This window comes from Oryzias latipes, chromosome 8 (assembly GCF_002234675.1).
Source record: "Oryzias latipes chromosome 8, ASM223467v1".
NCBI classification, from domain to species: domain Eukaryota; kingdom Metazoa; phylum Chordata; class Actinopteri; order Beloniformes; family Adrianichthyidae; genus Oryzias; species Oryzias latipes.
This window is the reverse complement of record NC_019866.2, coordinates 2,900,757-2,970,466: the sequence shown is the minus strand read 5'-3', so window position 1 is coordinate 2,970,466 and position 69,710 is coordinate 2,900,757. Positions and strand designations below refer to the sequence as shown.

The window sequence follows — 69,710 nt, the reverse complement described above, 5'->3', positions numbered from 1 at the left end:
AACATATTCTAGATAAAAATCTATGACAGCTTTCAGGGCCACCCAAAAAAGAAAATTACATTAATTTAAAAATTAAATTCGTAAATCTACGATTTTAAATCGTACTTTTTTTTCTCGAAAATTTACAACTTTAAAATTGTTTGTAAACTGTAAACTTTGTAAAAAGTCAATATCAAGTGGGAGCTGCATGCAGACAGGATGTGAGGAGGACACAAAGGACCGCAGATAAAAACGTCCTGGAGCTGAAATCTTTAACCACAGTTGTTTGGATTTTCGCCTATCAAGCTGACAGTTAAGACACAAAAAAATGACACATTTCGAAGTAGATTAAAAATCGCCTTTTCTGTGATTCTCTCCATCCAAACAAACAAAGCATTGATCCAAAACCCCAAAAGACACCAACAGGTCATTGGAAAAGTCCGGCCCACGAGACGAGGACGTTTGAACAGATCGGAGAACATTAAAGGGGGGGTCTGGAGCTGGACGACGGTCCTGCGGAGAGCGAGCGACGCCTCGAGGAGCAAAATCTGGACTGAACAGGTGCAGACAAAGAGTGAAGTGAGGCAGCAGGAAACAGGAGGGAGGATGCTGAGGAGCTGTGACGGACATTTTTCTGTGTTGTTTGTGTTCCAGCGTCAGTTTTTTGTGTGAGGTGAAAGCTGAATTGAACTAAAATGACCAGCAGAGAGATAATAGAGGGGAGAAGCCCTGCAGAAAGGGGGCTGTTATGTTCAAAGAGGCAGCAACGGAATCACAGAGCAGGTGATTTTGAGGAATGCTTGTCATTCCAAACCTATCTGCTAACCTGCTGCCTCTCGAGTTCATCCTTTCGCAGCATCTCCACAGGCGTGGCCTTCTTTTGATGGCGGCGGCTTCCTGACACGGCTGTAATCAGACGGCAGGTGGACGCAGTTCTCAGAGGACCATCGCTCTCAAGGCTCCTTAAGCCAAATTCAACACTTTCATCTAATGATGCCTGAGAGGCTTTGATGTGAACGTGTGAATGCCGGAGAGTTCAGTTAGAGCGTGTCAAAATAATGAACGAAACAACCACAAAACACATGATGTCTTCCTCCGTTTGAGGAAAACAAAAATCAACACATTTCAAATCCTCCTCATGAAGGAGGACATTTAGAGAGATAAGTAAACCTAAAATCCCATTTCTGAGTATTTCTTTATTTAAATCAGGGGGAATCAGGAGCAGCTGAAAAAAAGGCCGTTTGAAAAAGATCATAAGCAAGCATGTAGAAAATGAATGAGAAAGTGAAACGTAGCCACCCTACAATGTAAAACCCATTTTTGTTAAATTGCTATGTTTTTCGCACTGGACAAACAGCGGTATTACATGGTTTGAAACGAGACTAGGTTGGTATTTCAACAGGGATGGTGCACATTTTTCTATACAATACAGTAGTCTCCACTCATTTGATCAAAGATTACATGTGAACTGATCAATTATCTACAATAATGAAACCGCAAAATGTGGTATTTTGATCCATTCACGCATTTCTGAGCATTCCTCTAAAAACCTATTCTCTGAGCACCAGCCCCTCCCAACCCACGAAAACGACTGGGTTCTCACATTGTGATGTCACAAAGGGAGGAACAGCCCCTTCTAAGAAGAGTCTGTGCTGGTGGCACCGCCCCCCAGGCTAACACACACACCCACTTTCCCAGTGGAGATGGCTTTACTGCCATACGCACAACCTTCCCATCCATCTTTGCAAAAGTTCAGATGTTGTTTGCTTTCGTGGGAGAAACACAGACACGCCGCTGAGGCCGGCTCTAGGTTGACGTCATGAAATGGGCGGCGCCCACAATGAGGGAAAGGCGGGGCCTCAGAGATCGAGTCGTCTTACGTCCGTGTAGGAAAATGAGCGGCAAAAATAACTCATTAACAAATAGTTATTTTGTGTTGCAAAGGTAATATATTATTATAAATATGGATATAGTTTACTGTAAAAGCTTTAAGAAATGCATGCTATAGGCACTGTAAAGGTTGGACCCTCTCTTGGGCGGCCCCATAGGGGTGCTTGAGCTCCTGCTCTATATAATCACGTGCACGTGAAAATAGATCAAAAGATGATCTGAGTGGGACTTTCATGTAAAATAGAGCTTTGGAAAACAATTTGAAGAAATACGGTTCTAAACACTTCAGAGACAGTTTTGGTTTTGGCATTTGCTTTTTGATTAAAATAGTTTTCATTGAATCAGCAAACAAAATATGGTAGATCTGTGACTCTTTCTAAAGATTTTAATTATCTCCAAGAATGTTGATGATAGACGAAATTAATTACGATTCGCTACAAAGGTTATCCTGTGGAGTTGAATGTTTTTGCATCAGTCTAAAGAAAAAGCTGTTGAAAGTCTCACTGCTGGTTTAAAAAAGGAAAACGACTTAATATATAATGACCAAATTCATCGTTTTAATCTAAATAAGATAAAACAAATCCGTCAATTCACACAGCGATGAACGAAAAGCGTCTGAACACCAAATCAAGGCTGGACATAAAAAGTAATTTTTAAAGAGGAAAGAGTGAAGCAGCCGTTCGAATCCCGTTGGAGAGAAAGGTTGAGTTGTGGGCCTCTTCGTCACTCCTGAGGAGATGAAAGTTCTCCAGTGAGTCACGGCACTGATTTGGAGATGAATGTGTTCACAAACGACACAAAAGGATGCTGTTCTGCAACACAACCTTCATCGCTCAATGACAAATTCTGTTCATATTTTTCAAAGAAGTGACATTTTTCTGCAGATAAAAAAAGTGTTGTGTTCGTAAAATGAACTTTTTCTCATTTATTTTTAAATAGTGTTGGGATGGTTTGTGCTGTTGCCTCACAGCAGGCAGGTTCCTGCTTCCAACCTTCAGACAGATCAAGGAGTTTGGCAAATCTAAGCGGTTCCCTTCTTCTTTTCTTGTGTAAAATGTGTAAATGTGCAGATTTGGTGCACTGCTGCCCCCTATTGGATGTTTACAAATTTCAGGAAAATCGACATGTTTCTGCTCTTTACCACTGTGACAGCTCACCCTTCAGAGTCCAAGTCTGCTTCATTTTTGATTCTGCTACAATCATACAGAGATTTGAGGTTTGGTTTCCAGAACAACGGCAACCTCCAAACAGATCAATACCACAAAAAAAGGATTCTTTCCTTGGTAATACCTTTACGTTTTTTTACTTGTTCTTTTTTAGAAAGCATCTAAGAAAACACAGGTTTGTCGCTTAAATAGATTCTGCTTCCTCCCAGCATGAAGCTGTACTCATGTATTTTGTTGTGACTGTGAGAGTCTGTAAATGAATGCAAGACCAGACACTCTTTAAAGCTCTGCTCCATCTGCACAAAGCCCACAGCTCCCTGCAGACGGTGGATCAGCCTTTTTTTTTTTTTTACCCTAACCTCTCCAATCTTTTAAGGCAACATTAGCATTGCAGATATGGGGTTACTATGGGAGCTGAATGAGACAACAGGATCCTGGGTGAGGGGCTGCATGGAAAAAAGTACATCAGGTTTTCTCATAAATTGGAGGACGCCTGCTGCATCTGAAGCCTAATAACAAATCAAAACACTTTGAGAGCTTGTTTGTGAAAGCGGAGGGATCCTAAATGGCATAAATTGGAATGTATGGCATCCCAATAATTACTTATATCAAGAACGATATTTCTGCTCCGCTGCTTTAGTGTGAAACATCAGCGGTTGGGGCTGCAAGCCCTGAATTAAGACCTATTCTGACTTAAGAAGCTGAGTTTGGTCTGGAAAGTTCATCATGGAAACACTTCAACTGTGAGAGACAGAATGTGAAAAGATAGAATCCAGGAAATCACATTGTTTGATTGTTATTTAATCAGAAAATACATACAACAAAGGTTCACCACAACACTCGGTGAGGTAACCCTGGTTTTAATGACAAAGGTCAAAGGTTTCCTGCAGGTTTGCACTATAGCTGCCATTTTGGTCCATTCTTCCATGCAGATCTTCTCAAGAGCTGTGATGCTTTGGAGCTGTTGCTCTAAAACAAAGACGTTCCGCTCCACAGATTTTCTGTTGGATTGAGGTCCAGAGACTGCTTAGAATATTCCAGAACCATAAAAATGATCTTTACATAGACGCTCCTTGGTTGCCGCAGTGATGTGTTTGGGATCATTGTTATGCTGGAAGATCCAGCCATGCTTCATCCTCAATGTTCTCACTGATGAAAAGAGTTTTCTGTCCAAAATCTTTCCATACATGATTTCATTTTTCCTTTCCTTCAGTCGTCCTTCACCTTTTACAGAAAAGCAGCCCCAAATCATGATGTTTCCGCTCCCATGCTTTACAGTGGGGATGATGTTCTTTAGAATTGTTCCTCTTCCAAACAGGACAAGAGTTCCATTTTGGTCTCATCTGACCATATGACCATCTCCTCCTCTGCAGAACTTTAGGCGAGCCTGGACATGTGCTGGCTCGAGCAGAAGGACCTTTGGAAGTTGTGTTACCATAGTAACCTTTGTTACTGTGGTCCCAGCTCTCTTCAGGTCATTGACCAGTTTCCCCTGTGTAGTTCTTTCCTCGTCGTTCTCCAGATTTGTTCCACCAGGTGAGGTCTTTCATGGACCTCCAGCTGGAGGGAGGTTACCATTTCCCTTCTTCCATTTTCCAATAATTGCTCCAACAGTTGATCTCTTCTCTCTAAGCATCTTGTTCATTGTAGATTGGTTCATTCCGGTCTTGTTCAGGCGGACATTCTTGTCCCTGGTGTCCTTCGACATCTCTTCTGCCTTGCTCATGGTGGAGAGGTTGCAGTCTGACTGTTAAAGGATGTGGTCAGGTGTCTTTTACACAGATAAGCAGATCAAATAGGTGACATTAACGCAGGTAACACGTCTGGTCTGTTCGAGACAGAATTCTTGTTTGTTTGTAGGACCAAATCCTTCTTTCTAAACAAAGAAATTCTTTCAAAATCAAACAGTTGGGTTTTCTGTATTCTTTACCTTTACATTCTGTCTCTCACAGTTAAAAGTGTTTCCATGATGAACATCAGAGACCAAACTCAGCTTTTTAAGTGGAATGAAACTACGAACAACCTCGGCTTTAATGTTGATCGACTGGTTTGGCAGTCTGGGTCTGGTCTGGGTGAATACTCGATTCTGATTGGCTGCTGGGTGTGCATTAAAAAGTGATAACCGCAGGCCCCAAAAAGAAGTTCTGGTCACCTAGATTAAATCTTCTGTATCGCTGGGCCGGCTTCTCTAAAACAACCTTCAGCTTCATCATTTGGACAAAAACAAGCAGTAAGAGGTGAACTTTCTCTCTGAACTTATTCAACCCATCAGGGTTGAATAAAGCATACATTTATTGCTTTTAATCGCCAAATCTTGACTGCAGCGGTGGTGCAGCGCCTTGTCACGGTAACATGACAAGGCACCGCATCACGTAACAAACAGTCCGCTTTTTGTGAAAAAAGCGATCCAAATCAAAAAGAAAAACAAGAATTAAGGACTAAAAACTGGTTCATATTTATTTTTTTTGTAAGTGACCATGGTATAAGCAGGTTAATGGCCTTTGAAACGTGCGTTATCACTTTTTAACACACTTCGCGCTCGCTTCGCGTCGGACGGTTCAGGCTTCCCCGGCGTGCGTTAAAAAATTGATGATGCACACTTCGTCGCCCATTAACCCTTACATAGAACTTTGGAGTTGTCATGGAAACCTGTTTTCTGAACATTTATTCACTAGGAAAGGGTGTCAGAAGTTTCAGAAGGGAAAATGTCCACTTGCAGTGGACATGAAGGGAAACTGATCCAACGCTTGTGAATAAAAACTTTCCCTAATCGGCGTCACGTGTTGTTCGATCCAAGTGACTCTCCGGTCTCTTGTTCACTGGGAGCCGTTCTGTCGATCTGACACCCGGACAGTCGCTCATCAAGCCTCTCCGGTTATGTTCATTTTATCCAGTCCGTTTTACTCCCGTCCGTCGTCCTAAACGTGAGACGTAGGTACAAGACATTTGTTATTATCGAGCAAAGAACAGAAAGACGGGAGCCATTACGGATGGATCAAAGCATGGCAGGAGGAACAGGCTGCTGATGGCAAATTACTTCATGTCATAACAGACTCTGCTGATGATTGGCAGCAGGGGGAAACCAGCCTAATTTGAAAAAGGTCAACACTGAACAATCCATCAGGAAGCAGACGAGGAGGCGTGTGTTTGTGCCAGCTGCTCTGCTCCCCAAACGCCTCGTCTCTAACCAGACTTTCAGGACAGAAACCCAGAAGATCAGTGAGACGTGACGGAAATCTTTAGTACTTTAGACACTTTGACACTTGAGCAGGCACGGCGGGAACCAAACCTGTGATTTTCTGATTAGAGGTCAACCGCTCTTCCTCTGCACCACAGCTGACCAGTGGTACTGGTATGACTTCATGGAAGATTATGGTATAGAAGGTTTTGACAGAACACAAAACGGTCCTGAAGGGCTGTTGTTACCATTAACTGTATATAAGAACTGGACAGGGTGGCTCCTCCCCCCTGGCGTTCCAAACAGGAAGTACCCGCTGGCTTCTATTGGTCACAATAGCCATTCTTATTCTGTTACCTTTTTTTTAACATGTTCTTTATGATTCTTTTATTTTCATTAAATCTTTTTGTTGTTACAGTTATAAACTGACTAATCAGATGGCTTAAAAAAAAGTAGGTGGAGCCTGCTGAACCTCAAGTCTAACATCAAAAACGTTTGATTGACAGATTTCCTGTTGCCTGCTTTCAAGTGTGTAGGGGTGTGGTCTTCCAATAAGCTCACTCCTGATTGGCGAGAGTGGTTGCCATAGAAGCATCGACTCAGACCAATCGCTGCTTACTATTTGGCTCCAACGTGGCGTTTTTTGCAAAAAAATGTCAGCTGAATTGACTTGATTTGGTTGGAGCTGGAAGTAAACCATTTTCTATGGATGACGACAGTTCTCTGAGACAGTAGTGGTTTTTACACAGATCCTAAAATCTCAACCAATCAGCTGTTCTCTTCCTGATAGACTAAAATAGAATAGAATAGAATAGAATAGAATAGAATAGAATAGGCCTTTAATAATCCCTAAGGAAATTTAAAAACACGATACGACATATTCCATATTCGCTGGAAATCAGAAGGCCTTAGCATTGAACCAATTCAGCCACGAGGTGAATGTTTGGTGTTAATGTCAAAGTACGTAAAGACTTCCACTGTTTTTGTTCTTAATCTGCTTTTGTGTGATGTCACTGTTTGTTTTAAATAGGTGCTTTATCATAAAATGTCTTGTTTGTATGCCGTAAAAAAAAAAATTCCAGGCCGAACAGCACCTACACCGGCTGAAGGTGAATCATAGTGAGGGATGGGCGTTGTGTTCACTGAACATATGATAAATATGTTAGTTTATATATGATAGTTTATCTAGCCACAAAGAACCAAACAGCCTAAAGGACCCGAAATGCAGGTTCGAATGTTTGACTCTCTACCGTTTTTGTTGCTTACAATAAAAAAAGAAATGTTAGTAAATAAAAAAATTATCTGTTAAAAAAGCATTTTTACAGTTCTAAACACCAAATGAATAACAGATATCAAGATTATATCCACTAAGGTCAAAGAACTGGACTGTGTGGAGATGCATATTGAATCATGTGAGAGGTAAAGATACACAACCGTACTTATTAGCTTTTTTTTTTTTTTGAATAAAAGAGATGTCTGAGAATAGACTCCTGGGGAACTCCACAAGTGGTTCCATGAATACATAAAAATCAGACTTCAAACATCACAGTTCCAAACCGGAACGTTTATTTCTGTAGCTGTTTCTTTGCTGGACAGCACACACACACACACACACACACACACACACACACACACACACACACTTTATCAAAAGCACAGCCTTTATTTCCGACTGTTCAGCAGCAGGAAATCTCTGGATTAGGTACTGAAAGTGTCCGTCTGCCTGCACTTCCTCCTGTGTACAGGAAGTGGCGGAGCGAGCAGCTGTTTACAAAAACAACAACTAGAAAACTGACAGCAGCTAAGACTGCAAACAACTGACAATACTGACAGATAAACGTTTGATGTTTAGCACTGGGTCTGATTCACTTCTGCAGGTTTGAAAAAAAATAAATTAAATAAAGACCAGAAAAATAGAGTTTCTATCAGTAACAAAGTGCAGGAAGTTACCTCTGAAAGATGTTTTCTTAATATTTACTTCATGACAGATTGAAGTTTCAGTTTTAAACAAAGTATTTTTATTAAAACGTGATTTTTTTCATCAAACGATGAAGCCAGAGAGACTGAACAGACTGACAGAACCAGGTCACCATGGAGATAAAGAACCGTGGAGTCATGTCAGTCTGAAGAAGCTCGAAGGTCAGAGCGACTTTATGAAGTCCTAAACTGTTCATAATTAAATCAATAAATATGACCTCGTTCAAATACACAATCAACTAATAAATCTCTCATAAATATATAAAAAGATCAGGAAATTGTGAATAACCTGCACACTGATTTTAAATTAGCCATTATATTATTCAATATATTTCATTTTACTTTATTATTTTAAAACAGCATTTTTAAATATTCATTTAAATCATGTTGAATATTATTATAATTTTATGTCTTTTTTCAGAAACTCGAATTTCTAAATCAATATTTTCCAAAGTATCTTTTTTTTATTTCACATAGCTGTTTTTAGAATGACTTATTTATTTCATGAAGAACTTTTTCAGCAGACTGAGTCTGTCTGTCAATCAAACCAGACAAGGCGGAGACACTTTTGTGATTGGCTATTCTTTTACTCAGACATAAGCAGCAGCACACGAACTACATCGATCGAAGATGCTACGGGCGAACATGAAGGTGCAATGCCAACTCCTCAACACTAGGGGGGTATGCACCACAACACATCCACAATGTTGCCAGAAATTGGGCAGTTTTGGTTCTAAATTTGCAGATAAAAATGGCTTTGGGCTAGTGTGCATAATTCGAGTGATTTTGTGGTTGGTTCCACTAAGTTGGAGTTCCACTAAGCTTCTATGAATTGGAGTTCCATGAACACACCATGCCGCATGTGGGAGGAGCTACCAGCTTCTGTTTTGAGCCTGATAGCCACATGGAGCAGTGTCTGTGTTTATCTCACTTACAATGCATTGATGCACAATGCACACGGAGAATGTTAAGAGATCAGGTTTATTTATTTTGAATAGTTCTTTATGATAACAATGTTTCCATGTTTGAGTTCATGAGATCATCCCAGAGAGTCTCTGCTTCAGCTCCTGCAGTGAACCTCCGTCTTGATGATGGCCGTCTCAGCGATTTTGTCCACCTTTATCAGAGTGCGCAGCGCAGGAGTGTTTGTGTGTGTGTGAGAGCGCAAGTTAACGGTGTGTTGTTCAGTTCGCCGGAAAAGTAATAAAAACAGGTCTTCTCCAAAAGAACAGAGAATTGTTCTTTTATTAACCCGCTGTGGAGGCTCAGAACGGGGAAGTGAAGCCCAAATCAAACCCCGGATCTCCGCTGCGTTTTCCGACCACGGTCAGAAACGTCATCGCAGGAGAGGTTCAACATTTTCCCCGAGAGGGAAAAATAAAAACAGAGGACTTGATTTACAATCATTGTCTCATTGAAAATAGAAAAATATCATAAGGTTCAGGAGGCCCGAGCAGGCTTGTCCCGCTTTCCACAGCAGGTCTGTCTATGTGGACGACCGGAGCTCCTCTGTGGTTTGGTCCACGCAAACCCTCAAACTAGAAAAACAGAGACGTCCATGTTTGCATCTTCTGCTCCACACAGATTGTTTGTCTCCATTTGATCCTCTAATGTCAGCAAAGCCGTGCAGATGTCTCTGAAATATGTCATCTCTCTGACCGGCACACCGCAGAGCGGGTATCCAGGAATATGAGTCGATTTCCAGAGATCAGCCAATGTGTGTTTAGATCCCACCCACTTTCACTGATTGACAGACAGACTCATTCTGCTGGAAAAGCTCATTATGAAATAAATATGCCATTGTGAAAAACAGCAACATGAAATAAAAACAAAGATAATTTGGAAAATATTGATTTTTAAATCCGAGCTTCTGAAAAAAGACATAGACTCATAATAATGTTCAACATGATTAAAATTAATATTTTAAAATGCTGTTTTAAAATAATAAACAGGTTTTTAAAGCAAAATGAAATATATTGAATAATATAGTGGCTAATTTAAAATCAGTGTGCAGGTTTTTCACAATTATGATCTTTTAATATAATTATGAGAGATTTATTGGTTGATTATGTATTTGCATGAGGTCATATTTATTTATCTATTAAATTATGAACAGTATAGGACTCCATACGACTTTTTTTTTACCCGCTCGGCTGATTGAAGCTGCGTTCAGAGACCTGCATGAAGCTCCAGAGAGGTTTCTGTTTAAAGGAGGTTTGTGAACACGAGAGGACAACAAAAGTACCAGCAAGGCCCTCCTCCTCAGAAATGTTCTGTTTCTAACTCTGTCACACCGAAAAATATGCACCGAACCACTAAGAAATGACTTACATGAAAGCAAAAACATGTGTGAAAGGGTTAAATGTAAATCTTTGTCTGATTTATTTTAGTTTTATGTGTAATTTTAACTTTGAGTTTGCAACATTAACCAGAAATGTCCATAAATTCTACAATTTCTAAAGATATTGCCACAAGAAAGAAGGCTGTTGTTTAAAATCCTGTTATTAATGTTTGCATAAAGTTTCATAATATAACAAATGTTAGCAAAGACCAGCCCAAAAAAAGCTTCTTCAGGGATTTCTTTACCACACATTTGATCAGAAATGACAGCTCGGTTGATTTTTTTTTGCACAAAGTTCAGCCCCTTTGTGGTTGATCTGCATCACTAGCGCTCCTGAGCGCGCTCAGTGCCTCAGTGTGGCAGCGCCGGCCGGCCGTCTGACAGTCTGCTTCCTGTGCAGCCGTCAGTCGCTCTGGTGCAGCAACATGGCAGTGAGCAGGAGAGACAGCTTCCTGTGGGGGAAAGGTAAGAAAAATCTTCCTTCCAGATGAGAAAATGAACTTGTTTTACAAGTTTTCGCGCTTTTTTTTCTTTTGGTGTTTTAATTTAAGCTTGTGATTGAGCTCATGCAGCAGTGACTTTGAGGATTTTACATTTTGTGTAAATAACATTCTTGGCTGGTTTGATGCCCTGAAGCAGCCTGAGTCGCTAAAGAAAGGTAGAAAAGCAGCAATAGCTCTGTTAGGATGAAGCTGCACGGTTCAGAGAAAAGTCTAAAGCAGAAGCTCTCTGCTGCTCCACAGCTGAGAGGAAGACAGGTGACCGCACCAGCATGGTGGAGCTGCCGGACCACAGACAGGTACGGGATCCATCCAGCTCTTTTTCTGCTGGTTTCTTTTTAAAAACAGCTTCATCTCACAAATGGGTTTTCTGGTGCTGCTGTCTCTCCCAGAGGTCGGAGTTCAATCACTTCAAGCCTGATGTGCCCCCCTCCGAGCACAGGTGAGTGGTCCATTCCTGCTGCTGGACTCATCCACAGACCTTAATCTGATCATTTCAACCTGCAGGGTTTTTAAATTAAACTGCTGAGCTGCAGCTCTTTTCTCACTCAGAAAACCCTCGCAGTCCTTCTTTCGTTTTGAGTTTGATTCACACTCGGTGACATTTTTAGATCACATTTCACATCTTCATGTGGCTGCAGAGCTGCGTGTGGCTGAGAAAAAAACCCTCAACACCCAGCACCTCATCAAGTCACTAACTTCATGAAGGTTGGAAAACAACGAGGCGGGAGCTGAGAGTGGTTTCAGTCAAACTTCTTTTATGTTGACGTCACATCCGGGCAAAGGAAAGCTGAAGGAAAGGGATGTCAAACACCTGTCATCCTGAGTCACCACGGCAACGGAGATGTTTACACGTAAAAGCAACTGATTTTGCTTGAAAGTCCAGTTAATGCAAACAACGAAAGCCACAAAAACAAAAACTAAACTTAGTTATGCAGCTTTAAGATTAATCTGTATGTGTGTGTATATATATATATATATATATATATATATATATATATATATATATATATATATATATATATATATATGTGTGTGTGTGTGTGTGTGTGTGTGTGTGTGTGTGTGTGGTGTGTGTGTGTGTGTGTGTGTGTGTGTCCGCCATTATGAGAAAAATGCCCCAAGAACACGGTAAAAGCCTCTTTTTTGGAGGGGCTCTAATAAACAGTTCTACAAATATTATGTTAAGAGTTCATCCTGCAAAAGCTGCATCATCTCAGTAGTTTCCAGGACTTTGTGGTGCATTCATGGCCCTCTGGACATCTAAGCCTCCATGTGTTAAGAATTCTTTGCAACAGTAAAACTGTTCTTTAGACACCAATAGCCAAGAGGAACAGGAAAACTGCAAAGTATGAACTCTTGTTTATGTGTTTTGTTGCAGGAAAAGTTTCGTGAAGAATAGAAAGTTCTTTCGTGGGAAAAAAAAGTTTAACATGGACCCAAAAATGGTGAGTGTCTGTCACGTTCTCGTTCTGGTGGTGCAAAATCTCATCTGATCATCAGATTAAGTTGTAGATCTGCATCAAAGCACCAAAAAAAGGTTAAGAAGAAAATATGAACGTTTAGCAACAACAGGCTGCTGTTTTACCAGAAAAGTTCTACTCACTGATCCATCATTTCTCAACTAAACAAATGTTTTTCCTCACATTGAGCTCATCTGATTGACCAATTCAAACGTTGCCTCTTGGAGGTTGAAGAGTTTCATCCTGATGGATGCGGCGAGTCTGTGAGGAAACAAAGTCCTCCTCCGTTTCTAGAAATAGTCGGTTTGGTTCAGCAGATGCGAAAGCTCTTCCGAAATGAGGTTTCAGTTCACTCGCAACTGAACTTTGATGATATAAGAAAACAGACAGACCAAAGAGAATCCTCAATGTGAATCTGAAGAGGAGCGAGGCGTGAAAAGGGTTGGAAAATGCCTCGTGGGTGGAAACATTGGAGCAGATTTGACTGCTTTTCCTTTCTCTTCGGTGTCTGTGTCGCATAACAAACAGGTGGTGTAACTGCATGATGCTTCCAGGTGGTTTTGTTGCTTTTGTCCACTCTCAAAAGCGCATTGTGAAACTGGACAGTTCCAAATGAAGGGGGTGACATTTTTCAGCATTTCCTTTCAACTGCAGACTACAGAAGTGTGAAACACCAAAATCTGAAGACAACAGAGCCAGAAGCTGAACTGGATCTGTCCTCTAGGTGAAAGAGAGGGTCAGACATTGTGAATTAGTGTTCCCCTATAGAGACCAAACAGCAGTTATGTTAACAGGTTGTGCTAAAACCTTTAAGGTAGAGTCCCACTTTATCATTCTTCCTCTGCCAAACTGCACAGTTTTGACATTTTCTTCTTCAGGGTTTTAACGAACAACAAACCAACAAACTTCCGTCCGATCTGGAATCTAAAGTCTGCAACCAAGTACTCAGTCTTCCTGCCACAGACTTGGAGACTACATTGATCTCCTCATTGTCTTCCAACCCAGGATCTATGATGGTTTCTTGCTTTTTTCTTAAACGGATTCCTGATTTAAAAGAAACCTTTGAACATGTTGGAGGTCAAACTTCACAAACCATCTTAAAAACAGGTGTTGGTCATCTTTTTATCTATTTTCAAAGTGATTTCTTCCAATACATCCTCCATCTTCAGAAAAATGCCCCAAGAACATGTTAAAAAGACCACCAAAAACTGGATCTTTAATGTAAAGGAGCCAGTACATAATGTTGGCGAGAGTGACCCATTTTAAAACAGTCTGAAGTTAGTGATTGTACCAAAAGATGAGACTCCACCTCAAGTGGAACAACATCCGGCTGACAGGTTCTTGTGATTTTCTGGCAGTTTTAAAGATTACACTGAAACTGTACCTAAAGACATCAGCGTCAGACATCAGCAGCACTGACGAAGCGTCCGGCTCAAAGATTTCTGTTGATTTTCACTCGATCCGCGTTAGTTAGTTTACGCTGCAGCAGATGCAATTTCGTAAAGCAGTGATGCTCAGAGACTGTGCACGCACGGCCAGATGCAGAGAACGAGAAACAGCGAGAAAAACCACATCCTTTTCCGTGAAGTGGCGCAGAGGCGTCGCCGCAGTGATGTCTTTTCGGGCGTCTGGTTCAGACCAAGTCCGTGCTGCTCAGGACAGAAGATGAGACGATTTAAGGCTTTTATCTGAGCTCAAACTTGCTCTGCGAAGAACGAGCAGATGTGGTGAAAACCAGGTTTAGAGTTTTTATCTATGCAGAGGAAGCCATGTTTATCCTGCCCCGGATTCTACAGTCCCACAGTTTAAAGCACGGATGACACCCTCTCCGAAAGCATATACTTCCTTCTTTGCTGAGACAATTCCCAGCTTTTTTGTGGGTTTCTCCAAACCCCACTAAGTCTCCGCCCCTTTCCCCTGCAGGGCATCAAGTACCTGGTGGAACACGACCTTCTGGAATGGCGAGCCGACTCCGTGGCGGAGTTTCTCTACAAGCAGGAGGGGCTGAACAAGACGGCTATCGGCAACTTTTTGGGAGAAAGGTTCGAAACCGACAACCTTTTGCACAAATGGTAGCGTTGCCATGGTTACAAGCCAAGCACAGCAGAGAGGGATGACATCTTCACTGCCAATCCTCCAAAACTATTACACTGAATTAGATTTGATTTCACATTTAACTATTTTAAGCCCATTTTAGTATTAATTAAAAACAGCTCTTCTAACTAAAGCAGAAAACGGTTCCTATTCCTTTCAAGCAAACACTTTTTCAGAGTTTGTTTTTCTGTGCCTCACACTTTTTTGTCTTCATCGTCTCTCAGGGAAAAAATGCATCTGGAGACCCTGAAAGCTTTTGTGGCTCTGCATGAGTTCTACGACCTGAATCTGGTGCAGGCGCTGAGGTTTGTCAAAGCCTTTCTCACAGTAAGAATCACATCCAGAGGCAAGTTTTAGCTCTTCATTTAACCTCTTTGTGGGATTTCAGGCAGTTTCTGTGGAGCTTTCGCCTCCCAGGAGAAGCTCAGAAGATTGACAGGATGATGGAGGCGTTCGCAACTCGTTACTGCGACTGTAACCCGTCGGTCTTTCAGTCCACAGGTAGGTTTCAGAATCAAACTGAAACAACAGAAAAGGCTTGTGACTCACGCTTGAGCGCTAGCGCGTTTCTGGTTGGAGCGTCGGCGCACGCTCCTTTGCAGCTCACAGATGTGGTTTTCTGCAACAGACACCTGCTACATCCTGTCTTTTGCCATCATCATGCTCAACACGAGCCTCCACAACCCCAACGTGAAAGACAAGCCCAGCCTGCAGCGCTTCGTCTCCATGAACAGAGGCATCAACAACGGCGAGGACCTGCCCACCGAGCTGCTCACGGTCCGGCGCTTTCACGGCCTTCATGCACGTCACACGATGCAAGAGAGAACGAACATCACATTTCTGTACTTTAGCCTCATAAGGTTTACAAGTTGTTCAGTTAAATCTCTTGGAATTACCTTTTTTTTATGCCTCAAGTTTCATTTTTTTGTTTTTTAATTTTAAAGGAGGACTGGCCTCTTGAAAGGAAAAGTCTGATTCTCGAGCGAGTTCTTGTTTCCATGTGAACATGCAAACAAAGATGGACCTGTTTATGTTGGCACAGGTTCATGTGCATCTGACGCCATCTTTGTTGTAAAGCCAATGCCGTGGAGTCAAATGTAGCGGTTATTTGACATGTAAATGTTAAATATGACGCCAAACTAACGGTAAACACTAGTTTTTAAATATGCGACAAACCACTTTGGCTCTAACGCAGCATCTACCTAAAACATTGGTGAATTCTTTTCATAGCTGGAAAGAAATACAGGCGTTAAAGGTTTAAATGAATTCAATTCATAAATCAAACTTACAACAAAGATCTAAGACCGATGTGTGTACAATAGAAATATATATTTATACACAAATATATAAAAATTGACAGATTTAAAAGAGTACAATTCCCACAATTTCCTCATTTTAAAGCACGGCGGAGGTGTCACCATGCTGTGGTTTTGCTCTTTCTTTTTTAGAACAAATATCATTGACATAGTATTAAAATAAAGATGAGAGACAAGAACTGTGGTGATGCTGAAGTGCAGCAACATTAAAGGTTTGAAAATTATTGAAAATCTTTGAAAAGAGTTTCAGTTTGCTGCTAAACACATAGAAATAAATGTACAAACAGAAGAGCAAACATTATGACACTATTAACACAAATCATCAATCAATCCTGCAGTAAAAGGGCCCAGATTTTTCCAAGTGATGTTTCTTAGGGTAAAAATCAAAGTTTATATAGTATTTTCTCTCTTTATGTTTTGATTTTTATCAACAAAATTGACCTGAATAGTACTGAAAGGCAAACACAAAGTAAATTCCACAAATTATGAAGACTCTTGTCTTTTGCCATTCAATTCTAGGGATGTTTTCGGTTGTTTTCCATACTTTTGTTGATCACAAAAATCCTCTTGTCCAACAGAAACTTTACAACAGCATCCGCAACGAGCCGTTTAAAATCCCAGAGGACGATGGGAACGACCTCACGCTGACGTTTTTCAACCCGGACCGGGAGGGCTGGCTCATGAAGATGGGTGAGCTGACGGGGTCCACCCCATCCAACACACCGAAAGGCCTCCCTCCAAAAGGAAGCCCCCCCCAATCATGTTTTATGCTTCTTTGTTGAAGGCGGACGCATCAAAACGTGGAAGAGACGGTGGTTCATTCTGACCGACAGCTGCCTGTACTACTTTGAATTCACCACGGTGAGTCTGGTTCTCTGAGCGGCTTCACAAACGGCAAACGGCGTCGTTTGACCTCAACGTTTATCCTTCAGGATAAAGATCCCATCGGGATTATTCCTCTGGAAAACCTCTGCGTCAGGAAGGTCCAAGACTCCAGCAAACTGGTAGAGTCTCTTATTTTGAAATCCAGCTACCCAACGTTGGATGACACAACGATTAAACGAACCTTTTTACCCCAAATGTTTGAGCAGTTCAGTCTGGAGATCTACAACCCCAGAGGACAGAAGATCAAGGCCTGCAAGACGGAGAACAAGGGCAAAGTGGTTCAGGGGAAACACCAGTCCTATAAGCTCAGAGCAGCCAGCGAAGAAGAGCGGGACGACTGGATGGACGCCATCAGGTGATGACGGACAGCATATAGAAGCAGAAATGAAAAAGACCTCAAGATGAGGGTTTGGTTTCAGCTAAAATCTTGTTTTTTTTTTTATTCTCAGAGCGAGCATCACCAAGGACCCTTTCTATGACCTGGTATCTGTGCGAAAGAGGAAGATCATCAGCAACACGGCCCAGTAGGACCCCATCGGCGCACGCAGCGCTCGGACAAAAAGACAGAAAAGCTGATGAGATAAGAGTTCAGAGAAGCACAAAAGGAGAAGTGACACTGGCAGTCTTAGAGGGGAAACCAGAAGTCATGGATGAATGCAGCAGTTTTCACTTCTTCAAGCTTCACTGTGGGCAAACATCTGCAGGACTTTCATCAGAAACTTATCAAACCCACGAGTATTCGCTTTCCAGCCCCGTCGGCTAGAAGAGGGGAGCAAAACAAAAACCAGGAATCCGGCCATCAAGCAAATGTTTAGCTTCTCTCCGGTTTATGAAGGTTTAGTTTTGTATATTTCTCTTAAGCTCCGCCCACAGGCTGAGCTGTTCAAGCACTTTAACTTTATTTACTGTTTGCTTTTGAAGTTCTTTAGGTTGTGAAGTGAAAATATTAAACTATAAATGCAGAAAATCCAAAGATGCCTAAAAAAAAAAAAAAAGGGTTTTCAGGCATTGAATCTACATGTTTTGTTTGTTTACGGCACAGGAGGAAATAAACAACATAAAAAATGATGCTGACATATGAAATCTTCAAAGAGACAAAAAATTACCATCAGAAAAATGAGGAACGTTTTTTATGATCAAATTTAAGATCAATAAATTTAGGAGGCCACGCCATTGCATGCCCAACAGTCAGTAACCGCCCCTATCCTCGCCACCGCCCTTGCTGGCTGAGAGGCTACACGCCCCTCACTCACCCTCTGCCCTTGCCAGCCTAGTCAGAGCTGCATTTAGCCAATTCACGACCTTTTATCGCCATAGCAACCATTTTACGTTTTGGTGACCTGGGGGGGACGAACAGGTCTGCGTCATTTTCAGAAGAATCCGCAAAAGTACACTTTTGGATTTCCTTAGCAACAAAGGTTTTTGTTAACGACGCCCACATTCCTAATATGGTCATATAACAAGTCATATCGTGTTCAGCTCAAGTCAACGATTGAAGGTGATACATTTTCAGAATATTCCGGTGAAAAATGAGCGAGCATTGAGGGAACGCCACTTTTGAGAACTCGCTGCAATAAAATCCTTCAAAATCTACAAACTTGAAAATAAACATATTTCTGTGAGTCGCCTCCCAACGATGCTGCAGGAGTTTTTGGAAGCGACCCTTGGAATTCCTAGGAGACGTTTAAATTTGTAGAAAGTACTAAAGGCAAGATTGCTCGAAAAAGTTATTTCCTTCCCGTATGGTGCGATAATCCAAACCCCGACAACAGAAACACAACTGTAAACCCACTTGTGTGTAATCTAACAACTGAACTTAAAAGATTTCGCACCATTTCTCCCAGTATTTTTTCTAATTTGATTAAAACAAACTATTTCAACTTTTGTCTGAGTAAACTGGATAGTAAAGTTTGAGGCATGAAATGTAATTTATGAAACTTTTTACTTGTATAGTGTATTTTATTCGTAAAAGGTTGTTTATATTTTTATATTAGTCTTGTTTAAACGACTAAACAATAAAGAATTTTTCTACGAATAGTGAGTGCTGCAGTATTTTCTCCAGCAGGTGGCGCTACATCATCACTTTGTGATTTTTTCCTGGAGCAATCCATGCCAGGAGGCTTTTTCTCTGTTGCAGAGCAGAAGTAGAAATCAGCCTCTGAGTTGAGGGTGGAGCAACCCCCCCCCCCCCCCCTTCATCTCTCCGATGAATTTCCTTGATTTTCCAGCGGATTTTCTCCGTCACAAATACAAAAAAAAAAAAACTATTTATTTTTATTTCTTCTGATTCACTTTGATTTGAATAAATAGTCAAAAATTCTATTTTTTCATGAATGTTCTTCATCATCAAAACTGTTATAAGAAAATGCTTAAAAATAATACTAATAATAAATATAAAATATTCCTCAGATTGGAGAAGCTCAGAGGTGCTTTTAATCTTTTGATTGTTTTTTTTTTTTGGGTAAAAAATGCTTTTGATTCAATCCGGAAGCTAGAAACCATCTTAAAATAAAACACGTTCTGTTATAACTGTTGCTTTTTTTTCCTTCTAAGTTTTGACACAATGGTGACAGAAAAACTAGTGTTTTTGTTCAGCATCTTTGATGAGGCAACACTGACCCATTCAGGCCAAACTAAGAATTACAGCATTCAGTGGGAAAATATTTACAGAAGTTCCATTATCTAATTTGTGTATCTAGGCTGTTTTCTGTTTGTTTTATCTAACCAAAAAAGTAAAAACAAAATACAAAAGTGTTTTATTCTTTCTGAATCTCCATAGCAACTATGAAGTCAGACTTTCAGGCTCCTATTGGGTGATTGTCAGTAAGAAATCAACCCAAACAGCTCTTTAAGTGTTGCAGACCCTTAATTTAGACGTTTCTCTGCTGTTATGCAGGTCAAGGCTTTTAATCAAATCCAAAAAATAAAATCTAAATGCTATAAACGTAACTTCCTCTGGAATTTACCCTCTTAAATGGAACTTGAAGACTGACGTCTAGGTTTCTCTTGAATATTAGCTGCATTCATCTGAATTCACTTTCTCATTCTGCGGCCTCATGTTCCTTCGCGAGTCCTTGTCCATTATTTACAGCCTGTATACACACAGTGGTCCACGGTAAGACAACACCCAAGGCCACACTGATCGCTTTTCATGGCACCATAGCAACAGGAGGAACTAAGAAGTGGGACGTCATGAACCTTCAAGCTCATCTGAGGTGTTCAGAAACGCTAAAGCAAAGACGCAGAAAACTCTTTCAATCCAATAATTTAATACGAAATGTAGAAAAGCTGGATGAATGGCAGCAGAGGACTGAGTCAGCGTTACACACAAAGCTCGCTCTGCTCAGAAAGTGGCGTGACACTCAGACGACACTGTGACTGGGATCGTCACGGCTGCACGTTTGTCGTCTCATGACTGGATGCAATTCTTCTTCTGGGGCCGCCGTCGCCCTTTGAACCCTGCTCAAAGGAGAGAAAACCAAGGAACAGTTACAAAAGGAAAACACCATTCAAGACAAATGATAGAAACTTCTTTTTTTAACTTTTTAAATAAATCTACAGCTAAGGTCTTCTTTCTGCGACGGAGCTCATTTCTGAGGACATTTCCTGAAACGGGGAGAAAGGACGGACACGCACCGTCCTCGTCTGCCGTGTTGATGGTCTGCAGAGACATGCTCCTCTGAACGAGCTTTGACGGCTTCTTGGGTTTGAACTTCAGACCTTCTGGTTTCACGACGACCTCAAACGAGTCCTCCAGCTCGTCGGCTGCGACTCCGTTAGTCTCTGGCGTTTTGTTGGCGTGGGCGGGGCTTTGAAGGGTGGCAACGCCTTCCTCGATTGTTTCTGAACTCTGATTGGCTCCTCTGTTTTTGAGGAAGTGCCTGAAAGAGCTGCGATGCTTCTTCACAGCGGGGGCTTGGTTCTTCTTTCCTTTTCCATCCTCATCCTCCTCCCCAGGTCCAGTTGGACTCGGCGGAGAAACCTGCTCCACCTTTTCCTTAGCGTCCTTGTTAGCCTGAATGGCGTTCTGCAGGCCATTCGCCTGGTTCACCCTGTCCAGATACGAGTCTGTTTGCGTGGACAGGTCTTGCAGAGACCCCGTCAGTCCCGCGCTGTTTCCAAAAACCAGGGAGTATTTGGGATTGTGGTACTTGTGCGCTGGCACCTTCAGGTTCATTCGCCCCGAGTCCCCCACCGACACCTGAAAGCGAGACGTGGAGACCGCCGTAGGCTGGACGTGCTCCACCTTCGGCTTCACGATGGGCGTAGGAAGAGGGGGCTTGGTGATGTTAAACTCCTTGTAGAGGTCCACCTCCTCCGACACGGCGTACAGTTCCCTGAAGTCATGGTCAAAAAAGTCCACAGTCTGTCCCGACATCACAGTAATGGTGTTCCGGTCCATCCGGGACGAACTCCAGGTGAAGCTGCAGGAGACAGACGGAGTGTCAGGCCCAAAACATCAGGCTGCTCCCATGCATGCTCCTCAGAACAATAAGACAAAGACTTTTATCGTGACGTTTTGCAAACAAAAACCACATTAGTGAGTCTTGTTCATGAATTGGCTGTAGTTTGCAGATTATGCCATTATAATTATTCATTTATTCATTATGCCATTATTATGACCCGTCAGTCCATCTAAAATTGTTGCAGATGAAACTTTCCAACTCAGCAGTTTCCACCAGACAAAACCAGTAAGAACAAAATCTATATTTAAACCCAGCTGGACAAATTAAGAATTATTCGTGTTTCTGATGTTATTGACGGAAATGCAATATTTTGCTGTTGAAAAAATTTATTGATAAGATTGATTTTCTTGCAAGACAGAAAGTAAGACCATTTTTCCTAAAGCGGGGGGTGTCTTTTGCAGCGTACCGCGTGACAAATCCAATCCTCCGATTTGCTGACGTATTTACAGGCTTCAAAAAACAGTTTGATGCTACTTTTGGCATCAAACTAATCCAAAAAGATGCTATCCGGCAAAGAAATTGTGAGAAGATCTCACACGTCTGGCTTTATAGATTCGAAAAGTGGGTCAAAGGAGACCCTAAACCAGGGGGGGGGGCGCAAACTACGCCCCGGGGGCCACATGCGGCCCATCAAGCCATTTAATCAGGCCCGCCAAACTGGAATAAATCATATTGATAATCCTTATTAATGTTTTGTTCCTGTAATTTTGGTGTCTACCCATAGATGGTGCACTACAAATAAATTGAAATCAATTTATTATTTTCTGGTATTTCTGGTATTCTGCATTCATGTGATGTTGGAAGATTAGTTTTTTTTTGTTTAAGTGCGTTTCCAGAGTTGGAAAATCATTTTTTCCTCTTTCTTTCTCTTACGAGGAGGATTCCCACGCCTCCGGTTCGGCCCTTGTGACCAATTTTAGAACCCTTTGCGACCAGAAGGTCAAAAAGTTTGCCCACTACTGATCTAAAGGCTTCAAATTCATGTTTTTCTCAGAGAAAACTGACTCACAGGAGAAAAAGCCCCTTTTTACCTGTAGGAGCCAAACATGACCTTCTCTCCGTCCACCAGCATGTATTTGGAGCACAAGCTGCCGGGCAGCTTTCCAAACGACAGGGCCAGCCCTGCTCCTCTCAGCGTTCGCACCCGCAGATTCTGCAGAGAAACGCCCCGTTGGTTACACACTTCAGGAGGCCTGGCATCACACAGGTGATCCCGAACAAACAGGGTTAGCTCAGCGGTCAGTCAGCTACACAGGGATGTGCAGACTGCAGCGCAAACGGTGCAGACACGCCTAATGCAACCTCCTCAAGTAAAAAAGAAAAGAAAAAATGTCGGCGTGTTTACCAAAAGGGAAGAGACGAACCAAGGCAACAAACTGCTGAAGGTGACGCATCAAATGAAGGGGTCTGATGGCCCGGTCCATGAATGAGCGCTTGTAAGAAGTAAGAGTATCGGCGCCCGGCGCTCTGAAAAGGCCTTTCACGCCGCATCACCTGACACCGGCGTGGGCAGACCTCCACTGCGCCGCTTTAACCGGACTGAAACTGTGCATCCAGATAAGAAGGCCGGCTATTGTGTCCCGGCGCAGATCTGGTGACGGAGCGGCTCAGAGGGGCTGCGGCTCACCTGCAGCTCACCTTCACTCGCTGAAGACCGGATAGATTCAAACTTTAGAATCCAGATTTGGAAGAAAAAAAAGACTTTCAGGGCAAAAAAAGGAGGAGTCTGACAGAAAGTGGACTTTTTGTCTATTAGTTCAGAAACAATAAATGTAAAACATAACCACACGTGTAATATTTGTTTACCATCGGAAGAAAAAATAGATAAATGTACTTTACTGTTCTGCAAGAAGATTTAACATGAAACTGGAGGAAAAAAATATCACAAAACTCAAAAAACCTGTTCCTTTAAAGGGGGGAAAACCTTGGAAAAGTTGAAACATAGTTTCACTTACTTTAAAATCTTTCATTTTATAATAAACTTTAATTGTTTGGTTTCCACTCAAGTCAACCAGGAACCTTAAAACAATCAGAAGTGGGTCCAGAATAGATCCCTGAGGAACGCCGTCTAGTGTTATCTGTAATCTGAATGAGCCACTGCATCATAACCCACAGATAAATCTGTCCTAAAGGCCTGAAATGATGGAAATAAATCATATAGACTGTGGTTTTTCAGAATACATAAATACTTGTATATTTAATGGGCTTTAACACAAACTAAAAGTCAAATAAACTACAAAAGTAAAACTTGGATAATAAAGGTAGAAGCATCAGACTTGATGCTGGATATAAATTAGTTCCGAATTTTAAAAACAGATAGGAGATGCTCTTCCAGAGTTTAGAGGAAAAGACATTTTATTTATCCAAATGTGACTTTTGACTCACAAATCCTTCATTAAAAAAATGGACTTAAAGTTCCATTTTCAAAGTGGTCTTCTTATTATGACGTTTGTAACTAGGACACAGTTTGCAGAGCGGCAGGAGTTCATTACAAATGTGAGTTGTGGGCGGGACTGTCGGCGAGGTGCAGCCCCGCCTCCCTCTTCCTCGTTGCTGAGAGCTCAGTCTATGAGGATCAGGGAGCTTGTGTCCTGCATAGCCTATATTTTTATATCACAAATAAACTTTTTTTCCCTTTTTTAAACTGCATTTTTTTCATCTTCTCCTGATTCAATGATTTGAATAAAGAAATACTAAGAAACTCAATTTCCTTTGTACATGTCCTCCATCATGGGAAAATGCTGCAAGAATTCCATTTTGGTCAAAGTGGGTCTTTCCAAAACAAAAAAATATTTAGAGTTTTAATGTTTTACAGAGTAATATACCTCAAACAGCTGATCTGTTTTGTGGTTAACTTTCAGGAAAAAAAGGCTTTGTTGCTCCTCGACCCTGCAGGAGTCCTGACAGAAACAGGCTGCAGGGTTCAAACTAACGTTAGCTGGATCTGGAATCCTCTTATCTTTTTATCTCCTTTTATTAGCTGCAGTCGCTGTGAGCAACTGTCACAGGAGCCCGCCCTGCTCTGCACAATGACACCCCCCCCCCCCCTTCCTGCTCACCCGGAGGTGCAAGGCGTTGATCTGCAGCCGAGAGCACATATCCAGGAAGTTGACGACTCCTTTGGCCTCCAGCACGATGTAGACGGCCACAGAGCGGCGTGACGAGGCGTCCAGCAGGTCCTGGAGGATCTGCAGGTCCGTCAGGAGGTCCATGACGATGGCAACCACCTGGACGGATGGGGGTTGAAAAAGAAAAACAAGTTTAAATTCTCGTCCGCTGGCAGAACTTGTTTTCTGAAGTGAGTAGAAGAGTTCTGATGAAATCTGGAAAAGATCCAGAAACATAATTCACATGCACCACATTAGATGACAGCTGCATGCCGTCAGGTGACTTTCAGCTTTTAGACATTAACCGTTTACCGTCCTCTGTCGCTGCACCGCTGTTTAGTCTGTCAATCCTGGACAAAACTGTCCCGACAAAACAGAGCCTGACGCCATAAACAGTCGGCACTGAAAACCGCACATGTGATGGACAGTTAAAAAATAAATCCTGCTTTCTGCTGAGGTCACACATCCTGTGTGAGGTGATTTATAGAAAGGGTTCAGTCACAAGACAAAATAGAACCAACAAATCCAAGTCCTTCCTTTGTATAACAACTTTAGACGATAAAAATACACCTGCAGCTTCACCACAACAACCACCCATGACAGACAGCCGGAGTCAACCCAAATGTGTCATGTTTCCTCCGGGAAAACTGGGTAATCATTAAGAAAAGGTAAAGCACGGTCCAGAGAGAATCATGGTTTGGAGAATTCAAAATACATCTAATGTGTTTTTATTATCTAGGTAAAAATGTGGCTTTTATTTCTCAAAGGAAGTTCAGAGCAATTGTGAAGCACGGCAGAGGGAGAATCATGGTATGGAGAATTAGAGACTAAAATGAATCCAGTTAGTGCTTATTGTCTAGACCAGAATTAAGCTGTTAATTTTAAAATTAAGTTCAGAAGACCCCAAGCAATCGAAATGCAGAGTGGAGGGAGAATTATAGTTTGGAGAATTTCAAAATAAAACATGTTAATTGAGTAAATATTTAGGTCAAAATGTGGCTTTTATTTATTTAAAGCGGACTTTTCTCTGGAAAAAGATCTGATATCAGAATAAGCATGGAAGCCTCGGCTTTTCAGAGGGATTAGCATAATGTGAGCAGACGGCTCTGTTGTGACCTAAAGGGGGTAAAGTCTCAGCATGAACTCGGTAGAGGAAGTGCTGCCTGGCCGGCCCCGCCCCGTGTCGTGTCAAGTCGTGTAAACGTTGGGTGTCTGCAGCCTCTGGTGCTTCTCCGTCACAGGTGAGGCTCTGGGAGCTCAGCCAGTCAGAGCTCTGGGATTCAAAAATAAATACCAAACTTGATTCTCCAGCTGCGTGTCCTGATGTGAAGCTGACTTTTCCGTGTCAGAACTTGCACGACGCCTCTTAATGTGGGTTTAATTACTCAGATGTGTCTGCGTAACTCCTGATCGTTGATCCCCTCTGGAAAGTTCAGGGATGCTCCTAAAATCATACTGGATGGGATTAGATTGGCCGTCCTCTTGACCAAAGCCACTGCTGGAAGGACGGAGCATTAGTGGGAGGGGCTTTGCAGCTGTTTCAATGCTCTTTTTGCTGCTGACTCGTCATAAGCTTGAACCGTAGGTCCAAAGTGTGAAGAAGGTGCTGACTGCAGCAGGGATAAAGCTGAATCGTTTGGTGGAGGGAGTATTATGGTGTGGGGTTGCATCTCCCAGGAAATGGAGACTCTGCAAAAATGAGTAATCTGTGTTCTCCAGGCTGGACTCTGTCCTCCTCGGAGGTAAAGGGTCAGACTGTTTGGCACCATGAGGTCCTCAATTCTTCTGAGTTGAAACAAAAACATGTTTTTGTATCATAGTTCTGTTTTACGCTAGTCTCAGATGGGGGCGCTATTCCCTGAAAGAACCCTTCCTGGTGGGTTCTGGGCCGGTCATCAGTCTTCTACCATCAGAGCAGATCCTCCATCCTGGGAATTTGGAAAGTCTTTTGTTTTCAGCTGAGAACATCAGCTGCTGATTGCATAACTGACTTTGTTGTGTTTTTTTACATAAAAATGTTTTTTTTTTTGTAGTTATGATTGATATGTTCACTCTTTTATAAATGTAAGAAAAGAAAACATTTTCTCCTCAAAAGAGGCTTTAGACACCATGATGAGGTCTATAAATGTTTATTGTTGTTGGGATTCTGGGTAAAATCTTCTCGTCCTTCAGGTTTAATCCCAGAAATCTGACATGATCAGAAAATCTGTTTTCATAACAGCATCTGTGTGAGGACAAACTCCAGTTCAGTGTCAAGTCTTGGAGTGTATCCAGACTGGAAACATTCCTTGGTCCAGACAGAGTGCTGAGTGATTCAGACAGCCGTCTACTGGACATTTCTGATTTGAACCAAAAGCTTGGAAACACAAAACATGTCTAAAGATCTCTTCGCTCATTGGCCAAGAATAACAAGGGCGGGGCAACGAGAGAAAGAACTAGAAGGAGCTGCATTTCAAGAAGAAAATGCAGGTCTGAATGTTAAATTGCTGAATGAAAATTAAACTTTAAGGGGAATAATTGGCAAAAATTAAATAAAGAAATGATCAAAGTTAACCATAAATAAAGTGAAAATAGCACAATAACAAAAATATGTTTTTGTGAAAAATGCCAGAGCCGGGTCTCGAACCAGTGAGCTTCTGCACCAAGGATTCCCCATGTATTTTAATGGAGGCAAAAATCCTGGAAATCCTGGAATATTTTGAAAAGTTCAAGGATTTGAAGGACCAAAATTCATAGCTGGAAAAACCTGAAGGAGCTAAACATTTTAATAGTTGAATGGTTAAAATAGGTTAAAAATTGTAGAAGGAGTTAAGCGGGGAAAAATGGTGGAAGATCCTAGAAACAGGAAACACTGGGATAACTATTCAATTCAATTCAATTCAATTTTATTTGTATAGCCCAAAATCACAACAACAGTCGTCTCGATGGGCTTCGAAGTAAAACATGAACTCAAAAGGATCACGAATACAAAGAGTTCAATAGGAAAATACTAAAATGAACTAACAAACTGACTAAGCTATACTGGCATCCCTGCCCTTAGACCCCCCTTCGCGGTAAGGAAAAACTCCCAAAAAAAACGGATTCCGGAAAAAACGAAGAAACCTCAGGGGTGCCCACATGAAGGAGGGATCCTCCCCCAGGACGGACAGGCGATTTACCAGAACTCTTAGAGAAGAATTAACTTATCTAAAACTAGTAATGGAAGTTGTGCTCTTTGCAGCTCTTGTCGGGACAAACGTTATAGCTCCCTGATCAACTTTGAAGGTCTGTGTGCTGCAAGGCGGTCGCTACCACGGTACGCTGATGAGTGTCCGACAAAATGTGAAAAGCAACAATTATCACGTCAAAGTCGTTTTAACGAGCCTCTATTCTTGCGACCAATTTTCAAAGAGTTGCTGTGCCTCGTTGTTGCTGCGGTACTCCGTCTACATCCCATAATGCCCAGCTATGGTGGCCGTTTTGATCCAGTTGTTCCACTCCGAGTACAGAGCCCATTCAGGCTGAGGAATCTCAGAGCGAACCGATTGGAAATGAACCGAGACCACTGGGAGCAGTAGTTCTGGTTTAGTTCTGGATTATCGGAGCCAATTAGTTATTATTGCACTACATCTCCCATGATGCATTGCGTTAAAGTGACAGCGTCTCAGCGCACAATGAATCTTCCTTGTTAAACGTCTTGAAACAACAACAAACACACAAACAGTTTTTAAATCTTCTAACTTAACTTCTATTACATCATTTAGAAAAAACAGCTGCAACTTCCAGCTTTTTCTGCCACAATTATCACAAAAATGCATGTAACATCATGGAGGGACTGTAGATCAATACAGACTATGAGCTTCGCCTTATTTATTTATTTATTTTGGATGCTGGTGTGCGGCGGGATTCAAAGTGTGACGTGGCTCAAAAAAGGTTGAAAAACACTGATCTAGAGCAGTGGAGACGCCTTCTCTGGACTGAGGAATCACGCCTTTCCATCTGGAAAATCTGATGGACGAGTCTGGGTTCAGAGGCTGCCAGGACGACGGTACATTCTGGACCGCATTCTGCCGAGTGTGACATTTGGTGGAGGAGGAATTATGGTGTGGGCTTGTTTTTTCAGGCCTTTAGTTTCAGTGAGAGGAACTGCTTTTTTGGACAATTCCATTCTCCCGACCTTGTGGGAACAGTTTCCTCTTCCAAAATGACTGTGAGCACAAAGACGTGGACGACAGAGACCGCTGTGGATAAACTGGACGGGCCGGCACCGAGTACGGACTTGAACCCGACAGAACACCTTTGGGATGAAATAGAGCGCAGACTAATAGTATTTCCCTGATAGGGATGACTCCGTTTTCGTCCTTGAGTGACGTTTTGTTTAACAACATCAAAATGTGCGACCTTTTGTGTGCGTTTTAGACTGAATGATTAGATTATTTTAAAGAACTGTTTGTCCTTTCACCCAATCAGGACTCGTGAGCTCATCGTCATACCTGCACAGGTGTTTTTCCAGAGGTTTTCCTGTGGCGCCTTCATCATTTTACACCGAAGTTTTGACATTTGCTCTTAATCCCGTTAATCCCGTTAAATCTGTTTGAGTTTTTCTTGACAGTCACGTGACTACAGAAGTCACATAAAAGTGTTGATAAGTAGGTCAACTGTGAAGTCATGCAAATGATGAGTTTTAACCCCGAAGAAGCGAAAAATGAACTTTCTTCTTCTGAAGGTTTTATTTTAGACCTTTTTTTCAATTTGAGAAGCAAAATTAAAATCACAAAATGTAAATTTAAAAAAAAAAAATAATGTTTATTATGTAAATCAAATTTGTTTACAAGCAAACAAACGGAAAACCCTGCTGTGCGGGTCACTTTTTATTTTAACATTTCAGTTTCCAGCTTCCTTCTAACTTCTCATCTGGATTATTTTGGAATATTATGGGATGGAAGAGCTGAATCTAAAGAGTCTGCGGATGGGGGCGCAGCGGCCCTCTTACCTTGTGGGACCCCTGGATGAGCCTCCTCACCACCTCCTTGATGTGCGGCCCGGGCCCTTTAGGCGGGTGCGTGTACACGGAAACGCGCGTCACCCCCTTGTACACCCCGACGCCGCCCGGCCAGCCCAGGTCCAGACACGGCACCTCGGTGTCGGACATCTGCGGCCAGTAGGTGGAGTGGACCCCGGAGTCGGCGCTGGCCGCCCCGCGGGACTTGTCCGGCTCGGACTCAGACTCGCTGTCCGCGTCGTACTCGCGGAAGGTCTTCTGGATCACTTTGAGCTCGCGGGCGCAGAGGAAGTCCCGGATGTGGTCCTCGCGGAGGCGCTCTTTGAAGGCGCCGGCGCCGCTCCGCAGCAGCTGCTCCAGCGCCGCGCGCTGCTCCTCGCTGTAGTAGAACTCCGGCTGGTTCTCCGGGACCTTCTCGTTGACGTGATCCGGGTCCAGACACACCAGCTGGGACTCCGCCATGACCCCCCCGCCTCCGCTGCTGCTGCTGCCGCCGCGCGCTCACTCAGCACGACTGTCAGGAACCGCTCCACCTGAGCGGACAGGTGCGGGGGGGCGGAGCTCAGGTACGACCAGGGGGCGGGGCTAAACACGCGGGCTGAATTCGTTTCAGCAATGCTTTTCAGAATAAAAGCATGCACCAATGAACATTCCCACCAAAAAACACAAGATAAAACAACAAACAGGGGAAAAACTAAAAACGATTTTAGTTCTCCATCAAATTAAAATAAAATAAAACATCTGGAACAGGTAAAAGAGCCATTTGGTCCAGTTTCCAAAACTCAGAACCCCAAAGTCCCACTTCTTCATTTAGACAAACACACCATTTATGTTTTTGTGACCATAAAGTCACCCATTTTAAAAAACGTAGCTTTTAAATATGCAGAATAATTGAATTATAGCTGAGTTATATTTGTCAACACAGAAAAGTTCCTTTCAAAATAAAACCGCACCTTGGGTCAAGTAAGACCCCACTACTGCAGCAGATTTTTAGAGTTTAGAACACAAACACGGTTTTCCTCCACTTTCACATTTTTTCCCCATTTTATTACAGAATATGAACATGACAACGGTGTAGAAAAATCCATCCATGTAAATGAAATTCAAACCTTTAAGACATTTGTCTCCGAACAGGAACAGGACGCTGTTGAGCGGCAGAAGATAAGAAGTTTACTCGTATGATAAACCACTTCCTAAGTAGATTCAGTTTAACAGATTAAACCATCATTTTGCTCAGGTATTTGAATCTTAACAGTATTGACAAAATTTTATTCACTTAAAAAAAAGGAGCCAAAACTACAAACTTTTTTCAAAAATTCACGTAAAGAGAATAAACAAATAAATTTATTCTAACTTTTGGGATTTTTCTTCACAGCCAAAGAGCCACAGCTGAGGAATAGATGAGTTTCAGACCCTGTCACTCCAAGCATTCCCAGTGCTCTTTCAATTAAGATTTTGCCAGTTTTAGAAAGTTAATGTCCTGTTGCTTTTCTTTAAAATTTAGCTCTAGAGACTAATCCTTTTGTTCTTTTTGATTTCCTGAATTAATCTGTTTTTCCTCTAAGTTTAATAGAAGGTTTCTCACCAAACACAAGAAGATTTGTTTAAAAAAAAAGTTTATTTCCAAGTCAGAAAGCTGAGAGGAAGATACACAATGCTGTCATTTCTGCAGTGAAAACCGAACAGAAAGAGCGGATTCATCAAAAATAAATACCTGCCTGCACCTCGGATCTACAGCTCTTCCTGCAGGCAGCTGTGGATTCAAGTTCCTAAAGCCTGCAGACAGTCCTCTGCAGAGCAGGCCGACGCCTCAGCACGCCGGTGGCCGCGCACGTGCAAACCCAAACGCGCACGGGGCGTTTCCTCACAGCAACACGGTGTAGTTGGCAGGAAACAAGCCGGTTCTCCCCTGCAGCCTCCCCCTCCACCAGGACGGGTCGGAGCGGTCCATCACCTCGATGACGTCCCCGACGCAGAAACCCAGCTCGTCAGCCTCCTCAGCCGTGAAGTCGTACAGCGCCCTCACCATCGGCGCCGACGCCTTTTTACACAGCAGGAAACGACACGGATCAGCTCATGAGACACTCCGACACATTTGTCTCCTTTATTAAATAATAATTACATTAAAAATGTATCGTTTTTAAATAAAGACTTCTTTCGATTTGCTTTGTGTGGATAAAGTTCCGGTTTGAACGGTGACAAACACATCAAAGAGTCTGCAGAATTATTTGAATTTGTCAGACTTCCTGTGAAGCAGCAGCGACAAACGGAGCAGTTAAACACTTTTAAACCACAAAGACACATCATTTATACTAAAGTTAAACCGGCGTAGTGTTCTGACATCTACAAACGTCAATAAAGGTTTAAATACTGTTAAAACAGAACATTGGATATCGAGAAAAATCTATAATCTTATGCATGCAACAGATAACGTGCCCTAAACTTTTATTTAAATAGATTTTTTAAAAATACCGGTATATGTACATTTTTATTTTTTGTTTGCCTGATTCCAAAAGTTTTAGAAAATTGTTACTCAAGTAAATATTTGTGTGAGTACTTAAATTACTTTATTCTGAAGAAAGAATGAGTCCAATCCTCGGATAGTCGACCTTTTCTGAGTTTAAGCTTTTATTTTTGTGTTCAAATCCAAAAACTCGTCAAAACTGTAAATCATTAAAAACAAGAAACACAATAAAAGAAATTTCTGCTGTTTTTGTCCACTAATTTCCAGTTCCTTTAAGCCAAAGACTCCTAAGATGGAGTGAGAAACACACTTGGAATCAAATGTTGCATCTCGATCAGGGGTCGGATATTGATTTTATCTTTATTTTGATCAGCGCATTACATTTCAAGCTTATTCCTACAGATAAATCCTCTACTAGACGTCTGCGTAGCATGAACAGATCACCGCATTTTACCGCCGAACGCGGCGCCAGTTTGAGCAGCGGGCGCATAAAAACAGTTATTCACATATTTTAAATAAACGTTTAAAACTGACAGCTAGCGTCTCCATTGATTTGTCTCAACGCAAACTTCAAAAGCATTTAAAAAAAAAGATTTTTTTCATTTTATTTTCAGTGAGAATTAAACGGAGAGAAAGCAGTGAGATAAGGGACCGTCTACAAAGTGCAAAGGGTTAGGGGTTAAAGTAATTAAAAAAACAAAACAATAACGTCTCAAAAACAACCAAAATGAATAAACGCTTATATACCGTAAATTCGGGATTAAAAAAGCGCACCCGATTACAAGCCGCACCCACACATTTTCACGTGTTTAACTACTTTTAAACATACACAAGCCGCGTCAGAGTACAAACCGCATGTATTAGGCAACATTGTCATCCTGACAGATCACGTCCTGACTCTCAGAGTAAGTGTGATTCATTAGCACACAGTGGGTGGAGACAGCTTTGCCTCAGGATCATGTATTTCAGTACACCTACATCTGCCAAACAGCATGGACCTCTATTCTGTTCACAAGTTCCTCAGTTATGGTTTTTTTATTTTATTTTATTTTTTTAAATTTTTTTTTACTTATTTATGTTATGGGAGTAACGGGCTGGTTAAAAAACACACCAGTAAAATAAAGTAGCGGCGACTGAAAAGCGCGCGCCTCAGTGCGGCGCGTGCGTCAGAAATTTCCTTCCACAACGAACACTGTCGCTCCGCGGACGCCTCTGCGCTCCGCGCTCGCCCCGCGCGCTCCTCGTCTCCCCTTCCTATCTACTCCGACAACTCTAGCCAGGGCGGCTTCAAGGAGGAGCACTTCGTCCCCATTGCGCCGGTGAACGGCGCAAATCGTGTCTGTGCAGAGCAATCGGACTTAATACTGTACGTTTTGTGGATGAGGGGCGGATGCGTTGTTACGTGTGGGAGCCATCAGACTGCCATCGGCCCCACAGCTCTATAAGAGCAGCAGGAGAAGATGTCTCCAGCTCACACGGAGGCTGTGAGCTTTTCAAAGCAAAATTCCGCTCAGTCCTTAGAAACCGTAAAAACGATCATGTCGATTTGTGTTTCCAGTCGTGTCCCGACAAAATAAAGGCTGATGTTATTCCCACATATTTACGTGCATCCAGTCGAGTCACTATGACTCAGAGGTAAATTCACTCCTGAGCATGCGCTGTTCTCTCCGTCACGCAGCTGACCGGCTTTTCCAAACCCGTTGGTGATGGTGGATTTTTTCACGCTGCTATTAATGATTGCTTTTAACTTGAAAGCTTCATCATATTGTAGCGGCGATCACGTGCACGTTGGGTCTAATGGCACCAAAGGATTCTGGGATGCGGCCGGGCATGCGTGTTTCGTTTTGTTGAACCATGACTGAAGTGTCTAAGACCTGAAGTGAGGTCCATGCTGTTTGGCTGCTTAGAGGTGTGTTGGAAAATAAATGCCTTGTGCTTGGTGTTAGAGAATTCAAACCATTCACTAAGTCCGAAAGTACGTACATCGCGGCCGCCAATTAAATCCATAAATTAGCCGCGTCACTGAATAAGCCGCAGGGCTGTAAGCGCAGGAAAAAAGTAACGGCTTATAGTCCGGAAATTACGGTAGATATGAGCTACTCATGAATACTTAGAAGAAAGTCATTTTTAAAATTTTTTTAATGGAAATCTGAATTAATCTGAAGCTACAAACTTTCTCACATGACTAATTTTCACCCACTTAATTTACTAGTTAAAACTTAACTATATTTTCTGCTTGATATTTGCACTATTTTTACTTGATTGTTCAAGCTATTTTGCAGAAATCGACAGCAAGAAACGACATGGATGAGCTCACAAAACCTGAATAAAAATAAAACCTGAGGAAAACCTGGATCTGTTTCTTAAATTTGTTCATTTTTTTAATTTATCGGACTGGGATTCAGGCTTGGAGAACCTCAAAAATCCCTCGGAATCGGGTTGTGGCCGAAGAAAACTGGTCCTAGATTTCTTCATTATGTCCCCAGTTTCCCCTTTTAGACGTCTTAATGTGAAAGTCCTGGATTCTCAAAAGGTAAAAAATGGACACATCAAAATGTAAAATGAGACTAAACCTTCTGCACAACTGTAGCATGCTACCTCAGCTCCAGCTACAACAAAAGAGCTCCTTACTGCTTGGCGATGGTGTTGGGGGATCCTTTCCCCTTGATTCTCCTTGAACTGAACCCCGTCTGACTGCTGCGTGTTAAACCCCTCCCTCAGGGACCCCACCCCCCACACTGAGGATCATCTTCAGTAGAGGCTGACCTGCTGCTGAGCACGCTGTGGCGGGTACGTCATGCTGGCGGGGCTGTTTCTGCCCGTGTGGCCGATGGTGTGAGCTCGCTCCTCCAGACCCGACCTCTTCATCTGAAACGACAGTTTTTGGGGATCAGGCTGTGAGGGCGCCGTTACTCCAGAAGGCGTCCGTCTGCACGTCGGGTCGCACAGCCGGTAACAACGTTTTCGTGATCCACGCGTGATGCACGTAATTCACAAGTGTTTCTCGCATTCGTTATTCGTCGCTGTGCAAAGACGTCCGTCGAGGGTTTCAGGTGACGGCTCTTTACGTGGATTTGGTTTTGAGCTGCTAAAAAGTTTTGGTTGGTTGATTTACGCAGTTTTTGCGCTGTTATCACGGAGATCTTATGGAACTGTGCAGGATTTTTGCAAGAGGCGTACACCAATGTGTGGTTTTCCACGACCGTTTCATGTACGACTAACGGACTTAACACGCGTGAACCACCGATGCACAACTGTCTTTTCAAGTATACGTATGTAAGGTATCACGTTAAAATGACGTAATTGATGCACGAATCAGTAATGAATATAAATGATCATGCACGGTTCGTGTTCTACTTCGTGGTTTATTCGTACTTCTCCGAGGTTTTAACGTGGTTCATTCCTGATACATCTGTGAAAATGTCACGTAAAAGAACAACTTTAACTCGCTTTTCCCCCGTATGTTCACGTCTGACCCATTTACAAAAACGTAGGCAGTGGCTGTGCGACACGGCGTTAAAGCGAGGCTTACCAGCTGGTTGGGCGTCTGCTCTGAAGCTCTGCGCGTCGATGACGCCACGGCGGCGGCGGCTGGGTTTCGCTGTTCAGGCAAACTTGCCCTTTTAACCTGCAGGAAGGAAGCGGCAGGAAGCAGAGAAGAGCTGAGCATCGAGGATCCGGAGACGACAACAGATGTCACTTTACACACAGACGCTTGAAAGGCCTCACTGCAGCCGAACAAGAATAAAAACCTGAAAAGATTTTAAAGCAGGCAGCGATGGATCTGAAATCCTGAAAATCAGCAAAAAAACAGCGATGAAGACATCAAGACGTCAGCCGTTGATATGAATTCTGTCTTTTTCTTCTGTTAACAGGAACCAAATCAACTCAAACCCTCGAAGCTTTAGAACATTTTACTTTTCTACACATTAGATAAATGTAAAATAACAAATATATGCAGATGACACCAGTTTTTTCAACTAAACCAAGCTTTGATTTGGTCTAGAGATGACGCGACCTGTGACCCTGAAGCCCTTCAAGAGGAGCTGCCATTTTCAGGAGGAGAGAGCCTCCTGATGCTCGTCGCCTCCTCACGCTCCTCATTTTATTCCCTGAACTCCATCTGCCTGAACTTCTGAACCATCTCTTCAGGCTACTCGAACCTCAGCATGTTAAAGCTGTGTGTGTATGTGTGTTTGTGTGCCTCTGGAAACGCTTCTGAACTTCTGCTTCAAACAGAAACTAGAAATATTTTAAATCTCCTTTTTGACCCACTTTCAAATGAAATTCCCCCCCGTTTCTACAGAAAAACGAACGTCTAGAAGTGAATTTGACGTCTAAACTTTTATCTGAGATTTAGAAAAAGACAACCAAAAGAAAATACATGATAAAGACATCATTATTTTAATTTTATGATAAAAATAAAAAAGTGATTTTTTTTAAATACAAACTGCATGTTTACCAGTTTTAGATTTTCAAATTAAAAGCTGTGGACTTTAAAAGAAGGCAGGCTCCTGAAACAGAAGCCCATCCATCCATTTTTTGTACCACTTTGTCCCTTTCGGGGTCGCGGGGCTGCTGGAGTCTATCCCGGCTACTTGGGCGTAGGCAGGGGATGCCCTTGACAGGTCGCCAGTCTGTCGCAGGGTAGAAGGTCCACAATCACACACCCATGCACTCTCACACTCACACCTATGGACCATTTAGAGTTGCCAATTCACCTATGAAGCATGTTTTTGGACAGTGGGAGGAAGCCGGAGATCCCGGAGAAAACCCACGCATACACGGGGAGAACATGCAAACTCCACACAGAAAGGTCCCCCATTGATGTAGTGTTTTTCATGTCCCCCAGCCGGGACTTGAACCAGGGGCCTTCTTGCTGTGAGGCAAGAGCGCTAACCACTGCGCCACCGTGCAGCAGAAACAGAAGCGACACTGAATAATATCTAGAAATGACGGCAGTTTCTGTTTGATTTTGTGGTTTTCATCAAGTGTCTTTTGGCACACAGTCCTCCTCCTCCTCCTCTTCCTCCTCCTCCTCTTCCTCCTCCTCCACTTTCATGTTCTCATTAACACAGTATTTTCACTTCTGGTTTTTGGTATCTTTTTTTTACACAACCCCCTCATGCAAATAATGTTTTTGTAGATATTTATGTAAACAAATGGCTAAAAATATTGATAATATAATTTCACTGAATTTAACATACCTGCTAAAAAACGAATTATTCTTTATCTTTATAGAGAACATATATTTACAGAGTCACAAAAACTTTTATTGCTTTATATTTATTTTGTTTTTATTGCTGTTTTTCTCATCTCCTAGTTTGTTTTAGGCACACTTTTTTCATTATTTTTTATTATTTTTTTATTATTTTATCTCATTGTGGACGTGGAAACTGACGAAAGAAAATCTTTTCTAAGAAGCAAAAACAACTATTTATGATCTTGACTCAATTCTCTTTGTGCTTATAGTGGGCAATAAAGGTCTGCAGGCTGTGATTTGTGTACATTTAGTGCAGTTTTATTTAAAATAACGATAAAAACAAACCAAACAGAAGTCTTCTTAAATAGAACTTGAAATGAAAAGAGAGAAACTGAAAGGAAAAGGCTCTAAAATCTAAATCTTTGTCTTTCTTTAGAGTTTTGATATTTTATTTTGAAAATCATTTAGGTAACACACGCAGACGTGGAGTTAAAATTTTTCTTCACTTTATTCTGAAACTAAACTGTGTTGAAGGAAAGTTGAGTCAATCTATGATTGGAAAAGCTGCCTGGTTGCTATGGAAACGTCTTCCCTGCATCCATCTAAAACCTCTTAAATTGACCATTTATTGCGCACGCATCATTAGGAAAGCAGGTGGCGTGTACCTGTGCGGAGGCGGGGCTCCGGCTGTTGGAGCTGCCGTCCTTCAGGCAGATCTTCCTGGTCTTGGAGATGGACGTGGTTTTGTAAAACTCCACCAGCTTGTTCAGGGACATGAACTTCTCCGACCACAGGAAGTACTGGCCCTTGTTGTCCCTCATGACTTTGAAGTGCTGCACGTCGCTCTCATGCCTGAGCGGAGGCGGAGACGCGCATTAGCGTAGAGAAAGAAAAAAAAACCACCCTGGAGACTTGGGGGCGGGGCTAAAAATTCACCAGAAGAAGCAAGCAGACCTCAGATTTTTGTTTTGCTTTTTTAAAAGCATTTTCAGAAATACCTTTAAGCTTTTCCTGTTGGAGGAGAACTTCTCCACCTCTCTGAGATAATGTGGCTAACGTCTGCAGCGTGGACATGGATTCAAACCCTCGCCGTCCGTCCACACACTTCATGATCCACATTCGAGTGTGAAGGCTTTTACTCTGAAATTCTTTGTTTATCATTTTGATTTACTGACTTACTTTGAAAATCTGAAGGTAGAGACACGTCACGCTGACTTTTTTCTCATTTATTCTTTTGTTTTACGTCCATCTCTTCCATTTATAAACTACAAACTTAAAGAGCAGAAACTCCTGAGAATAAAGGGTGATTAAAAAAATGTTTTTGAGACCAAACCTTAAACCGACTAAACGTCTGACAGCAAATGAGCCAAACAGGAGAAGTGTTTGCATCAAAACAGATGTAAACAAACATTAAACCTCCTAATGGAGGTGTGAAGAGAGAAAAAAATCTTATTTTATGGACCCTACGCTCATTCAGTGACTCCTCAAAGGTCAGACGGGAAAATTCAACACTTTATTAACTATTTTAATCACATCGGTCACTGATAAACAACAAAAATCCCTTACTGTCTATAATTTTTTTAGTAAAAAACAAAGTTTGACAATAAATGAAGATATCGCTCAAAATAAAAATAAAAAAAACGGCTCAAAAGTTTTTTTGTTTTGATTCAAACGAAGAATCATAAATCCTCAATAAATTTCTACATTTTTTTTTTAGTTTGTGTGATTTTTAAAAGGAAACTGAGGAAATCCAGCCTAAAGAAAGAGGTTTGAATCATTCGTTAGTCGTGTTTGTCCTGAGACCTTCAGTTCTGCACTTTTTTCCGGCGGTGGGTCTCAGACTCACTCGACCGTCAGCTCGTTCCTGAACGCTCCTTCAGCCCAGCGGCGCCACCTACTTGACAGAGATGGAGAAGTCTCCTGGAGAAGTCTGGCAGCCTCGGATCACAAAGTCTCCCACGTCTCTGTGCCTCAGGATCTCCTCTGCGCCGCTGCGGCTGGTGTTCTCCTGAAACCACCTGAGCGGAGACGCCTGCAGATTATCTGATGCAAACGGCGGCGGCGGCTGCTGCTGCTGCTGCTGCTGCAGCTTCAACCGACACGTTCCAGCGCGAGAGCACAGGACGGTTCTTACGCTGGAAGCTGGATCTCCAGGTAGTTCTTCGGAACGTAGCCTTCCTGTCCGTTGAGCTCCGCCTTACACCACTCCTCTTCGAAGTTTATAATCTGCCACAAACACAGAAGAGAGCCGGTTCGGTACCGAGAAGCTGGGACGAGGGCCTCCGGCTCCGGAGCAGCACCAACCTTCAGGACGTCGCCCTTCCTGAAGCTCAGCTCGTCGTCCGCCGTTGCAGAGAACTCGTACTTCCCTCGGGCTTCCATCAGGAGGTCAGGAGAGGCCGAGCAGAGCGCTCATGCGCGTCCTTCGCAGGTGCTTCTCTGCAGGGAGGAGCAGAAAGGCAGGAGGTGTTAGAAGGAGAACCCTTCCCGTCTGTTTTTCTAGAAGAAACAGATGAAGAGTGCAGACAGACAGCTTCTGCAAAACATTTCCGGGTTTAAACGCACCAAAACGTTTCAGCTGAAGCTGTCAGAAACCACAAAGCCAAGCAGATCGGCGGATCCGTTCTGTCTGATCTACAGGGAAGAGCGTTTTTCTGAATTCAGGCTGCTGAAGTGACACTGTGACACATGGGAGGCGTCCCGGCCGGGAGATTCCTGCAGACCTCACCAGAGTCCGTTTGGTAAAGCTCAGGAAGCTGCAAACTCAAGATTACTTGAAGAAAGTCATCTAAGATTTTGTTTTGCTGTGAAAAGCTTCGTTTATCCGTTTGAATTCCTGTTTAGTTTTGAAACTACTTATGAAATACATTCAGATAAATCTCCAAAAAGGAAAGCGGCTCTTCACCTCATCCATAAACATTCCCAGTCTGTTTACCCAAAAAAAAAAAAAACATTGTAGAGCCTCGGGAAATGAAGCACATCAGACGTCCAATGAGGCAGCAGCTCTCTGAAGAACGCCGCCGACCTTCCGAGGTCTCCTCAAATCTGCAGACGGCGTTTTTCTGCTCCTCTGCTGATAAAGAGGAGCAAACCCTGACCCCCGATAGACAGTTTCTTCACTGAACTCTCCGTTATCGAGTTAAAGACCAACTCCAAACCTCTTGATCCATTTTCAAAGCATTCTTCCCAGTAGTCTTTTTTTATTTTGATTATGCTGGGGGGTTTTTGTGCCAAAAATCAAAAAACGTGTTTGTTTTCTAGGACGTAGTTTCTGCAGAGCGGCAGGAGTTCATCAGAAATTCCCCATCATCCCTTCGTTTAAACACTCTCCCACTAGCTTACAGCCCCTCACACCTTCAACCTAATATTACTGATGCCACTAAAATATCGGAGCTTTTCAGCCGTCCGGTTCTGATCCAGATTCCAGCTCAGACCAGAAAAACAAAGACGTTCATGGATCTGTTTGTCTGCAGGTGGATGCATCCGAAAGGGGCGGAGCCGGGAGCTCGTGGCCCCGCCCAGAGCATTTTCTATGTCACAAAATCAGCTCTTTTTCTTCAACTTTTTACATTTTTTGTCAACGATTTGAGTCAAGAAATACTCAGAAAAGCAATTTTAAGCTCAACTTTCTTTCTATCCGTCCTTCATCACCAGAAAAATGCCCAGACAACACGTTAAAAACACCATTTTCATGTGGGAGGGTCTTTAAAACCTTTCTAATGAGCTAAATGAAAAGCAATCGTTCTCGTTTTAAAATAAACGCAGCGCCGGCCCGAGTCTTCGTTTCCTGGAAAGGCAAAGGAAAACGGGTCAATTGTTCCCGGTCCCGTACCGTTCCTGGTTATCAAAGCGTGTGGATGTGAGGAACATTTATCCTTGTTTGGGACGGACCATCTTCTCCATTCATTCATGGGGGGGGGGGGGATGGTTCCAGCCCCGTGACAGCAGCTAGTGATCATCAGCGCCTGCAGATGTGCAGCTCCGCTGGGTTCTGGTGACACAGTGTGTGGTAAGGATGTGGTGAGTTCGTCACCAGAAGAGCAAAAGTCCCGCCGGCTGCGCCTCGCTGCACGCCTGCAACAGCTCTGCAAAGCTCTGAGGTCAGGAGCATGAAGAAATGGATCCGTCTGAACCAGAACTTGACCTGCAGATGCTCTGCAGCAGCTTCACGAAGCTCCAGGTTTAGTCCAAAATGAAGACGTTCCTCTGATGTCTGATAACAGGAAATCCATCCTGACAAACGGCTGGAAGAGCTTCCAAAATAAAATCATTCATCGTTGATCACATTTAGGAAAATAACGTCAAACACTGATGATGGGTTAGAGAACGTGAGAAGCAATCCAAATGTTCTGAAAGGTTCTTGTAGTTTGAGCACGTCGTCAAGTAAAACACCCCTTTAGTTGCATTTCCTCATTTCTGAATTGATTTAAATATTTTTCTGCATTTTTGTAACTGAAGTCGTCTCAAAGTTTCACAGAAAAAATATTTTAAAAAAAATCAATGACATTTTGCTAAATCTATCCATTTCAGCTCAGACTCACCGGGATGCTGGAGCCTATCCAGTCAGTCAGTCCATCACAGAGACACTCAGCCACTACGCACATTTTGCACGGATGAAAATCGGTCATACATGAACATGCGTGAGACAAAATGAGTATGAATAAACCACGCAAAGAACACGGAAATCAACCTAGGACATGAACCGTGTGCAATTATCGCGCCGATTATTGCAATTCATGAGTGATTTGTGCGTCAGTGATCGGCTTATGTGTGATGTTAAAGTTATACATCGGTGGTTCATGTGTGAAAAGTCCGTTAGACATACGTGGAACGGTTGTGGAAAGACACACATTTGCATTGGCAAAAATCACGCACAATTGGATAAGACTTGCGTAATAATTGCCCATAAACTACAAGAAAACTGCGCAATTTTCACAGGGATCGAAAATTTTGAACGGCTCAAAACCGAATTGGTGTAAAAACCCGTCAGTCGAAACCCTTTATGGATGACGGACACGTGAGTTACGTGTGTCACGCATGGATCACGAAAGACGGACATTTCACACGTGATGAAGACGTGTGGGGTAGCTGTGTGACACGGATATAGAATGAAGCCTTGAAGCAGATTTTCAGGAGAAGCCTGGAGAGACGGCAGGAAACCCAACATGTGCATGAAGACAACACGCCAGCTCCACACAGAACGGACCCGGCTGGGATCTGAACCAGAACCTTCTGACTGAGACCGGAGCGCTAACCGCTACACCGCCGTGCAGCACGGTTAGCCACATCCAAGAATCGGGATTGTTGTCGGAATTGGTAGAATGAAGTCAAATAGTTTGGTTTAAATAGTCATTTCAGTGGTTTACAGATTCATTTGAGGAGTTTTCAGTTTTCTGAGGAAAAGACGGAAAAACGTCTTTCAGCAGCTTTTTCAAGAAATCCTTCATCCTAATTTCACGTTCATCACTTTTCCCTCTTCTTAGCTGCGTTAAATGTTTAGCTTTTATGGTTTTGTTAACATTGTCTTACATATTCACCGTTTTTTAATCATCTTAAATCAAAAAAACATTAATAGTTTAATGTTTCAGCTTTTTTTTTTATCCTAAATGATTTTATTGTAACCATTTTAGCATATTTCTTGCAAAAGTATTCACCCCGTCGGATGTTGTGTCTCGATCAGTCTTGCTCAGATTCTCTATAGGACGTAGGTCCGGGCTTGGACCCGGCCACTCCAGAACATGTTGCTGGTTCCTTTTAAACTCTTCCTGTGTAGCTTTTGCAGTTTGCTTTGGATCGTTGTCTTGCTGGACATTGAATCTCCTCCCACGCCGTCGTTCTCTTGCAGACTGACAAAGATTGTCCAGCATATTTTGCAGCATTCCTTCTGCCCTCCGTCTTTACAAGCCTGCTGCTGAGAGGCATCCCCACGGCATGATGCTGCCACCACCATGCTTCACAGTGGGGATGGTGTATTTTTGAGGATGTGCTGCGTTTGGTGTCTGCCAAACATATCCTCTTGGCTGTTGTCCCAAAAGCTCAATTATGATCTCATCAAACCAAAGGATCTTCTTCCACTTGATCATGGAGTCTTCCTCAAGCTCTTTGGTGAACTCTATAGTTGATCTCTAATCTGTATTTTCGTCAACAGTTGCTTTCTCGTTGCCGTTTTCCCATAAAGCTTTGGCTGGTGAAGAACCCGGGCAGCAGTTGCTACATGCACCGTCTCTCCGTCTCAGCAATCATTTCAAAAACAAATCCATGATTTAGCAACTTTTAGCCAGTCAGTCATTTTAGATGCTTTTTTTAAATAACTTTTTAATGTTTTATGTCCTTCAGCCCACGTTGCTGTTGTATTTGGATTAAGAATCCTTCAGTTTTTAGTGTTTTCATGCACTTCCACAGAAAAGTTAGTTGTCTAAGCTGACGAGGAAGAGATAAATTCATACCTCACCTACAAATCAATCACTAGGATGAACCTAAACTTGAGAAATAAAGCCGGATTATATCTGCACAAAGAGTCTACGACTCAAGTTTTCTGTGTAAAAAAAACAACAAAAACAAACAAAAAATAAAGTCATGATTGAAAAAGTGCTGTGGGCTGCTTGAGATGTTGCTTTGCTCTATCAGAGAAGAAAGAAATCAAACTTTCCTCATGTAGGAAATAAAACGACATTTTATTGAAACAAATGGTCCAAAAAACCAAAAAAGACGACGAAGAGCAAAGGAAACGGATCTGAACTCTGGATTAACTCTGGAACTGAGACAGAAAACAGCGTTTTAATCCACACAGACCATCTGATCGGCCTCCTCCAATGAAAAAGGTGCTTTTGAACACGTTTCTGATGATGGAGGACACATGTCTAGAATATTCACATTAAAATAGAATCATGAATCAGGAGCAAACTGAAGAAAAAGATTTGCTACATAGAAAATACACTGGGCGGGGCCACAAGCTCCCTGCTCCGCCCCTTTCTGATGCATCTACCTGTAAACAAACGGATCCATGATCCGTCTGTTTTCCTGGTCTGAGCTGGAATCCGGATCTGCAGAAACTATGTCCTAGGTTTTAGGATTTTGGCTAAAAGGTGAATTAAAACAGCAGTGGGGACACTTACTCTGTATATTTAAACCGAAAGTGCATCGTATTCCATTTTTATACAACCTTCAAATCGACGTGGAAAGACGAACGTCTCTTGAAGACTTTCTGTTATCATCTGAAGACGGCGTTTTGGGAATCTGAAATCGCCTCCATGTTTTAAAAATCAGTTCGGGTATGAAGTTAAAGGGGAAGTTTTTCCATCGGAGGGCCCCGACAAAAGCAAAGCCTGTTTAGAACTCTTTTCCAGAAGACGTAAATCCAGATTTTAGAAAACTCAATTGATAGAAACAGAAATATCTACTTGGGTTTTACTTTGGCCACTGTAGAGTCTAAGAAAAAAATCCTCTTTTTAGCTTAAATTAAAAGCATTTCCTCGATTTGACTTTGATTCCACGGACAGTTTTTCTGTTTGTTTTGGTAGAATGTGGTTTTTTCAGGACTCCTATTCATTTATTTTACATAAAGCACTTTTAAGCTGCTCTGGAGCAGGAAAAGTGTAGATAAGGTTCATTCGAATGGATTTCACAGGAAAATGACTGAAAATTATGATTTCTGACCACCGGCTCCGGCGCTCCGGCGCTCTGACCCCGTTCAGACGGCAGCGGCCGCGCTCGCCCTCATCAGCCGCTCGTGCACGCTTGGTTTTGACCACAACAGTTTCAACAATCTGCTCTTCGCATCTCAGCAAATTAGCGTCACCCAGGTTTCCTGCCAGGGTTGGTTTCTGATCCAAATGCGATCAGTTGCATTTGTTTCAGTTAAGGAAGAATTTATTCAACATATTAATAATAGTAAAGATATTTCTGTGCTTGAAAACGCAAATTTCCCTCTTTTTTTTTATCTTAAACTGAAATCCCATCATCAAATGTGTCAAAACGCTGATTATGATCAGAGGACACGACGAGCAGAGAGGATCCGTTCTCCTCCTTTTTCATCAGATTTGGAGCTTTTTGCTTCGCCGCTCGTCACCAGTTGGTTTCCTGTATCAAAGTTTCAGCTCAGAGAGGCGAAGCGTGAAGTTTCCCTCCCTCTGTGACTCACATCCCTGCAGCTGCATCGCCGCCGTCATGCAAACGCTTCCGGCTGCGACGGGCTCCTGCAATCTGAGGACCCCCGTCCCACAGATGCTGAAAACATGGAGGACGGGACGCTGGACCGCCGTGTTCATCCATCATCGTTTTCAGACGAAATAACTACTAAATAAACAACTTTTCTGTGTTTTGACCGATTCAGTTACAAGGATTTAGCCGTGCCAAGCAATTTTAGCGATTAAAAAAGGGGAAAAAGTTAAAACATAACTATATCAACTCTATTTAAGGAATACATTTATTGGAAATCAAATAGAAATTGATCCTATAGAGAATGTTTTAAAAGAAAATTAACAGTAAAACTAAATTTTACATCCTTGAACTCATTCTTTTGATGACAGGAAGGTCAGAAACATGATTCTACCAGAATAAAAGCTCCTTTGTTGTGATCGTTTGTCCGTCTTATTTGCAGCCTTACGCCAGAAAAAGTGAAGCGTTTGTTCATTTATCAGGTTTTATTATTTTTCCATCTCAGTTTGACGTGATGTTTAGCTTTCAGCTTTATTAGGAGTTTTCTTTTAAGAAAATGTCAGTTTAATGCAGAATAGTCTGCTAGCACCGTCTGAACAATCTAGGAACGCTTCACCAAATATAAAAATTGGAAGTCTTGTACATGTATGAGTTATTAGCTCACAAGAAATGCTATAAATTTTAACTTAATCTTAAGATTTGTTTATGCGCAGATCAAACACATAGAATACAATAAAAATAACTTACTCTGAGATCTAATAAATTACATTTATTTGTTTGACATTTAAGACAAAAGTGGATTTTTGTTCAATTCAACCAAAAACTTTTCAAGATTAACTTTATTTTTTAGGGATTTTATCTTTTTAAATAAAGTTTTTCTTTAGGTTGCAGTGGCAGTCGTGTTTAGTGCCACCATGTGGCCGGTTTGGGTACTGCAGCCAGAAACATCTCGGTTTCAACTACAGATTTGCAAATTCTAAAATGTGTTTTATTGTGATTATAAAGCAAACTTAAAATGTAATTAATTATATTGTAAGGCAACTAGAAAAAAATATTTCATTTAGTTTCATTTAGAACAAAACATTCCTGTGAATTCAACATAAAAAATGAAAGATCAATGATTTAAAGAGGATTTTCATTTATGTTGGGATAAAAGTTCAATAAAGTGACAAATAATAGCATAAGAGACTTCTGGGACACCAGATTAGAAATGTAAAAACAAGCAGACTAAAGTGCTGACTGAAGCAGCCCATCTAAATGTTGCTAGAACTTAGTTTTTTAACCAAAACTTCCCAAAAATGTTTCATATTTTTAAGCCACTTCTTCCTGTAATCGCGGCTATGTTTGCTTCTCGACTGTCGGCAGAAATCCTGTTTTTAAAAATAGATGAACACTGAAACTGGCAGTGAGGCTGTTGGGAATAACAAAAAGTACAGCAACTCCTTCGTTTGTGTTGTTACAAACTTGTTCAATACTTATTAATCCTATTCATTAATATTTTACTCGTTAAATGTCCAGTAATTAGAGTTTCTTAAGGAACTGATGGTTGTTCGATGTGGTGAGAGAGCGAGGCGTTCAAGGATGAAAAAAAAACTTTTGCCTGTGGTTTCTGTATTTGACAGAGCTCACATTCAAAGCTGCAGCACTTTTTCTGTTTACTCTTAAGTAAATCAACTGTATTTGTATTAACTACACGTTAAGAGTACTACAAGTATTACTAAAAGCGAGGCAATGTTCTGTAAAGTTTACTTTTAATGTTCCAATTTAATCTGAAGTAGTATTTAGTTTGCTTTCTACACTACATACTCCACAGTATTCTTGCTACACTTAATAAAATAAACTTCTAGAGTACTTCTTTATGCTGAGGCTTAAAAATGACAAATATTTTAGATTTGTCACCTCAGATTTGATCAAATACTTCTGTAGTAAAGTAATCTCAATGTAGTATTTGTGTACCACATTCAGAAAGAGAAATGGATTACTTTAGAACGAAGTAATCCATTACAATTTGAAAGTGACTACATAGTATTGTAGAAGAGATTTATTAACTTGGAGTTTTCTTAACCCCCCTTAAACACTTCCTCCACGCACGCGGAGATGGTGGTGAGACAGGTGTGTCAGACAGACAGGTACACGCCATTCAGCTGTGGAGTTCATCTGTGTTAACTTTGCTCAGGTTTCTCTCCATCAGCTGATGCTCCAGCCCGGGTTGGGTCGGGTTAGGTTAGGTTCCCGATCTCACACCTGGCCCACATCGGGCTGAACGTGTCAAAGGTGCGACCCAAAAGGCGTCCGCGCGCGTTTTTTCTTTTTTTTTTTTCTTCTTTTTGTTAAACACTATTTCACAGCACTACTTCCCCAAACTGAGGGGAACAACATTTACATTCAAGCGCGGGCAGCCGCTGCTGCTGGCATTTCTGTTTAAACTCAGAGAACCTCCGCCACTCTCCGTCACCGAAGGTGCTCTTCAAAATAAAGTAGTCCGCGTGCGGTTTAAAAACACTCTTAAATGTGGCGTTTGGGCACACAGATGACAGAAAGACCGCGGTTCGGTTTTGTTCTGCTCACCTCTCCGGACACTGCTCCGAACCCGACACCGGCTCCCTCCGCGGGTCAGACCGCAGCACACCCGAGAAGTTAGCGGCGTCCGCAGCGCAGCATCCGAAGCCAACAAACGAGGCGCGTGCGCTCCCTGACAGCGCGGCTTAATTTGACAAGTCCCCGCGTGAGCACAGCCGCTCTTCTACAAAGTAATTCGCGCCGCTTCCTGGAACCTTCCAAAATAAAAGACAGACTGGGGTTTCTGAACAGCGCCACCTACACGTCATTTATGCCACTCGCATGTATCAAGGCAAAAATATTACTTTTCATTTATATATTTTAGTTTTCAAATATGAAATGCATTTTAAAACAGAATTTGCTTTTTTAAAATATTTTTTCTACAAATGTTTATTTCAAAATAAAACAATATTTTTCAAACATTTAAATGAGTTCCTACAATAAAAAAAGCTGCTGTCTTCATAAAATTGAATTTTTTGATTAGTTAGTCATTCAGAGTTAATAATTATTTAGTCTGATTTGTTAATCTTGGCAACTGTTCAACTTCACTTGTTAGGTTTTTCTTTTCTCGTCTCTAGGTTTGCCATTTTTTAAAGCAGATAAAAGGAAACAGCAGGAGCTGCGGATAGTAAATGTTCTTCAGAGTATATTTACTCATGCAAATTTACTCATTCGTCCTGGAAGGGCAAACAGCGTCTCTTCCTCCCCAAAAACAGACGAGAAATTGTTAAAAAAACAGTCAATACACTGTTTTGTTTTGTTTTTTTTTTAAATAAAGCTACAAGTAAATATTTTTCAGAAAACAGTTCAAACATAGACAGACATCTTCCTGTCACCAGCTTAAAACAGTTCAGAAAAATACGGATAAAATACATAAATAAATAAAAATAACTGCTGCTCCCAACTACAACCTAAAGAAGCCACAAAGTCTGGATTCACCCTTTAGAAAATTGACACACTGACCTTATGTTACTGTTTTTATAAATATAAACAAACTGTTGTTTTATGGCATAAATAAAACATACAGAGAAAATGTACTAATTTCAGAGGGTCACATGACTTCCTTTCAAAATAAAATACACCCTGTATCGTTTAGGTTCATCTCAGCAGCATTAGTGTTTTTTAAAGTGTTAATTTTACCGCTTGTGGTGCATCTCAGTCAGAAATTTGTCAAACAAACCAAAAAATAAACCAGAACAAGTGAAGTGACTCTCACCGTATTTTTTAAAAACATTTAATCCGTTGAAATCTTTCAACTGTCTGTTTGTTTGTTTTTTAACTTAACTTCTTACTTACAGTTTACTTTGCAGATATTTGAGAGCCACAGAGGAATTGCCACATGTGCCTCAGGAGCCACAGGTTGCAGACCCCTGCTCTAGAATCATCTGTGATGACACGTTTGATCTTGTGGTGTTTTTCCTGAGATGCCAAAGTGTTGGCGACACGTTGTTTGGTTGGTGCGTGTCCTTCACATCTGTTCGCGCTCTCGTAAACCTCAGCATGGCTTGTTCTCACTTGTTCGGCCAGGACGTCCTGCAAAGGGAAACTTCATTTGCCTCCAGAGATCCAGCAGCACAGAGCATCGGGCTAAACGCCTCCTGAGCTGCACTCTGCAACACCAGCATGCAGCAAAGTCTGAAAGTGCCTGACCTGAATCTCCAAACCGCTCTCTTTGTGCTGCAGCTGCAGGTGGATACCTCACATCCGCCCTTCGCTCAGTTACTCAATACCACAAGACAAATACCCACTTATCTGTGCGCGCAAGACAGGTGAGGCAAAGCCAAGGCTGGGAGGAAGCCGTGCAGGTGTGTGTGCAGGCCAGCCGTTAAAACAATGCCTCACAATGTTGGACTGTTTGCAGTGAAGAAATAAAAACACGCGTCAGCTCATGGTAGACTCATAAAAATGTTTTGCTTTGCACCTCACTACAGCTGGGAGATGCAAAGATATGTAAATGAGATGGTTCAATCATCTGATGTGTTTACGATACAAGCTGATAAAGGCTTGTATTCCAAAAATGTTGGAATTAGAAGTTGTAGATTTTGACCGGCGTGGGCGTGGTGGGTTTGCAACTGTTGCGATCTTAGCTCGCACATTTTTTTTCCGGAATGTCTTGAAAAGGGTGTCCAGGAATTCTTTGACTCAAGCTGAACGCAAAAATGTAACATGCGATATGACAGTGTTAAAACTTTGGACGTGGTAAATAAAAAAATGTTGCAAATAAATTCGCTGACTCAGCTGAAAAATGAAATTCGGGGAAAGAAAAGTTACAATTCACTAACAACACCAATTTACACTTGTCGGGGATATCCAAAAGAAGTTTTGAAATCATTATGGGATGGCAACACGATGGCCATTTTGTACTTTTTGTTCCCACAATATGGGAAAATGAACTTTATTTAGAGCGATTTTGACGTGATTTTACGAACATACTACTATCTCAAGTCTACCATAACCCCTGGAATTTTGCCAACCTTTCACCTTGGAAAAAGGCAGCCATCTTGAATTTTTTTTTTTAAAGCACCTTTAGGACCAGATACAAAGGAAAACCTGTCCTAGGGATTTTGATCGATCCTTTCCTAACTTCTCGGCCATCATTCGAAAGCAGTTGTGGAGAAGATGTTGCAATTAGAAGTTGTAGATTTTGAACGGCGTGGCTAGCTCAGAGAGAGGCGTTTACCTATTACTTGCACATTTTTTGACTGAGAAAATGTAATGCATGCATTCATGGCTAGAACTGAACAAATTGATATAACTTTGGATATGAAACAAATAAGGAATGGGGGCGTGGTTAGCAAAAGACCTCAGTTGCTAAGGAAATCCAAAAGTTTATTTTTTCCGATTCGTCTGAAACTCACATCGATCTGTTCGTTATCCCCAGGCGACCGAAACATAAAATGGTTGCTATGGAGATAAAACCAACAGAATCATTAAAGAAGTGGATTTTACATCAACTTATCACATCCAGCTCCTACCATGATTAGCATTATAAACAATGTGTTTTTATGAGTCAGTTGACGATTCTGATCGCAATGCTAGCATCTTTTGCCAAATTAGCTTTACTAGCATAGTTAGCGTGATTAGCATCATAAGAAAAAAAAATTCTGAGTCCGTTAATGATGGTGTTCGCAGTGCTAGCACTATTAAGCTACATTAGCATAACTGGCATTGTTAGGCCAAAGGGCGACTGTGGGTAGTGCCGTCAGTCCCGTTCTGGGGATAATAGAGACTCTCAGCCCAGAGTTTCTGTGTTTGTTGACCAGCAGAGGAGGCTGGCTCTCAGCTTCCTCTGAAGGACTCTTCTGGGTTTAAAAAGGTTGTTTTGCCTCCTTGTAACTTCCTGCACACAGGAATAAATCTGTTCAGTTATACATTTACTGCAGAGCACCGCAATGGTTTAAACAAGTGATGACTCACTCAAAACAAACAGACAAAAAAAAAAACATTCTGGATGTCAGGTTTTTTTTATTAATGTAGCAGGTTTCTGTTTAGGGTGCTGTATTTTATTGAAATAATCTTTTTTTTTAAATTAAATTAATTTTAACTATCCCTTTGATATTGCAAACATTCTGCTTAAATAAAAATAACAATTTATTTGGGGGAAATGTCTCAAATTTCGTTTTTAAATCTGCAAATTTGAAGCAAAATCCCTGAGGAGGCATCTACCTGTACGTTTCATGAATAGGTTTTAAAGCTGTTTAGCTGTGGCTACAACCATAGCTTACCATCACCAAGTATGAATGAGGAGTGAATGAATAATGGACACAATGTAAGCGCTTTGAGTGTCTTGAAAAGCGCAGATAAATCCAATCCATTATTATTATTATTGAACTTCTGACATTTCAAAGATGATAAGTGAATAACAACGAAGAAGAAAAAATTATTAAAGTTTATTCCAGTTAATCTTGCGAACATATCTGTTGTCTAAAATTGACCAGCAGGTGGCGGGGTTGCTTCATAAACACAATGAAAACAGTGCTCTCCAAATACAAATTATAAGAAGTTTTTAAACGTTTCTGTTTTTTCTTTCCTTCTTGTTTTGATATTGGTTTAAACTTTCTTTCATACAAAAACTAGGAATAACAGCAGCATACGTTTGTTATTATTATAACTTAATAAACAATTTAGATTTTCTTGGAACTAGTTTTTATCAGTATGAGGAGAGGCTTAATATATATAATTCTGAGAAAAAAGTTTTTCTATTTGTTTTTCAAAATAAAAACAGGTTCTGTAAAAGTGAACTGCACTTTTGTTTAGGAATTCCTATGAAGAAAAAACTCAAAAGAGGCCAAGAAACAACAAAAACCTAATCTAAATCGTAAAAGAAAACAGTTTATAAGTACTCAAAAGATAGCTTTTCTTCTGTATGATGAATTTGAAAAAAAAAAAAAAAAAAAAAAAAAAAAAAAACATTTGCAGAAGACAGAGAAAATTTATCTGAAGGTATTTCGTACCAAACAAAGGGAACAAAAGAAGCAGAGGAAGCTTTATTAACTGTTTTGTTAGCATTCACGCAATCATTTAGGAAGCTGTGATTAAAAAAACAGAAAAAACTGAGCTGGTTGGCCACGCCTCTACGCGCGCGTGACGTCTCCTGAGCGCTCGCGCCCGCAGCTACAGGTTGATTCATTCAGTCCGTTAACGGGTCGTCATGGGCCGCACGCGCGAGCCCGTTCCTCTGCCCTGAAGCGGACTAATTCCGTCAGAGACCTTAGCTGTCCGTCAGGACTAGAGCTTTACGGGATTTTTTTCCTCCAATCTTCGTTGTTTTCTGCCGCGAGACTTGAGTTTTTATGAGACCTTTCAGTCAGAAGTAACGGTCCGGGACCGTTGGCACCGGCTTCACGCGCCCCGTTCGCCCCCCGATGAAGCTGAGCGCCGCACGCGGGAGGAAGCGCTTTAAGGGCAGCAGCTTGTCGGACGTTCGCTAGAGAGCGGCGGGAATGCCCGCTGGAGGCGAGCCCGGCCGTGTCGGCGCTTCCGCGGTGTGACGACGGCAGACATGATCCCGGAGGAGAGAAACAAACAAACGCTCAACTTCCCGGTGGGTTTGCTGCTCCGCTCCCCGAAGAGGCGGCTGGCCAAGCTGGGGAGGAAGCCCAGCAATGGATCGGTGCAGTAAGTGCGCCTGCGCAACTTTTCCTTGAAAACCCGCTTCGATGAAAATCGTGTTTTTGGTGTTTTTCACGTCTTTGGTGGCATTTTTCTGATAATTCTGAAATATATGAAGTAGAAGTAAATTAGACTTGAAAATTTCATTCCTCACTATTTCCTTATTCAAACCGTTGTGAATCAGTGCTGTTTGAAAGAGCTTTTTTTGTGACGTCAAAAATACGCGGGGTGGGCCTCAAGCTCCCTGCTCCGCTCCATTCTGACTGATGCGTTTGATTTGAGATGCCATCCGGCTAAAAAAAAAAAAAAAAAGCTCCAACGCTGCTCACCATTTTTATTGCACAGGTAATGTTAGGTTGTGGGTGCGAGGAGCTGTAAGCTGGCAGGACAAAGAACAGATGGATAACGGGGAGTAGGGGCGGGCTTGCTTGGCACCAACGGCCCCGCCCACAACTCAGAGGGGAATTTCGAATGAATTCCTCTGCAGAAACAGATCTAGAGAACGACAGTGTATTTTTGATTTCAAAAACTGGGAAGGAAATTCTCATAAAAAAAACTATTAAATGCTTTTGTTTTTGTTGTTTACATTTGAATCAGTCGTAGCATCCTAATAAATGTTGTTATTATGTGTTTAGACTGTAATAAACGTTTAAATCTTAATCCAATACTATATTTAACATTAGCTATGGTCATTTTTGATGCCATTATTATTGTTTTAACAGTACATTAGCTGATATTTAATCTTTTTATGCGTTTGAGATCTTTGATATATTTACCACAAAGTTCAGTTTTTCTCTTCTGAGAGTCACATTTAGTCTGAAAACAGTTTTGTAAAATCTATTTGTTTGTTTTTTTTACTCACAAAGACATCTGCATCTGTGATCGTATCAGATTGGGTTTTTATTCCTAAGCGTGAGTACAAATCCATAATAACGTCCTAAAATGAAGCAGGTTTCAAGCCCAGATCCACAACAAGACCCGACACGTTACAACCGCGTGGTTTAGGCTGTGAAGGTAACGAACATGTCGTCCTTATCGTGACAACAACTGTCAGCCAATCTGCTAAGTCTGTTATGTTAGCAGCAAACTGAAAGGGAAAGGAATGCGTTGATACGCAATTCATTAGGCAGGCTTCTTACTTTAACAAAAGTTAAAGACACAGAAAGATTTGTTGCAGAGAGATCCCAGGCATCAGGAAATATTCCTGTAAAGCTTATTTTGCAGCACAATGGGGTGTGAAGAAAACAAAATTCCACCTTCAGGAAGCAAAAGTCTTCACTTTGTTGTTGCAGAAAATTCACATCAACGTCAGGAACATGGAAAAATCTGCAGTAGGGATTTAAAAACCAACCTTTTGTCACAAAACAAACAAACATCAGCATGAACCACATAAATGCATGGCAGCAACTGACAGACAGGCACGGCAGTGGAAGGATGGTGATGTGGGCTTAGAGAGTAAAAACATCAAAACCTGATGAGCTAAAATGATCCTTTTTGTTGATAGTTCAGTTTTAAAGACCCACTTTGATGAAGATGGAGTTTGGGGTGTTTATGACATGTTCTCCTGGTATTTTTCTCACAATGGAGGACATATATTAAGAACATTTCTAAGTATTTCTTTGAGACGAAAACTGCCAGAAGGTGATCTGAGTGGGACTTTGAGACTTCGTCTTTGCTCCTGGTGCCGGAAACACTTTTTCTTGTGAGTTTTGTCACGGTTGACCTTCCGTTGGTCCTGCGCTGTTTGCTGCGTCACAAGGTTCTCACTTACTCAGCTGTTTCTGTTTGTTTTGATTTGCTCCCTGTCAGGTTTTCTGTTTCCCCCGTCTTTGTTTTTAGTGTGGAGGCGTTTTGGGTTTTGACGGTTTTTCTCTTCAGCTCATCAAAACTTCGAGTTCCTGCCACAAACTCGATGTGTTTCGTTTTGGGTCCAGACATTTCTTCTGGGCTACTAGCATTTATCTATGCATCATTTCTTACTGCAGCCAACAGTAACGCAGTCCCAGACTTTCTTTATTGTTTCAAACCAATATGGAAACGATCTTCCTGTATTTTTTTGAGTCTCTGGAGTTTTGTTGCGGTTTTATTTATTGTTTCAGTTCTGTTTCCCCTGCTTTTATTTTGAAGGCTGACACGTCACATCAGCCGCTGGGAGTTTTTTTTTTTTGTTTTCTGTTCAGATCCTCAGTCAATATTAGGTTTATTTTTTGTCGTCAGTTTCAGTTGTAATTTGTAGTTTTTGGAAAACACTCGACAGCGACCTGCGTCTGTCTTCCTCTCAGGTCCAACAAGTCCGACAACACGGTCCGCTCCACCGAGAGCACAGGTGTCCGGCAGCCGGCCAAAAGCAAAATCCGGCGCCACAACAACAGGTTCTCCACAGTTTTCGGCCACAGTCCCGACCTGAGCCGGGCCCGCGGGGAGGCGAGGGGCAGCGGGAGTCTGACCCAAGACGACCCGGCAGAACTGTCGAGCCAGAGGTCCACGCCGGGGATCCTGAAGATCTTCGGCAGCGACATCTGTCAGGGGACGCACTACAAGAGCGTGCTCGCCACCACGCAGTCCAACGCCAAGCAGCTGGTGAAGGAGGCTCTGGACAGGTGAGGGTCCTGGAAGGACCGAACCCGCCTGGTCTGGTCCAAACAGCAGGTTCTGATGGGCCCTGTGGATCTTCAGGTACTGTCTGGAAAAAGAAGACCCCCACCACTACGTGCTGTGCGACGTGATTGGTCAGACGGGGGCCGACGGCCAGTGGAAGAGAGAGTGCTTCAGGGTGGTGGGCGACTCAGAGAAGCCCCTCCTCCTGCAGTCGCTATGGAAACCCAAAGAAGGTTTCTCCCGGAGGTTCGAGATCCAGCTGAGGGCAAACGTGGAGGAGCAGAGTCTGCAGGAGCGGGACGCAGTGACAGCAGGTAAACCTCAACCCCCCCCCCACAGCCCTGATTGTCCTGCACTCACAGGGGGGGGTGGGGTGGGTCATGCAGAGCCAGGGACACGCCCCCTTTTCCTGCGCATTTCCTCTGGTTCTGCTGCTTCTGACTTAAATCGTTTGGTTTCTGTTTTTTTTTTTTTAGTTTAGCTTACATTTTTTTGCATTTTGGAACAAACACATGTCCAGAATCAGAACCAGAGTTTGTCTGTGGTCCAGGTGTCAATGCTCAGGCCCGAAGGCTGCAGAAGAACCGCAGCAGGGTCACCTCCCTGTTCGTGGACGGCAGCGGGGACGACGTGGACGGGCTCGGCTTCTGGAGGAGCCTGAGCGAGATGGACCTGTCGGCCATGACCAGGGAGGCCGGCCGGGCCCAGCAGAGCGCGCTCAGAGAGGATCCGGAGGCCGAGGCCGACAAGGAGGTGCTGCGGCTCGGCGTGGAGAAGGAGGAGACAGAGAGCAGCGACGACAACACCACCCAGTACTCCATCCACCCCCCCTTTGAATTCCCTTACTTCCTGCTGCTGCAGGGCTACAGTCACAGACAGGTGAGCCCCCTCCTCGTATATTTGGAGTTCTCACAGGTGGATGACGATGTTTGTTCTCCTGTGAGGGTGAAGCGTTACAGCACACTCCTCCAGCTTTACCTGAGCTGTCAGACAGCGAGAACATCCCTGATTTTCTCAGAATGGAGCCGTGAGCTGAAACACGGAGGTGCGTTTGGACCGACCGATCCTTTCCGGCTCAGGCTAAGCCGTCTGTGTCGTTCCACGTCACTTTTACTGACGGGGAAACCTGGCGAGGACGAAAGGATTTGTTGTTAAAAGAGGCGGGCTGTAGCCCATCAGTCCCAGAAAGAGAAGCTTTCTCGTGGTGGGAGGGTTCTGACTGCGCAGAATGTCGGCGGGCTGCGCAGACGCAGACCGGAGCACAGATAGACGGACGCAGGCGCAGAGCTGCAGCTGTCGTTCAGAACCCAGCTCTGCTCCTCTGCTGGACTTTTCTGAGCGGCGAGCTGCCAGGCTAATGCTCTTAGCGCGGCGAGCCGCAGCTCACGGATGCCGCGGCGCCTCACCTGTAAGCCCTTCCATTCTCGCCTGGAGCACAAACCTTATTTTTACCCAGAGATCCAGAACTATTTACACCCTGGCTGCATTCCAGAGTGTGATGAAACCAGCCGCGTCCCGAACACCAACGGCTGTTTGTTTAAGGATTAGAGGAACGTGGCGTGTTGCTGCGTCAGACCAACACGCCCACGCCTGCAGTAAAGGTGATGCTTTCAGCTGTTCCTGACCGCTCTCAACACCTCCCTGCAGGACTTCATCATCTACCTGATGAGCGGGACCTCCACCATCTTTGGCTGCTGCAGGGAGCACTGCAACGGCGAAGACGAGGAGCAGCTGAAGGTGGACATCCTGCTGTTCGCCCCCGACGTGCTGCCGCAGCACTGCTGCGTCCGGCGCCTGGACGCCCAGAGGAGGACCCTGACCATGCTGAAGCCTCTGCACGGCGCTCCCGTCACCCGGAACGGCTCCCTCCTGAAGGAGGAGGTGGAGCTGAATCCAGGGGACTTGGTGGGTCTGGGCAAACACTACTTATTCATTTTTAAGGACCCCACCAGCACCTCGGCCCCGCTCCACGCTCCTCCCTGGATGGCCCGACTCTTCCCCGACTCCGACTTAAAGACTTTGTGCTTATCGTGCGGATCTTCTGTCGACGCAAAGACGCCCCAGAGGAAGCCATCGCCCCTTCGCTGGAGAGACCTGGAGGGCAGAGAGGCCGCGCTGAGCTACCAGCTGGAGCACGAGGAGAGAGTCCTGCAGGAGATCGTGGACATGGTGGACCCCAGCGGGACGGAACCCAAGCTGACGCCTGCTTTCCTGCTCGGCCTCTGCCTCCAGCACTCAGCCTCCACCTTTCAGCTGACGCACTTCAGGCAGCTGCTGCTGCGCATCGCCACTCAGATCCAGCTGGTGGCGTGGGTACGAGTCAACGCCGTCTTTGTTCAGAGAGGCGCCGCGTTCAGAGACTCATGGATGTGTTTTCCTTTTCAGGAGAAGACGAAGGAACTGGCAGCAGAGCAGACAGAGACGGCGTGAGTCCCACGACATGACAATCATCGTGATCTTAAACCCAACAAAGTGCTGACGTCATCACACGTTATACCCTCAGCTCGGAGGACGCGCCGCTCGGCGTGGAGCAGCTGATCCCCGGTCTGCAGCCGCTGGCGCTCTGGATGGCCAACTCCATCGAGCTGCTGCACTTCATCCAGCACGGCGTGCCGCAGCTGCTGCAGTGGAGGGCGGAGCAGCCGGCTGAAGGTGGGCGTCCTGTCTCGCCGTGCCGCGCTGCTCACCTGCAGTCCCACAACAAACCTGCGTTTGTCTGTTTTCCGTCAGACCTGCTGGACTCTGAGATGTCCTCCACACGGGCGGCCTGCGAGGAGGCCATGACGGTCCTGGAGGAGGTCATCATGTTTACCTTCCAGCAGTCGGTGTATTATCTAACAAAGGTCAGTTCTCACACAGCCTGGCTTCAACGTGACGTCCTAGCGGAGCGCCGAAAGCGGGCGTTTCTCACATGTGAGGCAGGAAGGCGGCCTGTGTAAACACGATTCTCTGTTTTCATTGAGACCTTTCCAGACAGAAAGCACAATATCAGCATGGAAACGCAGGAAAGCCTGCAGATAGCCAGTCTTTTCCACTGGCTGCAGAATCAAGACGGCCGCTGTCCTATCTCAAGGTCACAGTCATTTGGAAGGAGCTCGATCTGATGAAAGCATTTGTTTCTGGTTTGGAACCCGGCGGCGCGGTTCGGCTGCTCGGCTTTCATCTAAAGTTATGAGAAGCTGAAGATGCATCTGAGTTTGCTTTAGCGCAGAGACGCCTGCTGTTTTACGGCCCGGCGGGACGCTCCCCGCCAGGATTTATGTGGCGCTCGCAGCCGCTCGTTAACTGGGAGGCCGTCAGATGTTTCACGTCTCCGCCTTTCTCAGAGTTTCATTCGGAGGAACAGAAAACCAGCAGCTTCTGCTCCTCCGTCCACTCCAGAACTTTCAAAGTCGCCTGCGTGACTCTGTGGGAGCGACCCGACCCGAACACTCCCTGTGTTCATCAGAAGCATGTGGGGGGGGGTCGGCCACCTCCACCCTGCACGCTGACTGAAGGAGGAAGCTGAGGAAGGAAGCAGGAACAGGCTGTTCTGTTGTTTTAAACACTGAGCAGAACACAGAAGAATACGGTCTGTTGAGTCAGGCATGGTGGTCCTAAAAACGCTGAAGGGACGCACAACAACCATGCTGGAGGGACGCACAACAACCATGCTGAAGGGACGCACAATAACCATGCTGAAGGGACGCACAACAACCATGCTGAAGGGACGCACAACAACCATGCTGGAGGGACGCACAATAACCATGCTGAAGGGACGCACAACAACCATGCTGAAGGGACGCACAACAACCATGCTGAAGGGACGCACAACAACCATGCTGAAGGGACGCACAACAACCATGCTGAAGGGACGCACAACAACCATGCTGAAGGGACGCACAATAACCATGCTGAAGGGACGCACAACAACCATGCTGAAGGGACGCACAACAACCATGCTGAAGGGACGCACAATAACCATGCTGAAGGGACGCACAACAACCCCGCTGAAGGGACGCACAACAACCCCGCTGAAGGGACGCACAACAACCATGCTGAAGGGACGCACAACAACCATGCTGAAGGGACGCACAACAACCATGCTGAAGGGACGCACAACAACCATGCTGAAGGGACGCACAACAACCATGCTGAAGGGACGCACAACAACCATGCTGAAGGGACGCACAACAACCATGCTGAAGGGACGCACAACAACCATGCTGAAGGGACGCACAATAACCATGCTGAAGGGACGCACAACAACCCCGCTGAAGGGACGCACAACAACCCCGCTGAAGGGACGCACAACAACCATGCTGAAGGGACGCACAACAACCCCGCTGAAGGGACGCACAACAACCATGCTGAAGGGACGCACAATAACCATGCTGAAGGGACGCACAACAACCATGCTGAAGGGACGCACAACAACCATGCTGAAGGGACGCACAATAACCATGCTGAAGGGACGCACAACAACCATGCTGAAGGGACGCACAACAACCATGCTGAAGGGACGCACAACAACCATGCTGAAGGGACGCACAATAACCATGCTGAAGGGACGCACAACAACCATGCTGAAGGGACGCACAACAACCATGCTGAAGGGACGCACAATAACCATGCTGAAGGGACGCACAACAACCATGCTGAAGGGACGCACAACAACCATGCTGAAGGGACGCACAACAACCATGCTGAAGGGACGCACAACAACCATGCTGAAGGGACGCACAATAACCATGCTGAAGGGACGCACAACAACCCCGCTGAAGGGACGCACAACAACCCCGCTGAAGGGACGCACAACAACCATGCTGAAGGGACGCACAACAACCATGCTGAAGGGACGCACAACAACCATGCTGAAGGGACGCACAATAACCATGCTGAAGGGACGCACAACAACCATGCTGAAGGGACGCACAACAACCATGCTGAAGGGACGCACAACAACCATGCTGAAGGGACGCACAACAACCATGCTGAAGGGACGCACAACAACCATGCTGAAGGGACGCACAATAACCATGCTGAAGGGACGCACAACAACCCCGCTGAAGGGACGCACAACAACCCCGCTGAAGGGACGCACAACAACCATGCTGAAGGGACGCACAACAACCATGCTGAAGGGACGCACAACAACCATGCTGAAGGGACGCACAACAACCATGCTGAAGGGACGCACAATAACCATGCTGAAGGGACGCACAACAACCATGCTGAAGGGACGCACAACAACCATGCTGAAGGGACGCACAACAACCCCGCTGAAGGGACGCACAACAACCCCGCTGAAGGGACGCACAACAACCATGCTGAAGGGACGCACAACAACCATGCTGAAGGGACGCACAATAACCATGCTGAAGGGACGCACAACAACCATGCTGAAGGGACGCACAACAACCCAGCTGAAGGGACGCACAACAACCCCGCTGAAGGGACGCACAACAACCCCGCTGAAGGGACGCACAACAACCCTGCTGAAGGGACGCACAACAACCATGCTGAAGGGACGCACAACAACCATGCTGAAGGGACGCACAACAACCCCGCTGAAGGGACGCACAACAACCCTGCTGAAGGGACGCACAACAACCCCGCTGAAGGGACGCACAACAACCCTGCTGAAGGGACGCACAACAACCATGCTGAAGGGACGCACAATAACCATGCTGAAGGGACGCACAATAACCATGCTGAAGGGACGCACAATAACCATGCTGAAGGGACGCACAACAACCATGCTGAAGGGACGCACAACAACCCCGCTGAAGGGACGCACAACAACCCCGCTGAAGGGACGCACAACAACCCCGCTGAAGGGACGCACAACAACCCTGCTGAAGGGACGCACAACAACCATGCTGAAGGGACGCACAACAACCCCGCTGAAGGGACGCACAACAACCCTGCTGAAGGGACGCACAACAACCCCGCTGAAGGGACGCACAACAACCCCGCTGAAGGGACACACAACAACCCCGCTGAAGGGACGCACAACAACCCCGCTGAAGGGACGCACAACAACCCCGCTAAAGGGACGCACAACAACCCCGCTTGTGGTTCCTTTGGTGTCTGCAGACAGAACTTCACACCTCTTCAGATCCTCACAGCAAGAAACTTTATGCAGCTTCAAATCCACAACGAAACTGTTGGTTAAAAATAGGCTGCCTAATGAGGGCCAATAAAAACCCAAACACAACAGCCTGAAACTACAGATGAAAAACGTCAAATAAAACTCTAGACAGATTTCTGATGGAAACAGAAAAAACATTGAAAGGCAGATTTTTGGTTTGTGACACTTTAAAACAGAAAAAAACCCATAGTTATATTCTTGCAGAAACCATCATTCGCTTTCTGCTTTTGGTTTTATTTAGTTTCAGTTTCAACAGTTTTAGTATTTTGTTTTTTCAAAACTATCGTTTACCAAAACGGCATGAATATAATGAAAAAAAGGTTTTTAGAATCGATCAGAAGATGATTAGAGTCTTTAATGCTTTTTTACAATGAACTTTTATTTAGTAAAACTTTCCAATGAATGCATTTTTTTAAAGTTATATTTCAATGAAGACATTTAAACCTGCATAGAGTTAATATGATCACTTCTTTTGCCTCTTCTACAGCAAACGTTCATGTCGACTCATGGAGCCTGTTTGTCAGAATAATCCACAAACCCTGAAGCCGTTCCTCGTTCTTTTAGCTCGCTAATTTACCAATAAACACGTCGTTTGGCTTTATTGTCAACAGTAAAAGCTGTGAAACAGTATTTTCTATGCGTATATATTGGTAGTTTCTGCGTTTCCTGCAAAAGCGGACAGACTGTCATCGAACGCCCTAAAGAGGAAGGGAGGAGGAGAAAAGGGCCGGCGCTCAGGAAACCGCTGAACGGCGGAGGACGTTCTCGCTTCTTTCTGAGAGGACAGATCACGACTTAGAGGCTCCAAAGCTGCTGAACGTCAGCTGAGCTGTTCCTCAGGCATGCGGGGCCGCCGCCCCCACAGCGGGAACTCTTTCCTCGCTGGGGGAGCGAGTCACGGTGGAAACAAAGGAGGCGCGTGTCAGGAGGAGGAGGTGATTCAGTAAAACAGGCCTCCACTAGCGGCTCAGTTTGAGACCGTTCTTCTGAAGGAAACCTGTCCTCTCCTGACTAAAGGTTGAAGGTTCGATGCCTCGGGTTTGAGCAAACTCAGAGGCGGAAGGAAGCCTCCCTCCCTCCTCACAGCAGCTCTTTGTCATGAACACCTCCTCCATGTTCTGTGTAGCAGCTTCTTCACACGGGCCTTCCTGTGCCGCTCACACCCCCTTCTGCTCCCCCCCCACAGAGCATGTACTCAGCCCTGTTCGGCCTGCTGGACGGGAACCCCTTCTCGGACGGCGGTCAGCTGCGGGTGCCCGGCGGGCTCGGCAGCATCCTGGAGGTGCTGAAGGAGGCGCTGCAGCTGCTCACGGCCTTCCAGGTGCACGCGGACATCACCCTCCAGCTCTGCGCGTACCTCTTCTTCTTCATCAACGCGTCGCTCTTCAACGCCCTCATGGACAGAGGTGAGCGGAGCGCCGCCACAGCAGAGGAGGGTGGGGGCTAATCCTCCCTGTGACTCCTCATGTCAACCATGAAGTTTGTTTGGAGAGCCTCCACAGCTGCTGTTAGATGTTGCTCAGATGAGCATGATGGATTCCCGCAGAGGCCAGGTTCCCATGAGCGCCGCGGCGTGAAGCGGCCGCCGAGCCATCAGCTGTTCTCACATCCATCCTGTTTGCAGAATGCTGGGCCGATCGATAGACCTCATCCTGATGTTTCCTGCTTGTCCAGGGTCGGTGGCCAGCTTCTACCAGTGGTCGCGCGGCGTTCAGATCCGTGCCAACCTGGACCTGCTGATGGACTGGATCCAGAGCGTGGGTTTAGGCGACGTGGCCTCCGAGTTCCTCCAGAAGCTCTCTGCGGCGGTGAATCTGCTGGCCACGCCCAAGGAGACGCTGCTGCAGGTCAGAGGGGCTTCCTGTCTGCGGGGTGAACTTCTCCTTCCAAAGGTCCAAACAGAAAAAGCTCCAGCAGGAAACAGCCTGCAGGAGCTTCAAAAGTAAACATGACATGTTCAAACCATGACATCATGGTAAAGGCGTGTCCAGTCCTGACTCACATGCCGTTAACCTGCAGGTGAACCATTACCTGCTCACATCCTGTTGGAGTGAATCCTTCTTCTCCTTTGGTTTTAACTCCTACTTTATTCTCTATTTTCACATTTTTAACGCCATACAGAAGCAGACGAGGAACGTCCTGATCTGGCTTCTGCTTTGGAAACAGATTTTATGACTCTAACTTCCTGTTTTCAAACTCCACGTCTGTTCTTCGCTTCTCTTTAGACACTTTTCCTGAAGCCTTCCCCACAGATTCATTGTTGTGGCTCAAACGTAGGATTTTGGTTATGAAGAAAACAACGTTTCCGGCATCGTTTGGCGCAGAGCGACGGCATCAGACCAGCGGAGCGTCCATCAGTCCGCGCTGAGCTGCAGCAGTAATCCCCGCTTAAGCTCACAGGGGGGCGGGGGGCATCAAACAGGAAGTCATAAAGGAGAAGGAGCAAACAAAGCTGCTCAGGTGAAATGCAGAGGAACGCTGCTGACCCCCCCCGATCCTGGCGCTCTGAACGGACGGCTTCACCTTTTCTGCTTCTCTGCTCGGGTTTCTGTAGAAAATAAAGGTTCCTGACCCCCCCACCCCCCACCCATCAGCTGCCCGTTCCGCCTGTTTTTATCCCGCTCCGCCATGAGGTCACTTTGCGGCTGCAGAGCAGCACACGCCCTGCAGAAACTTTTCCATCCCTCCTTCTGCGGCACTTATAATTTACCCCAGAGGGAGGGGCCCCCGCGTTTGGAAAAACAGAGGACGCCGGGGTTATTTTTGGGGAGAAAACATGAAATCTCAGACATAACAACCAGATCTTTGAGCCCGTGAGGTTTCTGAGCAGTTGTGTGTGGGGGCGGCTCGTCTGCGTCACATGACTCAGCGGCGTCCTCAGCGCTCCTGTCAGATCATCGTCATATCTCTGGATGAGGACGTTCACAGGAACCCGAGCAGACCCATAATTACTGGTTCTCCTCACGAAGATGCAGAAAAGAAGAGCTCCTCATCTGTCTGAGGAACGTTTCCCACGAGGCTTTGCTGTTTTACGCACAGAGAAGCAGTGTTTGTTTGTAAGCGGGGGGGGGTGAGCAGCGTCTGAAACCCTCCGTTCTTCTCATCAGGCCACCTGGACGTCTCTGCGGGCCGAGTTCGCTGCTCTGAACCCCGCTCAGCTTCACCACATGCTGAGGGCCTACGGCGCCGGGAAGAGCGCCCCCAGCAGGTGGAGGCCGTCGCCTGAGGAGGAGGAGGACGCGGCCAGTACAGGTTCGATGCCACTCGTCACTTTACGCTCAGTCCAGGTCTCATATACAGTCAACGGTCAAAACTTCGTTTCTGAGCATCGATCAGATTTAGCAGCAGGTTTCGCTTTTAGACAGTGTGCTGGAAACAGGCTCTCCTCTGAGCCGCTCCACCGCCGAGGCGCCGTCTGTTTACAGTAAACTGGAGTAACCAGACTCCAGGCTCAGCACCAATCACAGCCGACCTGCTGTCAGCAACAGAAACGGCGTCTGCTGCTGCAGCTCACCAAAAGCCTGGAGGATTCCCTCCATCGTCTCCTCCAATCAGCTGCAGATGTTTTCTTTCTGTCCGCATCCGTCTTCCTTTCCGCTCTGGGTTCTCTGAACGGACGCTGCAGCACAGCCCCTCTTCTCTGCAGGAGACATCCTGGAGAGCTTCGACTGCCACCCGCCGCTGGTCCTGCCCAGCAGCTGCTTCCACCTGGAGCTGGGGAAGCCCATCCTGGAGCCGGCGCTCTTCCAGCAGCTGGCCCGCCTGCAGGAGTTTGCCCAGCGGCTCCGCGGCAGTAAAACCAGCGCTGAGGAAGTTCTGGAGGAGCAGGTAACGAGTTTGGATCCAGACTGAAGCCGCTCCGGTGACCCACAGCTGTAGCTGATCCTCTGACCGATCCGACAGGCTCCCAGCAGGACGGGCGCCGCCGTGAGCGCCGTCAGGAGCCCCGCACACCCGGCTCAGACCCGCGGGCCTCCCGGCGACCTGAGCGGCTGCGAGGCGGTCCTGACCCAGAAGCTGAAGAGCCTGGAGCTGCAGAACACGCTGCCCGAGCGGCCCGACCCGGGCCTCCACAAGAGCCTGGCGCTGGACCCGTCCTGCCTGCTCACCCCACCCAACACCCCCCAGGGGATGGAGCTGGCCCAGCTGGAGGCGGACCTGCAGGAGGGGGCCCGGCAGCTGAGGACAGGTGCTTGGAAGTGCTCGACCTTTGACCCCTGCAGGAGACGCTGCAGCTCCCCCTGACCTCAGACAGGAGGAGGAGGAGGAGGACCCCCCCCCCCCCCCCCCCGCTCCTCCATGACGCTGGAGGTCAGGAATGTGTGGTGCGGGGGGGGCGGCCCACCCTGCAGCTTCTACTTCTGCCCCTGTTTGCTTTTGGACCCCCCCACTTATCATTTGTGTGTCGGTCGGGGGGGGGGGGGTACATCTAAATGAAACAATAACTTTCAGAACTGTAGAGGTTGCCCTTTTCCTCAGCTAATTGCCCCCTTTGATGGGGGGGGGGGGTGTCTTCACTCTCAGTCAATTTAAAGTCGTTTTCTTAAGGGGGGGGCTAATCCTGAATCCATCTGTCTGTTTCTGAGTGCGATTCATCAGCTAATGAAGCAAAAACCTGACCGTGTCATTCTGACCCCCCTCCCCCCTCGTGGTGCAGGTTTGGGGGGGGGTGTTTTTTACAAAGTTTGTTAATCCTTTAATCTGAGCAGTGATGTCAGGAGAGAAAGCGCCGTCCGTCATGGGAGTTTACGGCTGGGTTGCTGCGTGGAATCTTAATCGGGCCGGTCCATTGTTCGGGGCGGGGGGCAGAAAGGAAAGCAGGGGGGTGCAGTTGATTTTCAGAGTCATTGATGACTCAATTTCACCAGAGGAGGCGCCGCCGTCGCAGCCTCTCCCTCAGCTTCTCTTTGAAGTTGCTTTGGCCGCCGCCCACTTTTCCAGCGTTTGATCCAAACGAACGCCCCGGAGGCTGAACGCCGTTCACGAACTCGCTGACGCGCTGCTGTCTGCAGGGGCCCAGGACGACCAGGAGGAGGTCTTCAGCGTGGAGATCCACCGGGGGCCCCACGGGCTGGGGCTGGCGCTCGTCGACGGAATGGTGAGAAAGTGGCGTTTCCCGCCGCTTCCCCGCTTTGCTCCTTGATCCGACCGCCGCTCCTGTTTTACAGAAAACGCCTCTGAGGATGAGCGGCGTCTACGTGAAGTCCGTGGTTCCAGACTCTCCGGCCGCTCTGAGCCAGAAGCTGAGGACGGGCGACCACATCCTGGCGGTGAACGGCATCAGCCTGGTGGGGATGGACTACAACAGGTGGGTGGGGGCGGGCAGGGGGGGGGCAAAGGTCTCCAGCTGCTGATGTCACGGCGCCTCTGTCTTCCCTCAGCGGCAGAGAGCTCATCCGCTCAGCCGGAGACCGTCTCAAGCTGCTCGTCGCCAAGATGGACTCCAGGTCAAGCTGCAGGTCCTCCAACGCCACTCCATGCTGAAGGAGGAGGAGCGAGGAGGAGGAGCGAGGAGGAGCAGGAGACGCTCCGAGTCCAGACTGAACATTTCACACAGACGTGAAAACCAAAGAAAGCTGCAGGACTGAAGCACTACACTTCTCTGATCACACCTCCCCAGCACTGAGCGGAGGAGGCCCCCCCAAACCTGAGGAGCTGGAAACAAACTGTGGAACGTTTTTCAGTCCCACACTTTCCTCTTTGTGATATTTATGACGCAGTGTTTTGTAACATAAAGAATAAATACGACGTTCAAAGGCGTCTCCTCTCTGACGCTGTGGGAGGAGCTTCAGGCCGAATCCCCGGCTGCTCTGCGGTTCCCATGAGCCAGGCACTTTCCACTGACGCATGCTCGCCCCCCCCCCCCCCCCAGAGGCCCCGGCTGATAACCTGCTTCATGACAGTGAAGGTTTGCAGTCGGGCTGCCATCCCCCGGTGTGCGGCGCCCCCTGACCTCGATCCTGCCGTCAGACTTTTGGTTCCGCCTGCAGGTCAGAGCCAGAGCGGCCCGGCCCGGCTCGGTGGGTTCTGGATCGCTGCTTCCAGACCCAACGGTCCACTTTCTGGTTTGAGGAGCCGCTGCGGCGTCTGAAAGCAGAGAATCACTAACCTGGTAGTTGACCTTCGTCCTGGAGGTTTGACTTTATCAGGCAATTCAGAGGGTCAAAAACGACCCGGGTCAATAAAAGCTGTTAGTATTTGTAGAGAAATAAAACTGGATTTAAAACATTTCCACAGACGTTGAAGGAAAATGTGTCAACTGGAGGTTTGGTTTCCGCTTTTATCAATTAATGTAGTTTCTTTATTATTTTATTCATCACTGCTTCACATAATGAACAAACAAACCAAAAATAGAGACAAAGTCACTTTAGAAGCCCAGAAAAACATAGTTTTTAGTGCCTCCAGAGCTGAACTGAATGGCCACGCCCCCTCACAAACACAATGGCCACGCCCCCTCACAAACACAATGGCCACGCCCCCTCACAAACAGAAACATGCTTTAAACCAGTAAGGGGCACACTGATCATCCTTTTTCAGAGCCTTATTAGTGGTAATAAGGCTGAGTCGTGGGTGGGACCGTTGGCGCAGCGCCTTCCCCTCGCCATTGTTAGGAGCTCAGGATAGGGAGCTTGTGGCCCGCATTTTTCCATCTGCTCCTGATTCACAATGATTTGAAGAAAGAAATCCTCAGAAATGCAGTTTGAAGCTTAACTTCATTATAAATGTCCTCCATCGTGAGAATAATGCCACAAAGGCGTGTTAAAAACGCCATTTTCATCAGAGTGGGTCTCTAGAGTCACGCAGAAATATGACAAGACCGACTGTCAGGCATGACCTTTGACCCCTACTCATCAGACACGTTCAGGTCGCTCAAACGGCCTCCAGGTTGGCAGAGAGAGGCTGAAGACCGTACGAACACTCGGTCGTGTCGACGATGTGGGCGTGGCTAATGCAAAGAGAAAAGCAGCCATCAGGAGGAAGGTTTGCGGTGGAGTTCATGGAAGCAAAGCGGCGTCCGGAACCTTTCCAGCAGATCCGGCGGCTCACGGAGCTCTGCAGGCTGGACCAACAGCGGGAGACTTTCTGCAGGCGTCATGAAAGCGCCGCAGGCCGCATTCCTGTGGCGTTGGGGTGTCACAGAAGCTGCATTTATCCACTGACAAACCGCCGTTTATTCGCCTCTGCAGGAACCGCATGAAGAAGAGAGGAAACCCAACAGTGCCCCCCCCTGAAGGATGGGCTGATCAGGGAAAATCTAACAACAAATCAGCTCAGAGGAGCAGACAAGCATGGCGGAGGAGGAGTGATGATGTGGGCTCGCCGAGTGGAATATCCCTGAGGTGAAAAAGAAATGAAGAAAAGATGACAACAACGAAAGAGTTTTTACAGGAAGGAGAAGGTGTTTGGAAACGTGAAGGATTAGGAACTGGGAGCTGAAAGCTGCACTGCAGAACAAAGCGACACTTTTCTCTGACTCACAAAAGCAACACTGTGCCGGTTCATTTCCCAGAGTCCACGGCTCTTATCTGAGAGGAGATGACAGGGAGAGAGGCTCCGCTGGCGTTTCCAAAGGCCTGATTCACCTCCATCAGCTCCTCAGACTCTGACTCACCCTGGCAGTAAGTCACCGCTGACATTCAGGGCCGCCGGCCGCCGTCTTTCTTTCAAGAAAAAGTTCACACGGCTTCAAGGAATTCCACCAATACAGAGATAAATGCTGAATGAGTCGATGAAGGCAGCGGAGAGCTCAAGAGCCGGAGTTAAAAAAAGCTAAAAAAGAAATAAGCAGCTGCAGACGGCCCTTTGGAAATGATCAAAAGGTCACAAAAGGTCAAACTGCTGAGCAGAAACTGGAACTTCCTACTGACTTTAAGATCCAAAACGTTTCACAGCAGAAATCCTTTCAAATCTCTGATGAAGTAAAAACCAGAAATGTGAAAGAACAACAGGATTTCTGCTGAATTGTACAAATTCTGATTCATTTTAATCCTAATTTGAGATTTGACTGCAGTTCTAATCTGTTCAAAAGACGTTTGCTTTCTAGGAACATGAAACATGACAGCAAAATGATAAAAAAAAAACGTCCTTTACGAAGGTTTTCTGCCTGGATTTTAGGCAGATTCAAAGCTGTGGTTACAGCC

At 44.6% G+C, this 69,710-nt stretch overlaps 4 protein-coding genes across 5 annotated transcripts; 2 read left to right on the top strand and 2 right to left on the bottom strand.

Moving 5' to 3' along the window:
* The first annotated feature begins 10,897 nt into the window (after window positions 1–10,897).
* On the top strand, window positions 10,898–18,823 carry LOC101161155 (cytohesin-4). The gene is made up of 13 exons (XM_020705041.2): window positions 10,898–10,996; window positions 11,275–11,330; window positions 11,424–11,473; window positions 12,413–12,479; window positions 14,418–14,536; window positions 14,813–14,893; window positions 14,977–15,089; window positions 15,217–15,365; window positions 16,483–16,594; window positions 16,689–16,765; window positions 16,837–16,908; window positions 16,996–17,144; window positions 17,239–18,823. Exons 1-13 carry the CDS (start codon window positions 10,957–10,959, stop codon window positions 17,315–17,317), a joined length of 1,164 nt encoding a protein of 387 aa, XP_020560700.1. The 5' UTR covers window positions 10,898–10,956; the 3' UTR covers window positions 17,318–18,823.
* Window positions 18,824–20,038: 1,215 nt separating this feature from the next.
* Window positions 20,039–29,973, bottom strand: LOC101165639 (protein FAM83F). Its single transcript, XM_004071154.4, has 5 exons — window positions 29,335–29,973; window positions 24,315–24,482; window positions 22,287–22,408; window positions 20,426–21,213; window positions 20,039–20,248 (listed from the first exon to the last, which is right to left on the bottom strand). Exons 1-5 carry the CDS (start codon window positions 29,803–29,805, stop codon window positions 20,199–20,201), a joined length of 1,599 nt encoding a protein of 532 aa, XP_004071202.1. The 5' UTR covers window positions 29,806–29,973; the 3' UTR covers window positions 20,039–20,198.
* Window positions 29,974–30,357: 384 nt separating this feature from the next.
* On the bottom strand, window positions 30,358–49,293 carry LOC101165394 (growth factor receptor-bound protein 2). Of its 2 annotated transcripts, none has more exons than XM_020705040.1 (8): window positions 49,023–49,293; window positions 39,315–39,449; window positions 39,145–39,236; window positions 38,909–39,028; window positions 37,676–37,862; window positions 35,340–35,435; window positions 34,574–34,675; window positions 30,358–31,384 (listed from the first exon to the last, which is right to left on the bottom strand). In XM_020705040.1, exons 2-8 carry the CDS (start codon window positions 39,390–39,392, stop codon window positions 31,208–31,210), a joined length of 852 nt encoding a protein of 283 aa, XP_020560699.1. In that variant the 5' UTR covers window positions 39,393–39,449; window positions 49,023–49,293; the 3' UTR covers window positions 30,358–31,207. The 2 variants fall into 2 exon arrangements, with proteins under 2 accessions (XP_020560699.1, XP_004071201.1); XM_004071153.4 differs by lacking the exon at window positions 49,023–49,293 and adding an exon at window positions 47,736–47,943.
* A 3,040-nt stretch (window positions 49,294–52,333) lies between these two features.
* LOC101160907 (ras-associating and dilute domain-containing protein) lies at window positions 52,334–67,801 on the top strand. The gene is made up of 16 exons (XM_023957318.1): window positions 52,334–52,844; window positions 55,121–55,438; window positions 55,515–55,750; window positions 55,987–56,315; window positions 57,084–57,749; window positions 57,822–57,862; window positions 57,940–58,088; window positions 58,167–58,279; window positions 62,756–62,975; window positions 63,244–63,416; window positions 64,677–64,821; window positions 65,216–65,397; window positions 65,473–65,758; window positions 66,582–66,667; window positions 66,738–66,877; window positions 66,951–67,801. The coding sequence occupies exons 1-16, from the start codon at window positions 52,729–52,731 to the stop codon at window positions 67,051–67,053; spliced, it is 3,303 nt and encodes a 1,100-aa protein (XP_023813086.1). The 5' UTR covers window positions 52,334–52,728; the 3' UTR covers window positions 67,054–67,801.
* The last annotated feature ends 1,909 nt before the right edge of the window (window positions 67,802–69,710 follow it).

What these genes read in the sequence shown, in the direction of transcription:
- LOC101161155 (XM_020705041.2), top strand. Translation starts at nt 10,957, where the DNA reads ATGGCAGTGAGCAGGAGAGACAGCTTCCTGTGGGGGAAAG. An exon ending in GTGCCCCCCTCCGAGCACAG is followed by an intron (nt 11,474 to 12,412) that starts GTGAGTGGTCCA and finishes GTTTTGTTGCAG; the next exon opens with GAAAAGTTTCGTGAAGAATA. An exon ending in GTCGGTCTTTCAGTCCACAG is followed by an intron (nt 15,090 to 15,216) that starts GTAGGTTTCAGA and finishes TTTCTGCAACAG; the next exon opens with ACACCTGCTACATCCTGTCT.
- LOC101165639 (XM_004071154.4), bottom strand. Translation starts at nt 29,805, where the DNA reads ATGGCGGAGTCCCAGCTGGTGTGTCTGGACCCGGATCACGTCAACGAG. An exon ending in TCAACGCCTTGCACCTCCGG is followed by an intron (nt 22,409 to 24,314) that starts GTGAGCAGGAAG and finishes GTTTCTCTGCAG; the next exon opens with AATCTGCGGGTGCGAACGCT. An exon ending in CAACACGGCAGACGAGGACG is followed by an intron (nt 20,249 to 20,425) that starts GTGCGTGTCCGT and finishes TCCTTTGAGCAG; the next exon opens with GGTTCAAAGGGCGACGGCGG.
- LOC101165394 (XM_020705040.1), bottom strand. Translation starts at nt 39,392, where the DNA reads ATGGAAGCCCGAGGGAAGTACGAGTTCTCTGCAACGGCGGACGACGAG. An exon ending in GGAGCCCCGCCTCCGCACAG is followed by an intron (nt 35,436 to 37,675) that starts GTACACGCCACC and finishes TCCTTCCTGCAG; the next exon opens with GTTAAAAGGGCAAGTTTGCC. An exon ending in AGCAGACGCCCAACCAGCTG is followed by an intron (nt 34,676 to 35,339) that starts GTAAGCCTCGCT and finishes CTGTCGTTTCAG; the next exon opens with ATGAAGAGGTCGGGTCTGGA.
- LOC101160907 (XM_023957318.1), top strand. Translation starts at nt 52,729, where the DNA reads ATGATCCCGGAGGAGAGAAACAAACAAACGCTCAACTTCCCGGTGGGT. An exon ending in GCGGGACGCAGTGACAGCAG is followed by an intron (nt 55,751 to 55,986) that starts GTAAACCTCAAC and finishes TCTGTGGTCCAG; the next exon opens with GTGTCAATGCTCAGGCCCGA. An exon ending in TGGCGCTCGTCGACGGAATG is followed by an intron (nt 66,668 to 66,737) that starts GTGAGAAAGTGG and finishes CCTGTTTTACAG; the next exon opens with AAAACGCCTCTGAGGATGAG.